General features: G+C 43.4%; 2 long non-coding RNA genes, 1 pseudogene and 2 gene segments (V, D, J or C); all 5 read left to right on the top strand.

The window, feature by feature from the left end:
- Positions 1-10,229: 10,229 nt before the first annotated feature.
- Positions 10,230-13,619, top strand: LOC114489767 (annotated as a pseudogene).
- An 8,421-nt stretch (positions 13,620-22,040) lies between these two features.
- Positions 22,041-22,463, top strand: LOC118498634. The segment is given in 2 exon segments: positions 22,041-22,123; positions 22,210-22,463. Coding segments are annotated over 2 exon segments (267 nt in total).
- Positions 22,464-32,915: 10,452 nt separating this feature from the next.
- Positions 32,916-33,498, top strand: LOC114489766. The segment is given in 2 exon segments: positions 32,916-33,009; positions 33,113-33,498. Coding segments are annotated over 2 exon segments (432 nt in total).
- A 17,217-nt stretch (positions 33,499-50,715) lies between these two features.
- Positions 50,716-51,206, top strand: LOC118498635. The gene is made up of 2 exons (XR_004901114.1): positions 50,716-50,823; positions 50,911-51,206. It is a non-coding gene; the product is annotated as an uncharacterized LOC118498635 (long non-coding RNA).
- Positions 51,207-68,525: 17,319 nt separating this feature from the next.
- The window catches only part of LOC118498637, a 4,412-nt gene continuing 848 nt past the window's right edge, over positions 68,526-72,089 (top strand). Inside the window, exons 1-2 of the long non-coding RNA XR_004901116.1 lie at positions 68,526-68,641; positions 69,529-69,536. This is a non-coding gene — a long non-coding RNA (uncharacterized LOC118498637). The remainder of the gene's footprint in view (positions 68,642-69,528; positions 69,537-72,089) is intronic.

Below are 72,089 nucleotides of genomic sequence, written 5' to 3'. Positions count from 1 at the left end.
TCAGAGAACAAAGACCGCTGGTGGTGATGGTCCCTGACATGACATCATGCTCAAATAAGCAAGCATAGGTGACACCACCCTGAGCAGAGGGTACCAGGAAAGCTTGATGTGGATGACCAGGTGGATGACAAACACATACCCCAAGGGGACATGGAATATTCATTGAATATGTCTCCACATTTAAATGAAAGTAAAGTAGAATACAAATACCAATTGCACTTAAGTACCATAAAATTAACAAACATGAAATAAATCATCTTTCTATGTGGACATAGTGATTACCATGTCTACAGAAAAAGAACATGATGATTTTAAGTTATCAAATGATGTTGAAGATTAAGATAAAGATGACGAAGACTATGATGATGATGATGAAGTTAGAATGGGTTTTGGTCCAATTATTTGGCAAAAATCTCTCCCCTAACAATTTTTTTAAACATTGGCTCAGCTTTCAGCTCTCAAAGATGAGAACTCCCCCAGGATCTATGAGTCTCTTCAGTTTAAGGGGCTCTATTAAACTATCCTTCCAATTGGTTGGAATTCTGTGTGATTTCTTGGATATAAAACTAAATCCAAAGAAGAAAGTCATGGATTTTCTCTGATGCATTTGCTGATGAAACACTTGACAAGATTCTTTCCAATGAGGTTCAAGAGCAAGATTTCTATCATGTTCACTGTAATACATAAAACTCCCTAATGGAAGATCACAGAACATGTTAGAATGACATACCAGAAAGGCATATTTAATATGTGGGTAACAGGAGGGGATATATATATATATATATATATATATATATATATGATCCATATTCACTATCTTTCCCGTTTGGATGCAGCAGGGCAGAGTCCAGTCGTTAGTGCAAGTCAGTGACAGCATGATTCCTTCCATTCTTATGTCACAGGGAATATCTCCTGTCTCCTGAGCTGAAGAGGATTGTTCAGCAGATGTATTGTTAGGGACTCCAATGTGGCAGTTCAGGGTTTTTGAAATTTTAAATTATTTTTATGAAAGAATTCTGTTTTTAATTCTCTATAGAGATTGTGGGTGGTGGGGACCATGAGGATTTGGGATTCCTGGCCACATGCCACAACACAGTTTTGTGGAAATGTTGTATGATAAGCACCTCCATGACTGCATACACAGGTGGGCAAAATGCAAATTCAAGCAGCTACTATCAGCTAAACAGACCACATATTTTGTCAAGGAATTACATTCAGGCATCATGGAAAGGCATGCAGTATTAGTAAAGCATATTCATGCCACATGAATGGTGGAGATGAAAGAAATTGTTCAGAGGGCCCTTGATGATGCTCCCTGGTCCAGTCTCACCTTCAACATTGGCCTGGGATTTGCTGTGCCTGATAATAAAGGAGAAGGAAACAATCTCCATTGGTTCTGGAAGTTTTCACACCATTGCTGATTGAAGATGATGCCAATGTGTCTACCCCACGTGTGCAGTTTGAAAGAAGAATTTAACAAGATTCATTTGGAATTAGTTGGCACAACTGACAGCTGTCTTGAGACACCAAAGTGAGGTATACAGTATAAGGTTTCCATATTTTCCCATAAAATCATAAGCTAAGCATGGGGATATTATGATATCAGCTTTAGATTCCTCTATAGATATGTCTGTTGAAGATTCAGATGGGATATAATATAGGTTAAGTCTGGTCATTTTGGCATAATGATTTATCACAGTATCTTCTTAGCTTTCATTCCATATGTTTTTGTATTGACTTCCACCCTCACCTTATCTCCAGGATGGATGAGTGTTTCCAGATTTCCTCAATTGTTTATGTGATTGAGTTTACAGGAGACATGGGAGGTCACTTGGTTTGCAAATAATCCCAATCCATACACTGACCTCTGTTTCTTTTCTGGTTTTGTCCTGATGTACACACCCTAAGAACTGCAGTGTCTTTTGATGTTTGTGCTGTTTTTACATCAGATGGAGAGATGGGCACTGTCAGAAAGTTTTATCACTATAATGTGTCCTGGTTATTAGCCTGCATGTTTAATATTGATGTGTGAACCATCAAAAAAAAAATATAACCAGGTTCAGGTTCTCCATGAGAGTATGTAATAAACTGGAGGCTCGTATTGAATTTCCCCTAATGGACATTAAACAATTGTAAGCCCAACTGAGGCATTTAGTCATGATATCTGTCTATCTGAGATATAGTACACAGGTGTGTGGAGCTTATCTCAAACCTGGGATAAGGATGCATTTTCAAGCCAGTACTTTTGAATCTGAGTGACTCCAGATGGTGTGTGTGGCTCTTTCAGGAAAAAGTGAGACACACTGAAATGATTGAATGATTAAACGACGAGGAAAATGGCAACATAATGAAATGATAATCCTGAATTTGTGTCAGTTGAAACGAGGTTAATTCAACCTCCATGTTAATGAATCACCTTCATGGACAGAGTTAGTTTTCCTGTGCACACATTGATACACTCAGTGCATTGGGTTCAAATTCAGGGTACATCCTTCATGGACAGCCACAGAGGCAGCTGTACCAAGGGCCCAGTGCAGACAAGAAGAGGGACTGTGAGAAAGATGAGATGCTTCTTCTGAAATTAACTAGTCATGAACAAGAGGGTCACAGCATATGCCCGCTCCTGCTGCAGGATTAGAGCTCTGTCACATGTCCACACAGACACAGACCCCGATGTTGAACATAAAGCTGAACCACAGATGATTATCAGTTTATAAAAATTACACCCACCAGCTGAAAAATTGGGAGGCTATTTGACTGATTAATTCACTTTGTGTAACCAATGGATACATACAAATATTGCTTTCCATATCAGTGAGTTTACTTATACCTACTATTTCTTATTAGTGATTTGAATCAAGATTTTCCATAATCAATTTTTTACAATTTAATATTCAGTTCCCAATCTCAACCTAAATCCTCATCTAAGCAGACCTAGTCATAACTGAGTTCTTCTGTGCCCCCAGTGTTTGACCCTGGATGTAGCACAGAGTCGACAGAATAAAACGGAAATGAGGCAGTGAGGCTGCTGAATACTCAACACCACAATATACTGAAGGAACACGACCCTGGAGCACTGTCTGCTTCTCTGTAGAGTTCATACTTATGTTTCCAAATGGTCCACACAGATGTCCCACCTCCTCCAGCACTGGGGCCACATACTGTAGGGGACACTCTGCTCTTTGTTCATTCTCTGTTTTGTAAAGGAACCATGGTCAGATGAAACTTCCCGTCTCTTGAACACAAACCCTCTGTGCTGTCAATTCTCCCTCTGGTTATGAGAGTTGATTTCTCTAAAAGTGTTCATTACTGGAGGCTTTCAAATGCATCTTTCATGTTAAATCCCTCTTTTTAAGAAAATATACTCTCATAGGCCATGTACCCATTTCCTGGATCACTTGAGTCTGTGAGGATGGACAGACTCAGATGTGAAGAGAAACTCTAAACAGGTGTGGTTCTTTAGACCATGCACACTCTGGGACCATGTCCTTCATGTCACTGTCCAGCCCCAGAGCTCCCTATATAGTAGGAGGACATGCAAAAAATGCCCTTCCACTCAGGAAAGCAGTCCAGCCCCAACCCTGCAGATCTAAGACAGGATCCCAGCCCATGATTCCCAAGTGTTTCCAGTCCCTGCTCAGGACAGGATGCAGACCACTCACCATGGAGTTTGAGCTTGGTATTCCGTGTTGCTAATTTAAGATACATTTTATGGAGACATGGAAACACTGAGTGTGTGAGTGGATATAGCTGAGAGAACAGTGGACCAGTGACTTGTGACATGACCTCTCTGTGTTTGCATGTGCCCAGTGTGAGGTGCAGCTGGTGGAGTACGGGGGAGGCTCGGTGAAGCCTGGATGGTCTTTGAGAGTCCTCTGCATGGCATCTTGATTTACCTTCAGTAGCTATGACATGCTCTTGTTCGGCCAACCTCCCAGGAAGTGGCAGGACTGGGTCTCAGTAGGTAATAGTAATGGTGGTAGCACATACTACGCCAACTCTGTGACAGACTGAATCACAATCTTCAGAGGCAAAACTAAGAATAATCTATTTCTGTAAATGAACAGCCTGTTTTCCCAGGACAATGTCCTGTATTACTGAGCAAGACACACTTTGAGGGAAAGTCAGTGTGAGCCCAGACGGAAACCTTCCTCCAGGAAACAAGTTGAATGATCTGCAGGGGGCGTTCAGGGCACATTCAGTATAGGATTCATCCCAGGAGCATCTACTGCAGATTAAGGCCTGGTTTCCTGGAAGGTGTGGGCTTAACACCACACGGAAGTTTCCCTGTGGAAGGCTCTCTTCCTTCTTGATTCCTTGCTGACTGCTTAGGTATCTGAGTTTTAGAGTTTTTTTCTGTAATAGGAGAAACACACTCTCACATGCACCAAGGCAGTAAGTAAGGCATGCATGTGTGCACGGCTTTCCTAATAAATCATCAGATGTTCTGACCCACATGAGCTGAACCCAACAAGAGACTCTGAGGGACCCAACCCCACAGCCCAGCCCCACACAGCTCAGAGTCCAAGCCAGCCAGCAGCAGAACACGTGCGTGATGGACAGTGGGCACCCGATATTTATGAAAACAATGCCAGAGGACAAGGGCCCGTGGTGGTGATGGTCATTGATGTGACTCCATGTTCATGACACAAATAACAGTTACATCACACAAAGGTAGAGGTCCCCCACCATACCTTAGTACAGATATCTAGGCTTATGAAATCACAATCACAGGGGGACAGTCAAACATTTGTCATTTCATTGTGGAATCCATTGAGGGCCATGCTGTCTTAAGCAATTCAGAAATGGCTGGTTCACACCAGGTAAGGAGCCTGGGTGTGGTTATTTTTCATTTGTGCCAAGACTCTGCTCATAGAAGGACCATGGGTGGTTTCAATCTCCCACCTGTGTCATACTGGTGCAAATCTCTGGTTTCTATAAAGATTTCCTCCATGTGTGCAGGAGCAGAGTGAGGGGTGAAATTTAACATGCCAGAGTCAAATATCAAAAACCACAGCCTGGCTACTTATTCCACTGAACACCTAGGAAACATGAGTGAGAACATGGAGCTACCTTCCACCATGGGTAGAAAACAATTTTAGTCTCTAGAAAATGAGAATAATGGCTATATGTAAGCAATAAGGGGAAACTAATAAATTATATGGATTTCTTAGTTCAAGAACTAGGGTAGAACCTGTCCACACTTCAAGGAGGACAACTTGTTCTGAAGGACTTGGGTCCCCTTTCTACTTAAAAGATTAAAAGGTTCTGTAGGCTTATGGGCATGCTCAGTTTGGGGAGCTCTACTGTATTAGCCTTCCAACAGGATGGAATCATGATTTGATCCTTCCTTTGGCTTGTGTTCATGTTGCTCTAAAACCAACACAATAGAACCTGAGGCCCATGTGGCTGTTTTAGGGGTTGGGCCTTGGGAAAAGGTTCAGTCTTAGTGTGGAGCTCTCATGAATGGGATTAGGGACTTTATAACCAAGGACTGAGGAAGCTCCCTTGTCCTATCCACCCACTGAGACTACAGCAAACAAAAGCCTTACAAGAAGTGGATTCTTCAAAGACATCACATTTGCCAGTTTTCACTCCTGGAATGTCTGACTTATGATCACTGATAGATAAATTTATGTCATTGGCCAGAGACTCCATCTGTGGTAAGTTTTTACAGCACCCAGAGTAGATTTTGACTTTAGTGTAACATGACCACCAGGTTTGACTCCCTGGAATTTTGCAGCTATAGTTGCAGCAAAGTTTTGCATGAGTTTCCTTTCAGTAATGTTCAAGGGCAGTTTTTCTCTGTTTTTTTTTTTTTTTTTAATAGGCAAACTTGTCTTGTCGAAAGTCATGGGAGGTTGTTAAATAGACATAATGAGAAGGCAGCGTTAGACTGGGTATAATCTATGAACCCTGTTGTATATACTATATCAGCATGGAACGAGGCCCAGATTCCACTGAAGGTAAAAATCGCAAATGCATAGTTCTTCCAATCATTATGTCACAGTGACATGCCCAGTGTATGGTTGAGTTTGTGTACATGAATGCACCTCATGTGTAGCATTGGCAAAGTGGGGCTGTGCATGTATGTAGGTTTGTTTATTTTAACTAAGCACACCACTTTTCAAACATCTCAGAGATTTTATATAATAATGGCAGTGTGCCATTGGATTATAGTAACTCCTACCTGAATAATTATCAATGTGCCGTGTGCACCTAAGTCACTTGATGTGATACTTGTTAAGCCCCTGGGGGAGGAGGGTGAAGAATCTGAGCCCAAAGGGAGCTCTGGACATTCAAAATGCTCTACATGTGTCTGTTCCTTCTTCCCACTTGTTTTCTCCACAATGATGGACTCTCAAGCACAGATGAACAATGGACAAGGATTCTGTCTTGAAAGAAGAAGAGAGCAGGCCTTGCAGTGCCAGATGCCCTCATCCAGGGAGACTGATGATGGGGATGAACTTCTCTCTGTGTATTGATACATAGACAATGTCAAAGAAATAATTTATTCCAAGATGAAAACCATGAAACATTGTGAATGTGGAATATCACTGTAAATTATATTGTATTAAACTTTCAGATGGTAGAATTTAGTAACAACTCTACAGCACACAGAGTAACCAGCCCCTTTTAAACCTTTCCACTGTCACAATGAGTGTGCTTTTCCCACTAGTCAAGTGGGGACTGTTACCCAGGGACCTGACTTATTTCACACTAAGGGGAGGAGTGTATGCAAATGGATATCACCACCTGCAGATAGGCCTAGATTTGTGGATGTCCCTGCTCCTCAGGGACAGCAGCTGGAACCCCCAGGTCCCTGTAGTTTGCATCCACTGCTACAGTTAACCCCGAGAAAGCACCATGGAGTTTGAGCTGAGCTGGGCACTTGCTCTGATGCTTTTACATGGTAACATTACAGAGAAACTGGGGGATTCTGTGAGTGTATGAGTGTGTCCACTATTAATGAAAATCTCTTGTCTGCAGGTGTCCAATGTGAGGTGCAGTTGGTGGAGTCTGGTGGGGACTCAAGGCAGACTGGAGGGTCTCTGGGACTCTCCTGCAAAGGTCCTGGGTCTACATTCAGTGACTACTATATAAACTTGGTCTGCCAGACTACATGCAGGGGACTGTAGTGGATAGGCGTTATTAGAAAGAAAGTTAACAGTCACACAACAGAATATGCTGCATCTGTGAAAGGCAGATTCGCCATCTCAAGAGATGATTCCCAAAGCACTGCCTATCTGCAAATGAACAGCCTGAGAGCTGAGGACTCTGCTCGTATTACTGTGCTAGAGACACAGTGAGGAGAAGTCAGTGTGACCCCAGACACAAACCTCCCTGCATGTAGGGCTGTAAACACCAGGGGACACTCAGGGCCCACAGGTTCTGCAGGCACAGGGCACAAGGACGTTAACAAAGGCTGTATTTCATCTCTGACAGGGAGCTTCCTCTCCACCTGACATTCAACATGTAGGTCCCTAAGAAAGCATCCACCACAATGAGTCTAAAGTTGTTGGTTTACCTCTATCTACATGCATTGGGCAGATGCATATTATCTCTGCCTTGGAATTTTTCCCTTAAAGAGCTCTGTTGTGATGGTTGGTTTCATGTTAGTTTGACTAGATCACAAGGTGCCGAAACATTTAGCTGATAGTTATTCACGGGTCTGCCCAAACGTATTTACAGGTGATCTTACCTTTGAAATGGTGGCTCAGAAAAGCAAATTGTTTGCCCCAATGAGGATGGGCACTCTTCACTGCACTAAGGTCCTGACAGAAACAGTTGAGGGGAAATTAACCCCTTTGTGCTTGTGCACTAGATTTTAGAGCTAGTACAGAGGTCTTTTTCTGCTCTGGGTACCCTGGTCTTCAGCCTTCAACCAGGCTGAGTGGCAGCAACAACTCTCCTGGGTCTGCTGACTAAAACTGTAGCTCATGGGCTTTGAGACATCTCATAGTCTGTACTAAGAGCATGGATTCCATATAAATGTAAATTCAATAATTCATCAGTGAACAAACAGGAGGATCACATAAATTCATGTCATGTTAAAATTTTCAAAGCTGTTAACTAACCTCCCACGTGTACTAGACCTGTGAGGTCCATTGACAACATCTGAGGCTCATGAGTACTCAGGAAAGATCACTGAGGATGGATGGAGAAGAACTGCATGCCTTCAGAGCTCACTAAGACAGCTTCAGCAGACAAAGCTGACAACACAGCACAGGGTTCGGGTACTCAGTGATTGATCTTGCAAGTGATCTTTCTCCAACTTGATTTTCCTCAATAGCAAACTGCAAATTGCCTTCATGTGGAAACACTCATGATGGACATTTACTGAAATGATAAAGATTTATTCCACTCATAAGATTACTGTTAATGTTTTCTTAGAAAGAATGCTTTCTTGATGCAGGTTCCAATGTGAAAATACATTATGACACCAAGATCGACATGGAGGGTCAAATGTAGTGACTTAAATGAGGTGGCGGCATACATAACTGACACATGCTTGTTAATCCACCACTGATCCATGGTCCTCAGAAAATGGGAACTTTTCAGTGTTCTCTGTGGGATACACTTGTGACATCCCTCAGGCAGAGAGAACTGAAAGATGTTCTTGTCTGTCCCTGGAACTAAGGGAGAACTCAGTGCCTGCTGGACTGCTAGATTTGGAGAACTCGGAACCACAGGAAACATCACCTAAGCTCACCCATGACCAGCCCTAGACAAAACTACTTTGGAAAGGGAGCTGGAGTAATGACAGTGGTGTGTGATTACTCACCAGTGAGGCCTTGATCAGTGCAGGAATGTCCATGAGGGCTGAACGGAAAACCCAGTGCAGGAGGAAATGGTGGTCCCTGCAGTGACTCTCAGAGGCAGCTGTGGGCCACTGTGCATTGAATAATCAGTCTGAATGCAGGATTCTGGCGTCTGAGTTCCAGGAGTCAGGAGTTCAGAAGGGAAGATAATCATCAGGATGCAACATCAATAATAGACAAAACATCGGTGCGACCCTCACAAAGTAGATCTCACTCACCTAGAAAGACACAGTCAGGCCTAGAACCCACGTGGGTACACTGCCCATGTGCTAGGCACAGGGGAGAGAGGAAACCTGCAGTGCATCACTTTGAAACTCATCTGGTCCCATGTGTCTCTGTGTGTCTTTGTGCAATTTATTGAGAATTAGAAGTGCAGTGGGTTAGAGTCACATTCAGGGTCCTCCAATAGGACTTCAAGGCAGAGGGACCTGAGCACTTCAGAGGCTCCCGATGTCCCTGAGATCTTCTGAGCTCAGTGATGTTAGCTGTGTTAGTGCATCTGGCATCAGCAGGGAAGGGTTCCTTGGTGGCTTCATAGAATATGGGCCTGGAATTCCTGCAAAATTACTGGGGTTTAATAAGGCCACTTCTCATTGCAGAGATGTTGAAACACTTGGTGCCCTTAAGGGAACATCCTGAAGTCAGGGCACAACCTTCATTCTGGACTGCAGACCGGACTTGAGAGGTCCATGCCCTGTGAGCCAAGACATGACCCTCCCCAAAGGACATGCTGTGCAGCAGGGGGTGTGTTGGACCCACAAGCTCAGAGCTGCTGCCCCAGGAGTAGATGCAAAGAGAGCTGGGGGTATTTCCTGCGATGGCCTGGGTCTTCCTCTTTCCATGGAAACATCTAAAATAAGAGGTTGTCACGGTGACTGCAAACATCCTATTCTATCAGCATTGACCAAACTCAACAAGATATGAAGACTACAGTAACTGAGGGTATTTATAAGGCTTCTTTACACATGAGTTGTAAGAAACAGAAAATAGGGGTGGCTTTATTAACACACTAATGCAACATTTTGGAGACACACACTGATCCAGCAATAAGACATTCGTGTATGAAGGCCAGGACAGGTCCAAGTGGTCTGTGGGTAATCCAAAGGTGGTTCACACTGAGGAGCATGTCCTGTGTGGGACTGTTTCTCGGTGAGAGGAACTATATCAGCACAGAGCTCAGGGACTTGGCAGGGAACACATTGTCCCTCTGATTCCTTTTGAATGCGGTCCCTGTGTCTTCTATCATCTCTTAGGTGGAGACAAATATGCAAATATTGTATAACTGCCTCAATAATATGCAAATGAGAAAAAGTAGACTAGGTTAAATGTGGGTCTGTCTGTGCCCTGAGAGCATCAATCCCAGCCACACCCTCCCTTACAGAAGTCCTGACAGCACAGCCCCTCACCATGGACTGAAGCTGGAGAGTCCTCTTCCTGGTGGCAGTGGCTACAGGCAAGGGGTTCCTAAGTCCCTGGGTTGAGGAGAGGAACAGGGACACTCAAGGAGGATACCCACTCACTAAAGTCTCCTCTTCACAGGTGTCCACTCCCAGGTGCAGCTGGTGCAGTCTGGAGCTGAGGCGAGGAAGCCCGGGGCCTCAGTGAAGGTCTCCTGCAAGGCTTCTGGATACACCTTCACCAACTATGCCATGCTCTGGGTACGGCAGGCCCCAGCAGGAGCTCTGCAATATGTGGGCTGCATCAATACAGACACTGTGAAACCCATATATGCTCAGGGCTTCTCAGATCACTTTGTGTTCTCCATGGACGCCTCAGTCAGCACTGTCTATGTGCAGATCAATGGCCTGAAGTCTGAGGACACAGCTGTGTATTACTGTGTGAGAGACACAGTGTGACAAACCCAATTCCTAAATGTGTCAAAAACCTTGAAGTATGGGACAGCTGGGCTGGTCTGAAAGGAGGACATGCAATGGGCCTCCTGACTTCCTCACACACAATCAGGATACTGAGAAGAGGGCTGATGCTGCCAGGGGCACATCAGAAACTCAGAGAGGGTTCCAGACATCAGATACACTGAGAGGAAGAGGCAGAGAAAGATGGTCCCAAGAGATGCCCTGCCATTGACTGTGATTATTCAGGGCACTTTGGAACCTCCTCATCCTCTAAAAGTTATTCATCAAGACATTTGGGGTCTGCCCTGCCTGGTCTCAGGAAGCTGTGAACCCCAGGACTTAGCCTGAGTGAGAGACCCCCGGAACAGGAGCCACTAAAGAGGCAAAACTTATTTTCCTGGCATGAACAGACTGTTCTGTGTCTGTCCTCCTAAGCTTGATCAGTTAGCCAATGACGGGTAAGATTTACCATGGAGGGAATCGCCTAACACAGGCATGATCATGAGGAGGCCTCAGAGAGGAGACTCAGGGCTGTGGAAATGAAGGGGTGATGGACATCAACCCCTGCCCCCTTTGCTTTGTCAAAGCTTGAGTCGTCATTCTTAGATGTGAGAAATCCAAGTCTCCTGGCTGCATTTGTCTCCTCTGCCTGACTCAGGCCTGTGGGAATAGCAGGGGCCAGGCAGTCCAGACCAGAGTTGGTGGGCCCCTGGAGTAATCAGGCCTGGGACATAGAATATTCAACATCCTGTGCAATCTGCTTGCTGGAGGATGCTATTGAATTAGAATTTGAAGGCACAGGTAGGAAATGAGAATAGTCTTTTAGGTTCTGTAGTGATAAAACCCTAAACTTTGCCCAGAATCCCAGCGGGAGTTCTTTCAGCACCTTTTGATCTTTTCTGCCAGACTGTGAATCCACAAACTGAGTCTGTATTCTTAATAAAAACCTACTGAGATGGGGGCTCAAGGCGCTCTCCACTAGAGAGAGTGGTCATTCCATCCCTATTTCCCCACAGGACCTGGTTGTCTCTGTGTATGTTTTTCTCATGTTTTGACAAGCATCTGCAGGAGGGGATGGATACTGCTGGCCGGTATCTGCCACAAAGACACCATCAGGAAACCATTAGTTCGGATCAGGTTTGGGGATCTGGACTGTAGTGGTGCCTAGCCCATTCTATGACATTCCCTTATTTCTGATAAATAGAACTGTAGTTGGGGAAATATAAGTGCATTGAAACCAAGGATGATTTGTATGTCCTTGACTGTGGCCAAGCCCCACAGATATGACATTTTGGAAGTAAAGTTGAGGGCCTACAAATGTTCCAGGTTCCAGTACAGCCTGTTCCATCACAGTATGCTTGCAGCCCTCCCTCAGGATGAGAACCAAAGGAAATTCCTCACCTGAGATCACTACCCTGTGAGTGTCCCTGTTCTTAAGTAGTGCTGATGTATGTCATAAAAAGATCAGATCCTGGCTGGTGTAGCCCAATGGATTGAGCATGGATTGGGAACCAAAGTGTCCCAGGTCCGATTCCCAGCCAGGGTACATTCCTGGGTTGCAGGCCATAACCCCCAGCAACCGCACATTGATGTTTCTCTCTCTGTTTCTCTCTCTCTCTCTCCCTCTCCCTCCCTCTCCCTCTCCCTCTCCCTCTCCCTCTCCCTCTCCCTCTCCCTCTCCCTTCCCTCTCTAAAAATAAATAAATAAAATCTTAAAAAAAAGATCAGATATCAGGGGAGGGACACCCTTGACAGTGGGAGATCTCCATTCAGCCTGTACTATGTTCCTAAGACAACTGGATCAATTACTCCACATTTGGGTTGCAGTCTATGCAGTCTGGAGGTTGGCACATGAAATCCCTTTACTGGACCAAGATCAAGGTGGTGGAAGGACCATTATTTCTCCAGAGGCTCTAAGGCAATGCTGTGGTCTGAAAACAACTATTACCCCAAATTTATATGTTGAAATCCTGATCCTCAGAGAGGATGGTATTAAGAGGTGAGATTTTGGGAGCTGCTTAGGTCATGAGAGTGCCCCAGGAAGGGGGTTAGTGCCTTTCTCAATGAGCACAGAGAGCTGGCTCATCTTTCCACAATATGAACACCTAGCAAGAGTTTGTCTTATATCAACCAAAAAGAGGGCCTTCTCCAGAAGGCACCATCCTGGTGTAATCAAATGCAGGTGCAGCTGTCTGTTACTTCAAAAGGAAATACTCGAGATAAAGGTGTTGATGTAAAGGAGAGGTTTTATTCAAGGGCTGGCCAGCTGGGAGATGAGGGACTCTCTTCTCAGAGGCCATGTTAACATTTCAGTGCAGGGAGGGGACTTTATAAAGAGGTAGAGGGACAAGGGCAATGAAGAGACCATGGGAGATGGTGGATGTGCTGGCAGTGACCTGTTAGACCAAACATGGATCTTTAATGTCAGTGTCCTGGAACTGTTTGGTGCCAGCCAGTGTCCTGCAGTTTAGTGATCTGTGTCACCTAGAATCATGGTCAAGGCCATTTCTTATACAAGCAACTGGGAATTATGGCATTTGCAACTTGCTTACAAAGAAACCATCAGTATGAATTTTACAAGTTGCTTAGTTCATCTTATTTTAATTCCATTTAGTGGAAAGTCACACCAGTACAAAGTTTCCATGCCCTGTTTATTGCCACTGTCAACTATTTCTCCATGTCTTCACAGACAGTAATCTCTGATTCTTCTGGGGAATGAAAATCCTGGGCCTATGGTAAACCAAAGTCTCATTAGTTAAAAGAAGATACATTTTTAGAGGTGACTGTTGAGCATATTCTGTTTTCCTTGCATGGGGAAGACAAGTCATAAAGAGCTTCAAAAAAAAAAAAAAGACAGTCATTAAAAGGAAAAGAATGATTAAACTTAAATTTAAAATCCCTCCTAATATGGAGGCAAGTTTGTGGAATTCATGAAAATAGACTAATCCAATTTCCAGGATTCTCAAGGAGAGGAGAGTGATGCTTCATATTTTGTTGGCACCAGTCAGCCTGTTGCTTGATTTAGGTGATGCTTGTTTTCATCTGAGCTGAGGTGTCAGTGTAAGAACAACAACAGGGGTTCACTGTCATGAAAACTCCTGCTTGTTATGTGAGTATGTAGCCTAAAGCAATTTGATTATGTAAGACAACTCCAGCTATAGAGTCTGGAGATTTCTGAATATTAGAAAGTGAGTTGTCCATTTTATTAGCTATAGTGGTTAAAATTGTGGAGAGATTCTGAAGTACTCACTTATGTGCAGCTGGTCCCCACCAGGGTAATAGAGTGCATCATAGAAATATTCACTGTCTGGTATTTCTCCAGGGAAATATCGGGCCTTTTGGGGGAGTATTGATTGATCACACTGTAGTACAATATACCTAAACCGTTTTACTTACTTGCTTGTAGATCTCAGAAGGGTACAAGTCTCCACTTTATGCCCCTGAACAGGATAATGACATCTGGTCTTGGAGGGCCTGTTCCAGTTGGACCTGAGAGAAAGCTGTTCCCTTTTAGGGGAAAATGTTTCTTGGGTTGGCAAGTTACAGATCAAGACTAGTTTCAACAGAAGGATAGGACATTCATGCCAGTAGAGAAAGAAGTCTGATAACTGTAATCTCTGAGTTGACATTTTGATGGTTTTAGGAATGCATGTTCCTGCATCTGTCTTGTTACCCCTATTACCAAAACATTTTTTAAGTCAGTTTGGTGATTGATACATAATTCATGGGTGTCAGGTGTATATTTGGATCCTGTGTAGAAGTAATGATGGTGTGGGATGTGTGTATAAGAGCCCCTGGGCCCTCACATCTATAATCCTAGTCAAAATTCCAGTTCACCATCTGCCTATGTTCCACTTTTTACTCAATTGTTTTCACATGCCTGCTGCCGGACACTTGAGATTTCTGTCTTGGTGATCACCAACACCTGACCTATCTTTTTTTGTTGTTTGTTTCTTTTACCATTCCTGACCTTTCATTCTTGCTGTGATTTTGTCTTATTGCCGACACTATTTCCCATTCAAGAATTTTGCCTCTGAATCCTGTTAGGGAATAATGGCCCCAGATGATTCCTACAACTGCAACTGCTTCCTGCTGAAGAGGGATGCCATTGTCCTTCAGAGACAAGAATGCCTTGCTCTTAGTCAGAGGGGAGATGAAGGCTGGGCACGAACGAGGGTGGAGATGTTGCCTGGAGGTTATACTCCCTGAGTAGGAGCAGGGCTTGTAACATGGAAGAGTCAAACTGTGTGCCTAATCTCAATATTATTGGAGAAGCCAGAAAAAGTAGGATCCCGTTTTTTTGTAAGTTAAAAAAATTGAAGACAACTCACTGAAGTGATTTAATATCCATAATTGTGTGGTACAGAGTCTACAGAAACATAAATTTTCTACATACAATCATACACATTTTAGTCAAAAATTGAAGTTAAGACAAATCCATTCACAGAATTAAGTTCAGTCTCAACAAGCCCTGATAATTTGCTTAAACATAACAGCAATAACAATCAATTATATAATGTGTATTAGCTGTGCTTTGATGGCCTCTTATAAGAAATGCCAGGATGAGATTTAATTTACCCCATGAAGCAGTGAAGTCAAGCCACACGGTTACTATTAGGTTTTACCTGCAGGACCAGTAACTTTGAGTGAGTTCCTTAAGTTTTTGAGTCTTCCAAAATGCCCTGAGCTCTCCCCTGTGATCTCCCAGGAAAGCAACTCTCACTCCTTGCCTGGAAAGACTGTCATGGACCTACTGAATAAGCAAAATGTCAGGCCCTTTCTCCAAGCAGCTCGCATTGGTTTACAAGTCATTCTCCAATCCTTAAAGCTTTTGCTGACATTGAGAGTCTAGGCAGGTCTCTCAGACATGACATTTGAGTCAAATTCTTGGTTAATAAAACCGTATTTGGAAAATAGCTTTATTTGTCCTGTTATCATAAACCAGGTCCCTGCTTGATTTATTCAAATATATTGCTATGGAAATAGTAATACCCATTAATTAACACTGTCTAAATTATAGAGGGGTCAAATAGGAGGAAAATATAAATGCCTCAATATTTATTTTTAAAATATAATTTACCAACATGCTTTAGGAAAAATGCAAGTCTTATGTCTGCAAAAGAACATGGTTAAAAATTAGCAATATGCTCAGCAACTGTCACAAAACTACAATAATCTTCAGTTTCTTCTGTCCCGTAATCAATTTTGTTCATGCTGATTATTTTCCAGGATTTCTATAAATCCAATTATTCCATAAAGTTCTAGGGATTTTTATTCATTTAAAAACATGATCTGAAAATTTACTCTCAGAAATATGGAATTTAGAGCATAGCCTTTTCCAGGGTTCTATCTGAAGATGTAGCATATTTGTAAATGCATCAGGATCAAACAATGTTGGGCCCTAAATGACAGAAAGAGAATCTTGAAATGATTTGATTATAGATCTGATGGCAAAGAGATTGATGAAGACATGAGCTTGCCTTTAACAACATTTTAAGATATTTTAAAAGGAGAAATGAAAGTACATGAGAACTTTATAGACTCTTGGATACTTTAATTTAACCTCTAAGCATCTATTTGAACTACACAAATATATGTGTATAAATATGTGTGTGTGTATATATGTGTGTGTGTGTGTAGAACATAGTTATAATTTCTTTATGTGACAAAACCTCCTAAGCACTACAAGAATATCAAATAGGCCCATCTTGCTCTAAATTTCCTCTTTATTTGAATAAAACTCAAATCCAGGTGGCATTCCAGGGACCCAATTGAATGCCCTGAAGCCACTTTTACATCACATAAAAGTCTCTTAAAAATTAAGTACTGGGAATTTTGTCATATTTGATCAAAATGTCATATATCTTGTGAAAAAATATATAAATTATTGGATATTTATATTCACAAAGTAACAATACAGGTATAAAACTAAACAGGGCCTAGCACAGCTTTACTTCTTATAATAATAAAGATGCTTTTTTATGTAATCAAGTAGCTGGTTAACATAATAAAACACATAACTCTTTTTAAAAACTATAAAATATTTTATTCTTACACAGAAGTAGAAGTTTTCTCTTTTAACAGTGTAAAGAAGAAGCAAAGAAATTCTGTGTTAGCTACTATTCATATTAAAAGTAATTTCCCTAATTGAATTTCTGATTCAGCTGCAATATATAATTATCTCTCACGATCTCTTTCTATGTACTTTCTTTAATTTTTATAAACTCTCTTTGATGTACACAGTGTTTCTACCTCAGACACAGTTATTTTTTCAGATTGTATTTATTATTTTTAGACATAGATTGAGGGAAGGAGAGAGTGGGAGGGGAACATCAATGCATGGTTGTCTTTTGAGCAACCCCTACTGGGGACCAGGCTCACAACCGAGGAATGTGCCCTGTCTGGGAATCAAACTGGCAGCCCTTTGGTTCTCAGGCCTGTGCTCAATCCACTACACCATACCAGTCAGGGAAGAAACATCCTCTTTCAATTTGCTTTGTAAAATTAATTAAAAAACAACCGGCTTTGGAAAAAAATTAGTTTCTATTTCTTCAAAAGTGTTTATATATCTCATGTCTTCTATTCCCAAATCATACAGTGCCTTTCCAATGTAATTATAATTCTTATTTCTCAGAATCCATGGTTTTACTGACAATTAAATTAAGTAATTGACATGCATTTAATTGATACATTTATAACTGTGGGGTGATCTCCATCTACTGAGCTCTCCCAGCAGCTGCAGATGAGAACAAGTCGTCTGCAGCTGCTGGGAGACAATATTATTGTTCAAGCAGGAAAGGGAGTGATGATTCCCTTTACTGAGAAATGTCCTGGGGCCTTCTCCCAAACAGCTTTTATTGGGAATGGTGTGTGTAGGTGTACACAGCATACATGCATAGGTCCTCAATCAATGCCAAAGGGTTATGGACATACAAAATAGGTATTATCTATAGATAACAATTGAAGGAACATGAAGATTTGTCATAGGTCATGGTCTGTTAGTCATGCTGATGCCAGAGGGTCTTTAAGATATGTTTCATGAGATAAGGAGTTACTCCTTATGCTTGAACTTAAACATCCAGTTTATATCTGTAGAGCTATAGAAAGCAAAGCAAGCTTCAATGGATATAATGTATCTACCAGGCCTGATGTCCCACAGGAACCCTCTGTGCTAGAGTCAGGTCATGTCTCCCTCCACTGTTTCATGGTTTTCCTGTGAGGCTTACTGATCTCTTTCAAGACTTGCTCTTGGAGGCTACAGTTGCAGAAACCACACAGAGTGGTCCCCAACATTGACCATTACATTACTTTTACAAATAGTTTTTTTTTTTTTTCATTTGAAAAGCATTACTATTGCCAGGAGACATGTTTCAAATGAAGTATATGATGTATTTGTTAACAAGTAAACATCCACTTTCCAGTCTCTGTATCAAGAAGCCTATTTAGCATAAGTTTGGTTGTCTGGTGATACTGGTTTGTTAAGCAACAACTGTACAAATGCATAAGACAAGGTGAGAGATGTGGATACTAGTAAACCCTCAAGAACTCCAAGGCTCACTTCGAGAAACCATCAAAAAAAAGGAGCCACCAACAGGTAAGACACAACTAGAACATGAGATCCCACAAAAACAAAAGAAAGGGCAACCCTGGAGCATCCAGACAAGGAGATGAAAGCAGCAACACCACTGAGTCCCACAGAACCCCTGCAACAGAAGTTCATCTTACAAAGACAGTTGGCAAAGCATAGCATCTGGAATTGCAGGAACAAACAAAAGACTCACCTACTATTAGGGACAAAGAAAAAAACCCTCAATTGAAATAAATTAAAGATTCCCCAGTAAAATGGCTAAAGGAAATGGAGGCAAGCAAACTATTAAATACAGAATTCAAATGAATGGCCCTATGGATGCTCAAGGAGCTCACAGACAATGACAAGGAACTGAGTGGGAACTATGGCTGTATGGAAAATGAAATAGAAACTATAAACAAGAACCAAGAAGAAGTGACAAATATATTATCTGAAATAAAAAAAAAAATGCATCAAAAGGAATTACAAGAAGGCTGCATGAAGTAGAGGACTGATTTAGTGAGCTTGAAGGCAGGATAGAAAGAAATACCCTGGTAAGGCAACTTCATGAAAAAAACACTAAAAAAATATAAAGAAAACTTAAGGAAACTCCAAGACAACATGAAACTCAACAGTATTCGAATTATAGGGACACCACAAGGAGAAGGAAAGGACCAAGGGATAGAAAACCTGTTTGAAAAAATAGTGATGGAAAATGTCCATAACCTGGGGAGAGGGGAAATGCCATGCAAGTTCACAGAGCACAGAGGCCCCTATCAGTTGAATCAAAAGAGGCTCATTTGAAGACACTTCCTAATTAAAATACCAAACTTCAAAGCAAGAGAAGAATTTTAAAGACAACAAGAGAGAAATAGTAAGTAACATACAAGGGAGGCCCAATAAGGCTAGCAGAGGAATCCTCAATGGAAAGGCTCCAATCCAGATGGGAATGGCAAAGAATATTCCAAGTAATGAAAAGCAGAGGCTTGAAACCAAGACGATTCCATCCAGCAAGACTCTCAATTAAGATGGAAGCCCAAATAAGAAGTTTCCTAGACAAAAATAAAATAATAAAATAAAATGAAATGAAATGAAATGAAATAAAATGAGATGCTCAAATAAAACACCTCCTCCAAACCAGCTTTGAAAGAGGTACTAAAGGGACTGCTTTAAGAGGATGAAGAAAAAGAGTACGAGAAGAACACAGATATGAAGGGGTGGGGGATGATTAAGTACATCTTAATAATGACCTTAAATGTAAATAGAGTAAAAGCTCTAATCAATGTCCTGTCTGGCGTAGCTCAGTGGATTGAGCGCGGGCTGTGAACCAAAGTGTCACAGGTTCCATTCCCAGTCAGGGTACATGCCTGGGTCGCAGGCCATGACCCCAGCAACCGCACATTGATCTCTCTCTCTCTCTCTCTCTCTCTCTCTCTCTCTCATAAATAAATAAAATCTTTTTTTAAAAAGCTCTAATCAAAAGACATAGAACAGATGAATAGATAAGAAGATATCACCCACACATATAATTTATACAAGAAATCCATCTCAGAACAAAAGACCTACATAGACTGAAAGTGAAGGGCTGGAAAAAATATTCCAAACCAATGGACAGGGGAAATAAAGCTGGGACAACAATGCTTACATCAAAAAAAAAAATAGACTTCAAAACAAAGGCCACAAAAAGAAACACAGAAAGACACTTCACAGTACTCAAAGGAATAATTCATCAAGAATACATAAACATTAAAAACAAATATACACTCAATGCAGGAAGACCTAAATATATAAGGGACCCAAATATACATAAACATTATAAACAAATGTACACCCAAATCTTGGAGGATTTCAAGAAAGACATTGACAGCAACACACTTATACTAGGGGATTTGACACCTTAATGTTAACAATGGATAGATCTTCCAAATAAAATATCAACAAAGATATCGTGGCATTGAACAACCTAGATCAAATGGATTTAACTGATAGATGTAGAATCTTTCATTCCAATGAATCAAAAAGCATGGTCTTGTGGAAATGGGGGATTTCTCAGTACTCTCCTAGGTAGAAGTTACCTGTGACATTCCCCAGACAGTGCAAACCAAAACAAATGCTCTTGCCTTTCTCTGGATCTAAGTGAGAACTCAGTGCCTGCCAGGCTGATGGATTTGTAGGACATGGAGTCCACATGAGGAGTATCACCACAGCTCTTCCATGACTTCCCATAGAAAAGATCACCTTTGACAGACAACTGAGTAATGACCAATAGTGTGAGAGTTCTCACCTCTGATGCCTTGGTCAGGCCGGGAATGCCCATGAGGTTGAAATTGAGGCTCAGGTTCATGGGGAGACAGTAGTTACTCTAACAACTGGAAGGTGCTGCTGGGCGTCTCTGAGCAGTGAGTCTATCTCCACATGGGGTGCTGGGGTCTGAGGTACATAAAGCAGCTGATAGAAAGAACGATAATCATCAGGATGGGACATCCAGAAAGGACAAAATGACAGTGTGTCTATCACTGAGCAGCCCAACACTCAGCTACTTACAAAGTCACACCCAGACCTGAAATCCATGGGGGTGGACCCTGCCCATATGGTAGGAACAGGGGATAAGGGATACCTGGAGTTAATTACCTTAAAAATAACCACTCTGTGTGTGTGTGTGTGTGTGTGTGTGTGTGTGTGAGAGAGAGAGAGAGAGAGAGAGAGAGAGAGAGAGAATGAGCAGATGTGCAGTGAGATTAGGGCCACATGCAGGGATATGCAGATAGGACCTGCAATCAGAGGAACTGTGAGGCATCACAAGCCCCCAAAACTCCAGAGAGCTTCGGGACCCAGAGGTGTTGGCTGTTTCAGTGCATCTGGCATCTCCAGGAAAGAGACCTTTTGGTGATTCATAGAGCACTGGATATGGGGCTCTCTACACAATCACTGGGATTTAGTACAAATGGTTCTCTGTGTCCAGAGATGTTGAAGCACAAGATGTTCCTGAGGGAGAACCCTGAAGTCAACATCCATCCCTGAGAGGACCATGCCCTCTGAGCCCAGACATGACCCTACCTTGCAGGCCATGGACTGGTTAGCAGGTTGCGTGTGGGGTCCATGACCTCAGGATTGTTGACCCAGGAGCAGTTGCAGAGAGAGCTAGCTATAGGGCAATTTCCTCTGAAAACCTAGGACTTTCTCGTCTCAAAAAACAAACAAACAAACAAACAAAAAAACAACCAACCAACCAAACAACCAAACAAACAAAAACACCTATAATTAAATTGTGCATGAGGTGACTGTAAACATCCCATTCCATCAGAGCATTTACTGACTCAATAAGACATGAGAACCAAGTCAATACGAGTATATCTAGGGCTTCTTTACATCTGAATTGTAAGGAGTTGGGGGTATGAATGGTTTGATTACCTTACTAGGGGCAGAATTTGGGAGACACACTGGCCCAGCAATAAGTCATTCAAGTACCAAGGCTAGAATAATCCAGGTGGTGTCTGTGTCACTCAAGGTGTGTTCTGAAGTAGGAGCATGTGCTGCGGGGACTTGTTCCTCAATGGGAGGAGCTATGTCTGCACTGAGCTAAGGGACCTGCAATGGGATGCATATCCAATAACACTGATTAGGACGTGGGTCCTGACTCTCCCACTGATCATGGTCTCTGTGCCCTCTACCTTCTCCAAGTGGAGTCATATAATCATCAATGATGCATTTCCCCTAATGACTATGCAGATGAGAAGAGGTAGACTAGGTTAAATGTGTGCCTATCTGTGCCCTGAGAGCATCACCCACACCCACAGTCTCCCCTTAAGAAGTCCTGACTGCACAGCCCCTCACCATGGACTGGAGCTGGAGAGTCCTCTTCCTTGTGACAGTGGCTACAGGTAAGTGGCTCTTTTGCTCCTGGGGTGAGGAGGGTACCAGGGACAGTCAAGTGACATTTTCAACCCTTCCTGCCTCCTCTCCACAGGTGTTCACTCCCAGGTGCAACTGGTGCAGTCTGGGGCTGAGGTGAAGAAGCCTGGGGCCTCAGTGAAGGTCTCCTGCAAGGCTTCTGGTAAACCTTCAGCAGATACTGGAGGCACTGAGTGTGACAGACCCCAGGACAAGGCCTGGAGTGGATGTAGTCTATTTACCCTAAGAGTGGTGACAGACACTACACACAGAAGTTCCAGGGCAGAGTCACTATAACTGCAGACAAGTCCATGAGCACACACTACATGGGGCTGAACAACTTGAGAGCTGAGGGCATGACCAGGTATTACTGTGCGAGAGATACAGTAAGAGGAAGTCAGACTGAGACCAGACTCAAAGCTCTTTGGGGGCGACAGGAGGGCTGTCTGTAGTGTATGCTCATGTCCCAGGGACCACAGAGAACAAACACAGGGGCTGATGCTTACCTGGTTGAGGAAGGAAGGGACTTTCACTTGGGAGCAGGGATTTCCTCTCAAAACTCTCAGCTGAATCCAGGGACAATTCTCCCTTCTATGTAGCTCTCATTTTCCACATTGTCACTACAGACAGCAGAGGAAGATGTGATGCTGTGTTTGCAGATGAGATTCAACCCTGTGCCTGGGACCTTTCCTTCACCGTGTTCCTGTGTGTCCTTTTTTTTTTTCCCTTGACATTTCACTACCCTGAGTGTTCTTGTCTTCTTCATATTTGTAAACATTTCCCACAAAGTGGGGCCCATCTCCGCCCAAGCCCCTGTGTGCTGAGCTCAGGCTCTCTGTCCGCAGACAGGCACACAATGCCCTCACATGTCTCTTTCATTCTGACAGGCACACCTCACACCTATAAGAGTCACGATCTTCCCCCGGAGCCTTCACCCCTCAGGTCTCTGTCCTCCATAACACATGTTACCCTCTTGCCCCACATTTACTGAGTGGATGTGGAAACACACCTCAAAATTTGTTTCAGCAAAGTATCATTACTCTGATGTTCTTTGGTTTTGTTACCAAAAGGACACATGATTCCATTTATGTCCCAGCTGGAGAATTCTGAATAATCTCCCCATGTCAACACCTCTAACTCACACATCCCTAACTTTATCACAGCTGTGGAGTCTTGTCATATAAGAGAACACCCTTTGGTCCCAGCAGCAGGAATCTGGATGTTCCTGAGAATTCAGTTTCAGCCACCAAGGTTCCTTGAGTATCTGGGTCTCAGCTGCACCTCAGGAATCTGGGGACAGGCTTTCTTCCTGAGCTGCTTGAAGTTGTGTGGGGGAGTGTCCATGTGTGCACACACATGCTAATTTGTTAGCACATGTTTTTGTGACTGCATGTTGTGTGGTAAGTGTGCTCATGTGTGATTTAATCTCTGAGCCTCCCACAGCTCACAGAAAGGCCACCCAAAATGTCAGTGAGAACAAGGTCTTGGGGTGAGCAAACCCTACTAAAAAGCCTGACTTTCCCTGTATGTCAGCTGGGTGTGACCCCAAGGTCAAGAATGTGTCTTAGACACAATATGATTGGAGACCATTTCATTGATAGATACTAATTTCTCAGGGTCTCAGATAATGCATGTAAAAAGCCTGAAAGGTGAGGTGCCCCTTAATCAAGTGTCCCCTTTTCCCCAGGTGTCCAGTCAGGAGTCAGCTGCACAAGTCAGGCTCAGGACTAGTGAAGCCCAGAGCACAGCTGCAAGAATGGGGTGCATGGGAAGAGGGGTAATGCATACCCAAACTTTCCTCACAGCAGAATCCAGGTACACATACTGGATCCTGCTCTCCCTGAGCTGTGCTCCATGACCACCAAGGGAATGTCCATAGGTTAGTGTACCATGAACATGGAACAACACAGTGCCAGCCAGGATATCACAGTCCATTCTGACTGGGCAGCCAAGGGGTTGGGATCCAGAAGTTTCTCAGGGCACATAGATGCCTGGGGCCCATGTGGTGAGCAGATGATGAGAGAGGATGGGAAAAGGATTCTTGAATTAGCCTGCAATTCCTCTTCACATAGACCGTCCCTCCTGTCCTGGTATTCACATGCACATCTGTTACTCTGTGTGTCCATGTGCCAGTTAACACGTGCATCTGTGTGTGGGCGAGTGCTACTGTGTGTTTACCTGAACATGCGATTTTATGTGTTCTTTTGTTGTGTGCCTTCATGTATGCATAGTATTATGTGTGTTTCTAAGTGGTTTTATGCTCTTAGTACTGGCATGACTGTTATGGAAAAGTAAAGACTTAATGTTCCTTTATAGCATTTCCTAAATTTCAACTAACTTCTCAGCTGCTGAATAATATGCCTGATGATACATCTTAGTACACAGGCCGTTCCTCGGTGTCTTTTTACCCCTTCACTCATCAGTCTGGGCTCCACAGGCAACCTGCTGGTGATTTGTCTGTGTGCAGCTCTGTACCCATGTCTCAGGTGAACATTACTGCACATGGTGTCTGACTCCCTGTCTGCCCATCCCTGTACCAGTTACAGTTCCCATGGACACTCCATCAGCTGACAGGCCTGATCAGGCTCAGAAATGGTGCACCTCACCCATCATTGTGGGATCCACATGGATCCCTGAAAGGGCTGTCAGCTCAGTGCTCCAACACAGGATCCCCCACATCCATCCTTAGGAGTAGCCCCTTTCCTGCAGGAAGCAGTGCTAAAACCACAGTGGGGTGTGGGACTCTTAGGACTGGGATGCACACCATTGATCTCCTTCAAGATTTACTCCTGGAAGCAAAGGTGTAAAGCTTCACTGTGGGTGGTTTTACATTGGGATCATGTTGGATCCTAGGAACAGTCAAGGAGATCTTAACTCCTTGCCCCTGATATTCAACAGGCCCCATCCTTGATCATGATGGTCATACAGGGTACATGTTAAACAAAAGATCTAATAGAAAGAAACAGATGAATTTGTTGTAATTATAAAGGAATTTCATATTGAACACTTCAGTTGATTACAAAATGTGCACAGTGTGAACATATCTCCTATCAGAGTGACCAGTATCCCTCCTGTTCTCTTACTACTTGATATGTACACACACAGTCACACACAGTCACAAACAGTAACACACAAACATTTATTTTTGAAAATTACATGCATTCACACACAAGTTGTGATACAAAACTGTTCATGTCATTGCACACCCTTCCCTCTAAAATGTGTCAGGGTTTTTTTCTCCACTCATTAATGCCTAGACCACATAATGCCTAGGGCTGAAGGTTGCACTGCTAGAATTGCTACAACATGTACTTAATAGTCGACCTTAACTAAGTTATTTTATGATTACCTGCCAGAGTAGCGATTATTATAAACAAAATTACATGTTTGGAAGTGGTGTGGTACGAAGAATACATACGTAGATCTATAACTGAAAAGTATAATTATGAGCAACTTTGTAATTTTGCCCCGATGACTTCAGGAGGCTATTCAGAAAGCTTATCCCAACGCACCTTTAGATATGAGGTAATATCAGAGCAAACATCACCAACAACTCCTATGCCACCACAGAAAAGTATAACTTCTGTTTCCATAACCACTGTTCAGCATGGCGAACTTGCACTTTAATGTATAACTGTGTTTCCTAATAATCTTTATAACATCAATAAAGTGCACAATCACGTAACAGTTGCATGAATTGGAGAAGAGTTGTGAAGAAATGTCCAGGGGTGTTTACTGTGGGGTAAAATGAAGGAGGACCCCATGGTATGCCTGGTGCCCCCACATGTCCCTCCCCCTCTGCTTCAATCTCTGCTTCTCTTAGCAAAGGAGCGAAGGTAAATGAGGACAGAAACAGAAACCTCACCACAGTGCAGTGTAAATGCAGTGTGCTGGTGCTGTCTGAGGTGGGACTGACCTGTTACAAAGTGTGGCCAGTTGTCATAAACTAGATGTAATGAGGACAAGATAGAAATTGTGAAATCTAGTTTTATATATTTTAAAATTCTTAGTTGTGGTAGAAAATAAAAAGGTGCCATCTTATCATATAAAGTATCCACTTCTGTAATGTTAGGTATATTCTCATTGGCATACAACAGGGTGAAGAACTCTTTCATCTTGTAGATCTGACACTGTACACATGTAAATCCACTTACCCCTCCCACCTCTAGCACTCACCACCCTACTTTCCATTTCAATACACCTGCCTCCTCTAGATAGACAACCTGTATACATGGGATCATACAGGAGTATCTTCTTGTGACTATCTCACCTTTCTAAACATAAAGTTCTCAAGGCCTATCCACTCTGAAGCACCTGATAATGTTTCTCTTTTTCAATGCTGTGTAATACTCCAGTGCATGTATGAATCACATTCTGTTTGTCCCTTCATCCATCAAGGGCCATTTAGGTTGCTTGCACCTCCTGTCAGCTCTGAATTTGCTGCTATGCAAATAGCTGTCTAACCATCTCTGTGACATTACTCTAGATGTACACCCAGGAGTCCAATTGCTGCACCCTATGACACCTCTATTTTCAATTTTTGAAAAGTCTCCATACTGCTTTTCCTAGTGGATGCAGAAGAGCTCCTATTTTCCATATTTTTGTCAACACTTGTTATTTCATTTGGTTTCTTTTCATTATAAGTTTCCTAAAGGATGAGAGGTGACTTTGCACTGTGCTTTTGACTTGCATTTCTCTAGTTATCGCTAATACTGACCGTCTTTTCAGATGTGTATTGCATATTTGTATGTCAGCTTTGACAAATGACTATTGCATTTTCACTCTACTTTTCTTTCAGTTGTATGCAAATATGATCATTCCACACTGTATATGTGTAAGATGTGGAGCGTAGTGACTGGGTTTACACAACTTTTGAAATATTTACCACAGAAACACAGTTAACATCTATTACTTTATATAGACATGGGGAACTTCAAATGAAGGGAAGTAAACAAAATGGAAGAAAGAGAAGGAAAAAGGGGGTTTCTTTGTGCAGAAAATGTTTAGGATCTATTCTCTTTAGCAAAATTCACACATACCTCACAGCAGGTATCTAGTCATCCTGCTGTTCATTCCATCCTCAGGACTCGTGTATCCTGTGAATGGAAGTTTGTACCTTCAGATCATCAACATCCAACTCTCCCACTGTCCAAACCCCACCTCTGGTAACACAAATATGACCTTTGTGATTATTTATTTTAGAATCCACATGCAAGAGAGATCACCCAGCATTTGTCTTTCTGTGTCTCACTTCTCTGTGTACTGTGGTTCCCAAAAGGTCTATTGATGTTGTCACTAATGTCAGGATTTTATTCTGTTTTTAGAGAATGATAGTCCATGATACATACTTTCTTTATCCATGATTTGTGTTTTGTATGCAATGCTAAATAAATATGCATCTACAGATAACTTGTTGATACAGCGATTTTGCTTTATTTGATGCATAACCAGAAGTGGAATTTCTATGTCATAAGGTACTCTGGGTTTTAATTTTTAAAAGAAACTCCATATAATTTTCCTTTAACTGCACCGATTCACATTCCCATGCATAGTGCACATGGTTCCATTGACAGCGTGTCCACGCCCACCTTTCTAACCCCTTGTTTACTCTCATATTTTGTTTTACTTTGATTTCTGATGTTAAGTTGTAGAAGTTGGTTTTATATTCTGCACGTTAACATATGATTAAATAGATAAGCTGAAAACATTTCCCACATTGCACAAGTTGCCTTTTCTCTGGCTGGTTGATGATATTATTCCCATGCACATATGATGATGAGTTTAATATAAGTCAATTTGTCCATATGTATTCTTGTTTATTGTGTTTTATGGCATATTCAATAAATTATTGACAAATACAAAGCCATCAAGTTTTCTTCTATGTTTTGTTTTAGGGTTTTTATACAATTATGTCCACATTCATATCTTTAATCCATTGTGAGTTTAATTTTTCTACATGTTATATGATAAGGTTTTCCTTTATTCTCTTCATGCGGATATCCAGTGAACCACACATATTTTGTTGTTGCTACTATCCTTTCCACATCATGTGGTCAATAAACGCAGGGAAAAATTGACAAAACATAACACATGTTCCAGGGAAGAAGAACACTCAACACACTAAAGACAGAAGTAAACTGCTTCATATAATAAAGGCCATGTATAAAAGTCTACAGGTAACATCATTATCAGGGGTGAAAATGATGGAAACATTTTCTCTAAGATCGGGAGCAAAACAAAGACACTCACTATCACCACTAACAATCAGCACAGCACGGAATTCCCAGCAGGAGTACTTTGGTGGAAAATTGAATAAAATGCATCCAAATCAGAAAGGAAGAAGTAAAATAATCACTGCCCCCGCATGACATGAACTTACAGTGGGATTCTATTTCAGTTCAATAATTAAATTAAGGTTTTCTTTTGCAGAAGTAATTAGTATGTGTGTAGATTTCCTTTGCACTGTGGCATATGATCCTCCTGCATTCCTTGGACTCAGCAGGAGCTAAATTGCACATGTGACTGAACTGGGTGTGAGTCCATGTGTATGTGTGTGCACATAAGGGGGTTTCAAATTGCATGGTGTAGCTTTATGACTAATGCGTATCATCACTCCAACTTTGCGTAATCTGAAAAGACGCATTTGTGAAGCCACATGTTCCCTTTGGTTATCTGTTTATAATGAAAGTAATTCTTTCTTCTTATGAATTGAGTGTGAAACCAAATGTAGGACCATGTTACTCTTTCCAAGATTCTGAAACATGGGTTGAGCCCAGGGCATAGGGGTTTTGCCTGTGGGCTGCACTGCAAGAGGGCAGTGAGGTGTGTTCACAGTTGATGTGTCATTCTCAGCCCATTTGCAAGCCTCCCTCAGCCTCCCCACTGATCCTGAGAACACAGGGACGCACAGTAGTATAATCACATTGCCACTCAGTCACATTTTTCACAAAACTCAACACAAGAGGCCCCATCAAAGAAGACCCATGGTTTCAACACAAGGCTGCAAAATAGGGTATCCTCTTATTTAATGCAAAAAGTGAAAAAAAAAATAATTCCTGGAAACTGTGGAGTTCAAGATGGCCAATGTGCAGTTGTAAAAAATCACTGCAATGATCTAGAAATACTCAGATTCCAGATGTTATTTCATGTAGTAATGGGGACCAACTGGATTGAGGAATCTCAGGGACCACAGGAAAGGGACCCCTCACCAGTGTTGTCATCTGTGCCCTGTGTGTCCCCACCAGCTCCCTGGTGCCTGTCCTGTTAATGGGAGTCATTTTCTCTCCTGGCCTACTGTGCATCATGCAAGGCCCAGTGTCCCTGGGGAATTCCAGTGGGACTGACACACACGGTCACCACTGCTGTGAACACACTCTCGCTCCCACAGTGAGTGCAGATGACTTGTTCATTGACCCTCACTCACCTTCCCAACCCCACCCTTGCTCTCCCAGTATTGGGGAAACTTGAAAGGAAGGGAAACCACATCTTCGTTAAAACATTGGGTTTCATGTTATAGAAACATTACCTGACAAAGCTTGAACAGGCTCCAAGGTGGCTGCAGAGTAGTGAGATGCTCCAGACACTTCCCCCAGCCCAGACAGAACTTGATGCTAAACTGCACAGCAGTCAACTTGGAAAACCAATCAAAGTGTAGCTGGTCTGAAACTTTATAAACAAGGGCACTGAAGAAGATGGGTGGAGACAAGGAGAGGGAGACATTGCCCTCCATGAAGATGCAGGGACTGGAAAGATGAAAAGATATGGCTGCAGGGAGCTCCCTCCTACTGAAAATGTGGGGTTTCAGCCATATAGGGATCTCCACAACACAGCAACAGAATGGAGAAAGGAGCCCATGCAACAGTTGGATTTGGAACCTGTGGGGATTCAGTCCTGGTGGACTCATAGTGCAATGTCCCAGATATGGAGTGACCCCATTGTTACAGCACCAGGGTCCGTGACTGCTGGAAGGGTCATGAGGCAATTCCAGGCTGGAGGAAGGGTTTGCTTTGTACACTCAGTAGTGGCTTTTCAGGGTCCTCTACTTTCTGGTAGGACTGTGAGCAGAGAACCACAGGGAGTCTAGACCTTGTGGTTTGAGGAAGAGGACCTGTGTTGCACACCTCCTAATCATGGGAGGTGCCCCACCCCCCACATGTTGGATCACAAGGTCCTCCCCAGTCCTGTGGTCTTCCAAAGTGAAGTGGTAAAAGCCTGGGGTGGCTATTTGGCACAGCTCTGATTGATAGATGGTAGGGGGCATGATTTGGCCTGTTGGAGTCCTGGAGGAGCTGGGGAGTTTGTCTGTCATGTGTGCCTGCTTTCCTTCCTTCCTTCCTTCCTTCCTTCCTTCCTTCCTTCCTTCCTTCCTTCCTTCCTTCCTTTCATTTTTTTGATCCCATTGGCAGGCCACAGAGAGCTGGGTTTTTCTGAACCAGTCTCCCAGGAGGGTTTCTGTCCTAGAGTCAGTTGGGCATGTTGTGGGCTGTGCAGTTGCATTATCGGGAAGAAGAACTTGGTTCTCTATTGAGTTTAGCCCCTGCAGCAACTGGTTGAAGAGGAAGTGCCACTCTACTAGAGAACCTCCCCCAAGACTTTTTGAATCACCACTGTCCAGACTGGATAACCCCACTGAACACTTCTGACTGGGAAGGAGAGGTGCTCAGACTGGGGACACTCAAAACGTGAGACAGAGGAAGACCTAAGTTCTAGGCTAGGGAGGCCTTCTCCATTGGTCTACTAGAAACCCTGCCCTGGAAGCTTGCAGAAGGCAGGGTGAGGACAACATCTGAAATTGGCTTGTGACAGAGAATCTGTCAGGAGGCTGAGAGCGAAACAAATGGCAGCTTCAGACGATAGTGGAGCAAGATCCAGTGGAATTCACAAACAGCTTATCCAGGGTGATCACAGCAGGCTCATCAATCTGTGTGGAGAATCCACATGTTTGTCTTTAGTAATGCTTTAACATCTCTTTATTTTTCTTTTGTCATTTATTTTTGTTTTCCTCCTTTTCTTTCATATCTCATATTATCTTTCCTTGTCTTACTCTGTTTTTTTTTTCACTTTTTTTTCTTTAAAAGTGTATTTTGTTGATAGCACTATTACAGTTGTCCAAATTTTTCACCCTTTGCCCTCATAGGCCTGGTACTCCCCTTCCCTCCAGCAAACACCCATCTTAGTTCATTCCCAAGGGTCATGCATATACATTCTTTGGCTTCCCCATTTCTTATTAGTATTTCCATTTTTGTAGTTCTACTCTTAATTTTCATTTTTCTATATGTATTTTTCTTTACTTTCCCTTCCTTTTCCCCTTTCATATTCTCTTTTCTACTCATTTTTTTTTACTTCTGCAGTTCTTTTTGTTTCTTGTTTTATCCATCTGCTTGCTTGTATTTTTGTCTTTTTTCTTTTATATTATTTTATTGCTGTTTTTTATAAGATTTTATTTATTTATTTTTAGGGAGGGAAGGGAGGGAGATAGAGAGAGAGAGATAGAGAGAGAGAGAGGGGTGGGGGAAACATCAATGTGCGGTTGCTGGGGGTTATGGCCTACAACCCAGGAATGTACCCTGGCTGGGAATCGAACCTGGGGCACTTTGGTTCCCAGTCCACGCTCAACCCACTGATCTATGCCAGCCAGCCTTTGTTTTTGATAATTTTGTTAGGGTTTTCTGTTCCATTGTTTTTGGTTTTATTTTGTTCTTTTATGTCAGTACCTGTACGACAGTTGTAGAAGACAGAGGGTCTGTACAGATTGCAGCTTTTTATTTTTCCTCTTGGGGACAAGACTGCCACTTTGTTAGCCTCTGGGGACACAGTTGCAGCTCCCAGCAGGGACAGAAAGGGGTCAGCTGGCTGGGGCAGAGTGTATTCCTCTCTGTAATTACTTTCAACAAGAGGGAGAAAACCTGCATGATTCAAACACCTAATGGAGGCCAGGTGATCAAGACCCACAGCCCCTGCATGCCCTGGGACTCTGCGTCCCAACCAATAGGTGCATGGAGCAAACTACTCTACAAAGTGTGGGGTAGTCTTAGGGGATTCAGAGTGTGCATGAGAGACACAATCATGGAGGCCAAGTCCGACCACAGGGCCACCTGCAGCAGTGACAGGTACATCTGACCTACTAGACTCACACTGTGAAGTTCATTTACATAAGGGCTTGAGATTGTCTCAGGCACTCGATAGCAGATGGGACAGAATAGGGACAGTGCAGATTCAGTATAGTGGCCCTGGGCTGAACACAGACTTTAGCAGCAGTTGTCTGTGACAGTTCTAGGTGAACCTGGCTCACTTTAGCTGATCTAGGGCCACATCACAGGTGATAAACAAGCTTCTCCACTCAGAATGAGGACTCTGATTCCACAGGTGTATACAGCCCTGGAGGGTAGGTAACCCTAGAAACAGATACTCAGCCATGCTCTCATTACAGTAAGGGGGTGCTACAACCTCAAGGGTGTGTCCCTCCCTGCCCTAGATTAGGGTCAGGGGAGCAGTGGGGCCAGCGGGGAGGGAAGAAACCCAAATGCTTGACTCATTGTTAACAGAGGTGGCTTTTTGGAAATGACCAAGCCCTTCTCAAGATTCTCTGTGCAGTTATTTAAATACTGTCATGAGCACACTTCATGGGACATGAACTCCTTTACAGAGTCAGGGACCTCTCTGCATGTCTCAACCCCAGAGGTCCATATATAGGAGGAGGGCATGCAAATAGGGTCCTTCTGCTCATGAAAAGCAGCCCAACCCCAAGCCTGCGGCTCTAGGACAGGAGCCCAGCCTGGGATTTCCAGGTGTCCCCTGCCTCTGCTCAGGACAGAACATAGGCCATTGACTATGGAGATTGGGCTCAATTGGGTTTTCCTTGTTGCTATTTTAAGAGGTAATTTGTAGAGAACAAGAGGCACTGAGTATGAGAGTGGATATGACTGAGAGAAATACTGAATGTGTGAGCATTTCCTGACCTGATATCTTTGTGTTTGCAGGTGTCCAGTGTGAAGGGCAGCTGGTGGAGTCTGGGGGAGGCTTAGTGAAGCCTGGGGGGTCTCTAAGACTCTCCTGTGCAGCTTCTGGATTCACTGTCAGTAGCAACTGGATGAACTGGGTTCGCCAGGCACCAGGGAAGGGGCTGGAGTGGGTCTCACACATTCATAGTGCTGGTAGCACATACTACACCAACTCTGTGAAGGGTCGATTCACCATCTCCAGAGACAACTCCAAGAATGAGCTCTACCTGCAAATGAGCAACCTGAGAGCCAAAGACACAGCCATGTATTACTGTGCAGGAGACAGAGTGAGAGTAAGTCAGTGTGAGCCCAGGCATAAAACTCCCTGTAGGAGACAAAATGGCTGGGCTGCAGGGAATGCTTAGGGCACCAGGGGGCGCTCAGGTCACAATGATCATAGGGAGCAACTTGGGAGCAGCCAGATGCAGATTTAAGGGTTTGTTTTCTGGCAGGTGTGAGGTTAACTCTCCACAAAGCATTTTCCCTCTGGGAGCTTCCCTCCCTTCATGCTTCTGTGCTGACCTCTCCAGTATCTGAGTTACAGAGACTTGATTTCATCGGAGGAAAACATTTTCACATGATCAAAGTCAGAGAGTCACCTGCATCTGCTTACTCCTATTCTAATGAATCACCCAACCTTCTGAACCAACTCAGCTGAATCCAACAGGAAACTTTATTGGGCCCAGGAGTGCAGCAATCTCTCAGAGTCCATGCTGGTCAGCAAAAGGATAAATGCATGGTGGACAGTGTGCACCAACTGTGTATGAACCCAACACCAAGGACAAAAACTTTGGTTGGGGCAATTATGGTTTTGAGCCCATGTCCATGAAACCGATGGCACTTGACATTATGTGGAGTTAGGGGGACACCTCACTATTCCTTGGTATGGATAAGAAGGGTGTCTCCCACACAGAGGGACTATGAGTAAGTTTGCCACTTCATTGAGGAGTCTGTTGAGAGCAGGGCAGACTTTTCAGTAGCTCAGGGATACTTGGATCACACCAGGTAAGGAGCCTGTTTCAGGTTCTTATTGTTTATCCGTGACAAGGTCGGGTAGTGTCTTGTTCACGAGAGGGATTTCAATCACCACCTGCATCAAACTATAAAGACTACTGTCCTGGCTGGTGTAGCTCAGTGGGTTGAGCATAGGCTGTGAATCAAACGGTCACAGGTTCAGTTCCCAGTCAGGGCACATACTTGGGTTGCAGGCCAAGTTTCCAGTGGGGGCCACATGAGATGCAACCACACATTGATGTTTCTCTCCCTCTCTTCCTCTCTTTAGCAAAATAAATAAATGAAAACTAAAGGAAAAAAAAAACACTTTCACTTCAGATTTCCCAAGTGTGCACAGTAGGAGAGGGGTGAACCTTGACATGTCAGCATCAAACACTAGTCTGGCTCCTTATTTCACTGAGAACCTAGGAAACATGAGTGAGAATACAGAGCTACCAACCATTAGGGGTAGATAATTGTTCCATTCCCTATAAAATGAGGATAATGTTTACATATAAGCAATGATGAAAATAATAATGCATTACATGACATCTTAGTTCCAATTCTAGCATAGAACCTGTCCACTCTACAAGGATGTTAGCTTGTTTTGAAGGGCTTAGCTTACCTTTCTGCTCCCAAAGGTGAGAACCTTCCACAGAATTATGGGCATCCTCCATTTGGGGACCTCTACTGGTGTAGTTTTCTATCTGAATGGAATCACGATTTGATTCATTTGTTGTTGTTGTGAGATTGTGATTGTGTCACTCAAAAACTCACATATTAAAATCAAAGGCCCATGGGGTGATGTTTGGAGGTGGGGCCTTGGGACAAGTGGTGGTCCTCAGGTGGAGCTCTCATGAACAGTATTTGGGCCTTTTTAACAGAGGAATCCAGAGGCTCCCTTTTCCAATTCACTCTCTGTTATAACAGTGAACAAATAGACAACTAGTAAGCGGGTTCTTACTAGACATCAAATCTGCCTGCATCTATTCTTGGATTTCCCACTAATATGTCTGAGAGAAATAAGTTTCTGTTGTTGGCAATGGCCCAGTCCACAGTAGTTTATTACCACTCCCTGGGTGGATTAGTATTGTAGTGTAACATGCCCATGAGGGCTGACTCCCTTGAGGTTTGCTGCCATATTTGTTGTAAAAGGCACAGCATGAGTGTCCTTCCAGTGATGCCCAAGGGCAGTTTTTCTCTGGTGTTTTCTTCTACAGAGAAATTCTCCTGGTTGTAGGTCATAGGAGGGTCCTAAACACATGTAGCAGGATGGCAGCATTAGAAGTGATTATCATCCATTAGCCATTTCAGTATTTACCACATCAGCATGGAGCCAGATCCAGATTTCACTGGAGATAAGATCCATAAACACATGGTCCTCCCAGTCACTGCATCACAGGGACATGGCTGATGTTCTTGAAGGTGTGGACATTAACACCACTCAGGAGCTGTGGTGTTAGGGACTAGGGTACTGGAGGGTTTACTTAGTTTTTATCACGTTAACTAATCATGCCACATTTTCAAACTTCCCAGAGAGTGTATATAATAATGGCAATGTAGCATTTGGATCAGAGTAACCCCTTACTGAAAAACCATTATTGTGCTGCATGGATCTCAGTCACTTGATGTCACAGTCAGTAAGTCATTGTGGGAAGAGGGGAACGTGACTGAGCACAGAGTGTGTCCAGGGGAAATAAAATGCACTGCATGTGTTTATTGCTTTTCCCCACTCTCTTCCTTGACACTGATGGACTCAGTGCACAGGAGTAGAGTGGGCAGGGATTCTTTCTTGAAATTCCCAGAGCAGTCCTTACACTGGCCACTGACCTCAGACCCAGGAGGCCGACGATAGGGATGAACCTTTCTGTGTGTCAGCACATGGGCAAGGGAATACAAGGAATTTATCCTGAGCAGAAAAGCATGAAACATGGTGCAGGTGCCACATTGTTGTAAATTAAATTGTGTTAAACTGAAAGATGGTAGAAATTAGTAACATCAATAATAACTCTACATCATACAGACTAACCAGCCTCTTATAAAATTCCCACTATCACAACAAGGGTGTTTGTCCCTCTGAGTTGAGTGGGGACCCTCACCCATGAACCTCACTTCTCTGCCCATAAGGGGAACATCACATGCAAGTGGGGTGTTCCGTGTGATGATAAGCCAACCCTCATCACTTTCACTGCATCTCTGAGATAGCATCCCCAGGCCCCAGGTCTCTGTAGTTTGCATTCATTGTTGCAATTAACACAGAGGAGCCATCATGAACTTTGGGCTGAGATGAGCACTTACTCTGATGCTTTTACATAGAACATTACAAAGAACCTGGGGATATGAGTTTCCATGTGTGTATGACACTCCTAATGAGAATATCCTGTCTGCAGATGCACAGTATAAGTTGGAGCTGGGGGACACCTGAGGCAGCCAGGGGTTCTCTGAGATTCTGTGGTAAATGCTCTGGATTCAGTTTCAGTGGCTATTATATAACCCTCATCGGCCAGCATCCAGGAAAGAGACTGAAGTGGGTAGGTGTTATTAGAAAAAGACTTATCATCACACTACACAATATACTACATCAGTGAAAAACCATATCACCATTACAAGAGAGGATTCCAAAAGCACCACTTATGTGCAAATGAGAGCAAGAGCACTGACCTGTATCACAGCATGGGAAACACAGAGAGGGGAAGCCTGTATGAGCCCAGACACAAACCTTTGGCAGGAGGGGGTACAAACAACATGAGGTGCCCAGGACCCATGGGTTCTGCAGGCACAGGGAACTTGGAAGTTAATGAAGGCTTGGTTTCATCCATGGCCCAAAACTTTCCTCTCTATATGACATTGAACATACAGATACCTAAGAAAGAAATCACCACCATGAATCTAAAGTGGATGCTTCTCCTCTATCTAAATAGACCAGGCAGACACATGTGATCTTGAACTTGGAAGCCTTCCCGTAAATTTGTTGTGACAGTTGGTTTTCATCTTAGTTTGACTGGATCACAAGTTGTCCAAAGATTTGGTTGAAAGTTATTTCTTGGTTTGTACATAGTTTATTTACAGGTGATCCAAGGCTGTTAACTGATGTCTCAGAAAGACTGATTTCACCAATATAGGTGGGCACCCTCCACTTCCTTGAGGGACTCACTGGAACAAACAGTGAAAGAAAATATTAAACCCTTCCCACCTCTGCCCTGGAATCTGCATGTGGGGCAGAAGTCTTCTTCCTTGGGCACCTAGGTCCTCAGCATTCAGACCAGGCTTAGTTATGAAAGCAGTCTCCTGTGCCTGCTGCCTGCAACCCCAGCTCATTGGACTTTTGGATGCCTCACAGTCATAATGAGAGCATCCATTATTTATAAATGTAAATGAAAATACACATATTGTGGGAAGCTTCCTTGAAAACCAGGATCAATGGTTTCATAAAGTAGAGTATGCACAAGTTTCCCCATTGGAGCCCACACAAGGGTTAACATGAAACGGTAATGGGCAAGTGGTGAACAAAGTAGGGGAATGGTAACCCCTTCTGCAAGTCAGACATGCTTTGACAGAGTCATGGAAGTAAACTGGCTCAGAGCTTAATTTTTTATTTTCGATGTAGTGGAAGAGAGGACTTCTGCTTAGAGTAGCATGTGCAGTTTCCATCTCCCATTGACATCTAAGGGGAGAACACACTTTCTTATGGAATTTCCTTTGTGGGGCAGATGGAGAAGAAGCAGGAATGAGCCATCAGTTGTCATCAGTGAAACACAAAATGAAATAGAGGTCTCTACCTATCCTTCCTAACACCTGTGAACAAGGAACAGATGTGAAATAAGGAGTTACTATGTGTGGACAACCACCATGTGCACAGAAAATAAAATGCATGATTATAAGTAAGCAAACGATGATAGAAGTGAAAAAGATAATGATGATGATGATGATCTGAGACAGGGGTGTTGGTCCTATGAAACTATAACTCTTCATATGGACACACCATCACCATGGCTCCTCCAGGCAGGATTGTCCTCTCTTCCCTGTAACTGGTGAGAATTTTCATAAATGGAGCCCCAGTGAATTACGCACCTTGTGTGATCCATGCTGTAACCAGATCTGTAAAAATACCAAAAATGTCCACGTCTGATTACCTGGAATCTGTGACACTGTTACCTTATTTAATAGCCACACTGTGAAAACGTGTATGTATGTTTCAAGGAATCCTCTCTCCACTCGTGTGCAATGACATGTTCCTTATTTCTGTTGACCTGTACCTGTAGAATTTCAAACTTGCTCTTTCTAACCAACTTGTGTTTCTAATTATTTAGGTATTCTCTAAGATGGCATAATCTGTCTCTACCATGCTTTATACTTTCTTCTAGGGCTTCACATAGAAAGTCTTTACACCCATATGTCTAGTAACTCAATTCATGAAAATGGGGCATATTCCTCTATGTGACTAAGAGAAAGTCTAGCATCCTCCCCTTACCTATTTCCAAAGCCCCCTTCAGATTGTGGGTAATTTTCCAGCAGCTATGAGAGTCTGTTCTAGTCTCTATGGCTGCCATATCATCAAACATGGACAATGGAAACTGACATATTACAGGGGAGTTTTTTTTTTTTTTTTTGAAAACCACACAATAGAGAGCCAGATAAAATATTGATAACTTACATACCTTTATGTTAAATAGATTTGATCCAAACAAATATTTATTTAGCCAATAAAAAATGGGAAAATGAAGCATGTAATTCTAATGTAATTCTGCATTATAATTCTGATTGAAGAATTATGCATTAATTATTTAATAAAATGCTTTTTATGCAGTAAGAACATTATATGACATGTGGGAGACACCAGAGTCCTTTGACTTCAGTGTCAATCCCCAGAAGCCAGGACAAGAGAGGCTGGGAGTGAGGATTTCCTGTCAGGGTTGAAGTTCCCTCTTCTGTGAGCAAGTCTATGCTAGGAAATTCTCTTCATTTTCCTTCTTCTGAACCCCCAATTCACCGAAAAGACAAAGCTGGCACCATTCACTATTGTGGAACCATTTGCTGAGTAGGCTCATGATATTGTTAAGCCTGACTATTAGTTTACTCTTCTGAGCTTATGTCCCTAGAACCGGGAACTACTGGAAAAGCAAGATCAGAAGGTGACTAGCTGGCCCACAGCTGCATGGAAAATATAAGGTTGGATAAAACTGCAGTTTATACAAAACCAACTGGAACCTCCTGTATTGCAACATCACCAGCATCCCAGGGGCCATACAACTGTAATACACACACACACACACACACACACCATTTTTTAATCCAATAAAACGTCAAGCCCCTACATTGTGCTGCTGATGTAAGTCTACACACTTAAGCCAATTTCCTCCCTTGGAAAGTGAATAAAACCTAACTCTCCATTTTAGTCTCTTTCAAAATTCTTTCACAGACTGTGTATCGGTCACCCTAACACATATTAGACTGAGAAAACTGGTCAGTTAATCCACTTCCACTATCACTTCCACATATGAAGAATTCTGAATTCTTCACATACATAATCATTGTTCTCAATTTTAATTCTTTCTGCATGTAAAAACGTGATTATTTCTGATGTAATTAGTCTCAAGTATGAAATGTGCCCTAGGTTCTCTCTCATAAGTAAGGTATCTGCACAGGGACATGTAATCACACTCAAAACAACTTTCAGCATCTAGAACCAAGAACGTTCACATTGTCTGTGCTTTGGAGGAAGTTTCTCAGATCCAGATGACATCAAAAAAAAAAAAATATATATATATATATATATATATACATACATGATATTGAAAATGACTCTGCTTTTTTTAAATTTTCATGATCAAGTAAACCTTAATTGTATTTCAATGATAATATAAACTTTTGTTAATTTTTAAAAGATTTTATTTATTTATTTTTAGAGAGGGAAGGGAGGGATAAAGAGAGAGAGAGAGAGAAACATCAATGTGCGGTTGCTGGGGGTCATGGCCTGCAACCCAGGCATGTGCCATGACTGGGAGTCGAACCTGCGACATTTTGGTTCACAGCCCGTGCTCAATCCACTGAGCTAAGCAGCCAGGGCACTTTTGTTAATTTTGAATATATTAGAATTTGGGATTCAGAAATTAACTGAAAAAATGCTAATAAACATTTTTAAAAGTTTGTTTTCTTTCAATCAACCAAGACAGGGCTTATTAAAGAAAATATTTAAAATTATTATTACTAAAATTAAGTCCATTACTCCCATGAAATAGTCCACTGAAGGAATAAAAGACAAACATGAAGAATGTATTTCCAAATCCTAAGTCTGATGGAAGAAAGTGTTTACTACACATTGAGAACATATGTGCTCTAGGGGAGAGCCCAGCACCCTCTGACCATAGTGACCATCCCTAGAAAAAGGAAACGGGGAGCCTGGGAGAGAGGGTTTCATGGCAGCATTGAAGGCCCCTTTTGTGTGAGTAAATCATTGCAAAAATTCTCATTAACCTGCCTCTGCACGTCAACATCACTGAGAACTCTAGACATAGAAAACAGATCAGTTAAGCCACTACTATGAACTTTTCAACACAAAAAATGTCTCTATGGTCCCCACAAATAATTATTATTTTTATTTCTAATCATGTCTTCATGTAAAAATGAGATTGTTTGTCATGTCTTTAGTTTAGGGTCTCTGTAACATGCCATGGGTGTGCAAAAGGAAAGATACTGCAAAAGGAGGTGTGGACACAATCAAAATCTTCTAAAAGTAATAAAACCTCTTTAGTCTCACTTGCCTTTGATTGAGTTGAAATGTCTCAGACAAAAATTGTTACAAAGATAAAGAAAATACAATATTGAAAATTGCTTGCTTTCCTTTTTAATTTTTCACACCAAAGTAGACTTTATTTATATTTTAAATGCATATTATACAATTTTGGGCCACTGGCTGGTGTGTCTCAGTGGACTGAGTACTGGACTGTGAACCAAAGGCATAGGGTCGCTGGTCTGATTCCCATCAGGGTGTATGCCTGGGTTGTGAGCCAGGACCCCAGTAGGGGGCGCTCCAAAGACAACCACTAATTGATGTTTCTCTCTTTTTTATACCCCCTTACCATCTCCAAAAATAAATAAGTAAAATAGTTTAAAATAAAAAAAAATCAGTAATTATACACATCTATCTGTGTTGGGTTACATGAACTGTCTGCATAAATGGCAATCCCATTTAAATCTGTTTGAAAGATGCATGAGAATTTAAAAGTGTCCCCTACTCAACTAGTCCAACATTTCTTATTATGCTCAGAAAGGTGTGGGTGTCCTTTGATCATGTTCCAATGTGTCTCATCACAGAGGGGATACCCTATCCTTGATACACATAGTGAGTGAGTTCAAGAGAAGTGGTGTCCCCATAGAGGTCCCACAATGCCCAAGGTACCTGAACCATCTCACCACACTGATAAGGGAAAGGCTGCCCCACATGCAAATTTCTCTCCCAGTTCCAGGGTTAATCCTCCCTGGGCTGTGGGTGTCCCCAGCTCTCACCTAACCCAGAGCTGAAGTCTCTAGGGAAGGCAGAGCTGTGCTCTAGAAGAAAATAAAACTGCTGGGTTTCCTCCTCTGGCTAATGAAAACCCACCAGGGTCAGTGTCTCAGATGACACATAGGGGTCTATGGGAAGGTAGTAATTGAATGTTACTGACAGACTGCTGCCCCTTGTCCCTGGTGCCCTTTCTCCGGTGCAGCGGCAGAAGTCAGGCCCAGGTCTGGTGAAACCCTCAAAGACCCTCTCTGGAATCTCTGTATTCTCTTTAATGAGATATTCTGTGCACTGGACTGACAAATCTCCAGGAAAGGGTGTGCAGTGGCTAGGTGCTATAAATAGTGGTTGAAGCACATATTCTAACCCAATGCTGAAATCTTGACTCAGCATCACTAGGGACACCTCCAAGACCCAAGTTTACTTAACAATGGACAGCCTGAGAAACAAGGGCACAGTCGTGTGTTACTGTGTGAGACACATGGTGATGGGAAGTCAGCATGAGCACAGACTCAAACCTCCATGCAGGAGACAGGAGGGCTGGGCTGCAAGGTAACTAAGGACACCAGGGGACTCACAGTTTCCACCAAACATACTGAACAACACAAGGGGGATTTATGTACTTTGGTGACTAAAAAGGTACTTTCTTTGGGAGGAGGGGTTTCTCTCAAAATCCTCCGCTCCAACCAGGCACACCTCTTCCCTCTTCTCTGTGAAACTACTTCCTCATATTCTCACTGCATAAAATACATGAGGATGTGACACTGTCCACTTGCAGATGACATGCCATCATGACTGCAACTCTGCTTCGCCAAGTCCCTCTACACCCTGTTATTCTTTCTTGACAAAGCAAATCACAGTTTCTTGTGAAATTATATTTAACATGAGTTCTTCACATACTTCTAGGAGTTTTGTTCTCTTGAATGAATTCTATGTTCCTAAACATATACATACAGATAGGTAAGCCTCTTTATTTGAATTAGAATCTATAAACAACCCAGATGTCCTTCTAATTATAAAATGAGAAAACTAGGGAACATCCATGAATGCAATTCTAGTCATCAGTGACAATAATGATCAGCTGATGCAGACATCAATGCAGGTGACTCTCAACTATCACTCAGTGTGGAGGTGGTCAGGCTCAGAGTGGTATGTACTGGTGCTCACAGGGCCACCACAGATGACAGTGATTGGTTGGGCTGTGTGTCACTTTCTCTTTGTTCCCAGGTGGAAAACTGCACTACCCTCAGACTGAATGTTCCCTCCTTCTCAGCAGGTCCTGATGAGTGGACAGCTCCCCACAGGGAAACAAACCCCTCCCGACTTCTGTGAATGAACATTGCCCATGACCAGTCCTGATGTTGTTCTGACAGTAGCTGTCTCCACCAGGTGCTTCCATATTTGGTTCTCCCACTGTGAAGGACTCCAGGGAAGCTGAAACTCCTCTGATTCCCATCACCTGCAAAGGCCTTTCACCACACCTACTACTCCAGTACCTGCACACACTGCTGGAAATGGCATCATCTTAATGGGAATAGATCTGGAACTCTACTTGATGGATGATTTCCAGCCTTTTTCCTGACAGAAATCTGAGACAGGTTATTCACCTGCTCATGGGGACAAAGATGGGTGACCTCCACAATCAGCCAGGAGCTGAGTGTTCAGATCTGATTACATGGCAGCTAGTGATTCCATGACCACCGGTCCTGGTGGGTGACCCCTGCCAGCAAGTCAGGGTGAGGCAGTCAGTGAACCAGAGTCCAAGGTGTTCTGTGTCCAGGACAAGGCCTTCATCCCAAGAGTGGGGTTGATTGGACAGAGGGAGTCCTGCCATTTGGTGGTAGGTGCCTGGAGCTCACACCCATCAGCTAGCAGATTGGGGATGCATGAAGAACATTGAAGTATTTTCCTCTGGAAAGGGGAGCATGTGACCAGGAGCTGGAAGCACAGAGTCTGTGCTCTTGAATGTACCTGTCTTGAGTGAATTTGCTGCACTAGGATGGTGAATGGAGGGTGTTTGCTTTTGTGTATGTGGTCTAGCTGTTCCCACTCTTTTATGGAGGAAATTCTTCTCCATTACCCATGTTCCAGTATGGACATTTCTATTCATAATAGGGTATTTTACAGCAGGTTTTTTTTTTTTCATTCTGACTCTGACAGAAGCCCTTGTAGCTCTTCATGCCCTCACACTGGAAGTGAAGCCCTGTGTGTCGTGTTTGTATTGTGGTGAAACTCCTCATGAGATGTTCCCTTAACACAAACCAAATAAATGTGCTACTTGTTAACCCCAGGTGCAGTGATGGGCAGCTGACCTCTGGATCCTAACCACACTGAATAACAGGGTGCTTCTTTGGAAAGGCAGTTCACCATGACCCTCCCACCAATTCTGAGAAACCACCATGCTGCCCTCAGCAGCTGTGCCTGGACTATCTATGTAAGAGGGATTGTTTAGTGTTCACTCAGCTATGCCTGTGTCCCTTCACTCAGCACACTGTCCTCAATGTTGATCCATGTAGTTTCTTACAGTAGGATTGTCTTTTAATTGTTGTAAAGATACAGTACAAATAAAAGAATAAATTGAGAGGCAGCCATTGTTTATCTGAGATCATAATGCTAAGCTTCTTGGGAAGAATGGATTCAGGGCAGAAGCCCTAATATTGTTCTGACTAGGGGTGAAGACAAGGGGTGTTTGAGAGACAGGGAGGGATGCAGGTACAGGACTAGAGTGGAGGAAATTATGTCATTGCAGACAAACTAAGTTAGTCTTTAGCTGTGTGTGGGGCTGCAAATGTGGGGATTGTCTGCAATTTTCAGTGCTGTAGTCAGGATGCCTCTTCCCTGTCAGCTGTGCAAACACTTGTGTGAAATGTAGTGTTGGGGGCCCAGTGTAAAGGTGACTGTGCTGAACCCACACCTTGCACAGGTTAGAGAAAGAAGACATGTCGGGTGGTTTATCTGGGATGGTTCTTCTCACTCTATTTTAACACAGCCCTTCTCAAATTGAGAACACTTCACATGTGTTGTGTCCACCACAAATCCCTGACTTTACTCATACTCAGAAGAGTTGGAGATTAAGGAAGACAGGATAAACAGTACTGTGTGGCATGAGAGCTCACGGAGCAACTTTAGCAGACTATGCTGACAACGTGTTCCAGCATTTGGTCCTTCCAATACAGTTCCAGCATTTCAGGGCCCAACTCCATTCATATCACAGCTTCCTCCCTCTAGGCCCTTGACCTGATATGGAATAGACACCACACCCAGCTGTCACTGTGTCCCAATCCTGTAGGCTATGCACCAGTCACTGCAAGGTAAGTCAGCGAATTCAGGCCCAGCCCACCATGAAGAGATCGAAATAGCTCATTATAAAATAAGACATGATGGATGTGATTTTGCTATCGCATAGCTTCTGTTACAGGAAGTTTCTAAGATACTGATGTCTGATTCCCTGACATGATATCCTACATAAGGACTCCTAGGTCCAGTGAACCTGGAAGTCATTGAAGGATAATAAGCACAGAGCAGGAACAAGAGCACGGGGCACAATTGTTGCTTGAATTTAGATATCCCAGGAGTAGACAGGCTAGTACAACTGTGGAGGGCAGACTCCAGGCTCTGGACTGGATCCTGCAAGTATTTGGACCTGACGATACATGGCACTATTTTCCAATAGACTCTATACATCCGAACTCAGTCCGTGGTGTAGACACCATTCCACACAGGACACTCTCCACACCCTTTAACACAGTGTCCATTACAATAACCAGCAGCTACAACACATGGTCTGGCACAGGGTGTTGAGCAGGATGATTCCCCCAACACAACTTTGGAGACAAGTTGCAGAATGTTTCTTCTAATGGCAACAGTCAAAATCTGAAATGGATTAGAGGTTCTTAGAAAGGGATTCATCCATAGTTGGCACATTTAGGTACAATTAAATCAAGGCTGTGACTTCTGCCTTATCCATGGAAGTCTTCACAGTGCTGGACCAGCTGCAGAACAAAAAGTTTCTGTGCAGGTGTGTGGATGGATACCAGGCCAGCGGTATCGATCGAGGCTGTGGATGCTTGTCGAAACACAAGAAAAACATACACACGGACAACCGAGTCCTGCGGGGAAATAGGTATGAAATAGACACTCTCTCTAGTGGAGAATGCCTTGGCCACCCTCCCTAGGGGAGAGACCCTCGTTCTCCTGTCTAAGCAGGCTTTTATTCTTGAATACAGATACAGTTTTCAGATTACAGATACTGTAATTTACAGTACTTGCAAATCACAAGTACTTAGCTTTGAAAGGCACTGGCAGATCTCATGCTGGGATTCCGAGATTTGGTTTTATCATTTAAAAAGACTACAGGACAAGCCCTGGCTGGCATAGCTCAGTGGATTGAGCACGGGCTGGGAACCAAAGTGTCCCAGGTTCGATTCCCAGCCAGGGTACATTCCTGGGTTGCAGGCATAACCCCCAGCAACCACACACATTGATGTCTCTCTCGCTCTCTCTCTCTCTCGCTCTCTCTCTCGCTCTCCCTCTCTCTCTTTCCCTTCCCTCCCTAAAAATAAAATAAATAAATAAAATCTTAAAAAAAAGACTACAGGACACAAAAGCTTAGTATCCTTTCCTGCCCATGCCTTCATATTCTAATTAAAAAGCATCCTTCAGCAAGCAGGTCTTACAGGATCTTTCATATTCTATGACTCAGGATTGATTACCCTGGGGGACCACCAACGCTGGTCTGGACTGCACCGCCTCTGTTATTTCCGCAGGCCTGAGTGGGGAAGAGGAGACAAAGGCAGCCAGGAGACTTGGATTTCTCACAACTAAGAACAAGGACTCAGGCTTTGACAAAGCCGAGGGGGCAGGGGTCGATGTCGATCACCCCTTCATTTGCACAGCCCCCAAAATCCTTCCCTGAGGCCTCCATGTGATCATGACTGTCTTACTTGATCCCCCCTATGTGAAGTCTTACCTGTCATTGGCTAAACGATCAAGCATTGGTGGCTGGCACAGAACAGGCAGCATTCATGCCAGGGAAAATTTTTGTCTTCTTAGTGTCTCCTGGTTCTGAAGCCTCTTATTCAGCCTTAACCATGGGAGGTTACAGTTTCCTGAGACCAGGCAAGGTAGACCTCAACACAGGTGGTGGCATTTAACTCATTTCCTCACTGCAGATGAGGTTGCAGCCCCCAACAGAAACACAAAGGGGTCAGCCTGGTCAGGTCAGAGTTGATTCTTCTCTCTAATTGCCTTTAAAAAGGGGGGGAATGCTTTCATCATTCAAACACCTCCCAGAGACCAGGTGCTCAAGGTCCACAGTGTTCTCTGGGTCTGTGTCTTAAAAAGAATAGACACACTCAGCAACCTACTCCCCACAGTGTGGAGTAGTCTTAGGGGATCCAGATTGTGCAAGGAAGGGAATAATGACAGATGCCAAACCTGACCACAGGGCCACCTGCAGCAGTGACAGCTACTTCTGACTTTCTAACACTCACATTGTAAAGTCCAGTTACAAAGGGGCTTGAGGTTGTCTCAGGCCCCTAGTAAACAATGGGACAGAACAGGGACTTTGTGTGTCCATGATAGTGGTCCTGGGCACACCAAAGACTTTAGCAGCAGTTGACTGTGACAGATCTAGGTGAAATGACAGACACATTTTAGCTGATCCAGGACTAAGTCACAAGTGATGCCCAATCAGTGTACTTCTGCTACAGTGTACTGAGGACTCTGAGTCCACAGGCATATACATCCCTGGAGTGCAGGTGACGTTGGATTCATATACTCACTCAGGCCCCTATTCCAAAAAATGGGCTCTACATCTTTACTGGACATTTCCTTGTCAGCCCTGGAGTTATGAAGCTGAACATGGGCTCTGATGGTCTCCTGCACATCCATGGATCAATCTTCAGTAGGTACTGGATGCACAACATCCAGCAAACTTCAGAGAAGTGTTGGAGTGGATGCAGGTATCTGGGGTGATGGAAGTTCCATGCCCTGTGAAGAATCCATGACAGCCTCATTTACCATCTTCAGAAACAATACCATGAGCATGCTGTTGCTGTAGTGGAACAGCCTGAGAACCAAGACACAGCCATGCATTACAGTATTAGAGATACAGTGAGGGGAAGACAACTTAATCTCAGACACAAACCTTCCTTCAGCAGCCAGGATGGCTAAGCTACAGGGTGTACACAAAACACCAGGGGGTGCTCAGGAACCAAGGGTTCTGCAGGAGCAGGGCACTTGGAGGTTAATGAAGGCTTAGTTTCATCTCTGACCAGGGATCAGGAAGCTCTAACTTTCAACATGTAGATACCTAAGAAAGTAATCACCGGTACGAATCTAAAGTGGTTTCTTCTCCTCTATCTGAATGCACTAGGCAGATACATGTGATCTCTGACTGAGGAATTTTTGTCTCCTAAATAGCTTTGTTGTGACTGCCAGCCTTTGTTTTAGTTTGACTGGATCACAAGGGCCCTACTGTTGGATAAAAGTTTTCCTGCAGTCTTTCTATAGTCTGTTTACAGGTGAACTCTCCTTTGAATTGATGGCCCAAAAAAGCATATCATTTCCCCAATGAAGGTGGGCACCCTCCACTCCACTGAGGGACTGCCTGGAACCAAAATCAAAGGAAGGAAAACTAAGCACTTCCCCCTGTGTGCGGGCCTCTGTGTCTGGGACACATGTTTTCTCCTGGCCTGGACACTGGTCCTCAGCCTTCACACCAGACTGAGTTTTGACAGCAGCTCTTCTGGGTCTGCTGCCTGCAATCACACCTCATGGACCTTTGGGGCATCTCATTGTCCAGAATGTAAGCATCTATTCCTTATAAATATAAGTGTAAATATGTGATTTTTGGTTCTTCTCTGGAGGAACATGACAAATTTTTTTTTTTTTTTGTAAAACAGATGGCACAGATATCCCCATCACAGCCTGCACAAGTGTTAACTTAAAATTATTCTGGGAACTCGGTGAACAAAATGAAGGAAAGCATTAACTAATGTCATGTTAGAGTTTGTGAAGCTGTTCCCTAACATTCCCCGTGCCATAGACATGTGTGGCCCACTGAAAATATGAGATGATCAGAAAAGTCAGAGATTAATGAATACAGAATAAAACACTCTGCATGGCATGAGAGCTCACTGAGGCAACCTCAGCAGATTGATCTGGTGGCATGCCACAGGATACTGGTCCTCAGTGATTGATCTTGCAAACAAGTTTTATCCATTCATCTTGGAAAATAATCCACTGCAATTTGCCTTCATGTGGGAACATTTGTGATGTGCATTTACTGAAATGATACACATGTATTTTGATTCATCAGATTCTCACCCTTGATGCAGGTCCCAAGGGTGACAATACATTATAATCCCAAGATCAACATAGAGGACAATATGCACTATTTGGAATGATGTGGTGACAACATAGCTGACACACACTTGATAAATTGAGCACAAGTCCTTGGGAACTGTAGAAATGGGGACTTTCTCAGTGCTCTCCTAGGCAGGGTCCATCTGTGACATTCCCCAGACGGTGAAAAGCAATCAGATGCACTCTTCAGTTCCTAGAACTGAGTGAGATCTCAGTACCTGGCATGGTGCTGGATTTGGAGGACACGGAGTCCACAAGTGGGACATCACCATAGGCCCTCCATGATTGACCCTAGAGAAGACCACCTTTAACAGGGTGCCTCAGAGATGACCAGTGGTGTCTGAATTCTCACCTGTCATTCCCTGGTCAGTAGAAGAATATCCACGACCGTTGAACCTTAGGCCCAGCTACAGGAGGAGGCAGTGGTTCCTGCAGTGACTGACAGGTGCAGCTGTGGGTCACTGAGCAGTGAGTTTGTCCCACATAGGATGCTGGGGACTGAGGTACATAAGGCAGGGGTAGAAGGAAAGACAATCATCAGGATGGAACCTCTAGAAAAGATGAAAGGCCAGAGTGTCCTTCACAGGGCCGCCTGTCACTCACTCACTCAGGAAGTCACACCCTGGCCAAGATTTCACATGGGTGTTCTTCCCATGTGGCAGCTAACAGGGGATGAGGGGGACCTGAAGATTATTACCATGGAAATCATCACTGTGTGTGTGTGTAACTGAGCAGTAGAGGTTCAGTGGGACTAAGGTCACATGCAGGGATCCTCAGATGGGACTTTCCAGCAGAGGAACTGGAGGACATCAGAGGCCCCCAAATATACCAAGAGCTTCCAGACTCACAGGTGTTTGCTGTGCAAGTGCATCAGGCAGCTACAGGGAAGAGGCTCCCTGTTGATTCATAGAGGACTGGTTATGGGGCTCTCTACAGAGTGACTAGGGTTTTGTATGGTCAGTTCTCTGTGCCCACAGGTGATGAAGACGTGGTGTCCCTGAGGGAGCACCCTGAAGTCAGTGTCCAGCCATGAGAGTTTCGTACCTTGTGAATCCAGACAGAACCATCCCTGGCAATGTGTTTGCTGGGCAGCAGGTGACATGTGGGACCCACAATTTCAGGGTTCATGTCCCACGAGAAGGTGCAGACACAGCTGGGGAAGGAATTTCCCTGAGCTCCACCCCCTCAAAAACCATTCACAATAAAATTGGACATGGGGTGGCTATAATAAATATCCTACGCTTCCATCAGAGTATTTACCAAACTTAATGAGACATGAGAACTACAGTCAATGGGGGTATGTCTGGGCCTCCTTTATATCTGAGTTGTAAGTAGCTGGGGACAAGATGACTTTATTAACTCATGAGGGGAAAAGTTTTGGAGACACACTGGCCCAGCAATAAGACATGCAGTTATGAAGGCCAGGAAGGCCCAAGTGGTCTCTGTGTCACCAAAGGTGGGATCACAGTGAGAAGTATGTCCTGTGGACACTAGTTCCTCAGTGGGAGGAGCCATGTCTACAGAGTTCAAGGTCCTGGAAGAGAACCTATATCCAACAACACTGATGCGGACTTGAACCCTGATTTTCCCATTGAGTATGGTCTCTGTGTCTTCTACCCTCTTACAGGTAGAGTCAAATAGTCAGCTCTGAAGTGTTCTGTTTCATGAAAATGCAAATGAGAAGAGGGAGACTAGTTTAAATATGGGTCTGCCTGTGCCTTGACAGCATCACCCACAGCCACACCCTCCCCTACAGAAGACCTGACAGCACAGCCCCTCACCATGGACTGGAGCTGGAGAGTCCTCTGCCTGGTGGCACTGGCTACAGGTAAGAGGCTCCTTTGTTCCTGGGTTGAACAGGGGAGCTAGGACAGTCAAGTGACATTTCAACACACTCCTTGTCTTCTTTCTGTAGGTGTCCACTCTGAGGTGCAGCTGGTACAGTCTGGGGCTGAGGTGAGGAAGCCTGGGGCCTCAGTGAAGGTCTCCTGCAAGGCTTCTGGATGTACCTTCATTAGCTACTATATGAACTGGGTGTGACAGGGCCCAGGTCAAGGCCTTGAGTGGATGGGGGCAGTTAACCCAAACAATGATAGCACTGGATATGCACAGAAGTTCCAGGGCGGACTCACCGTAACTGCAGACAAGTCTGTGAGCACAGTCTACATGGAGCTGAGCAGCCTGAGACCTGAGGACTCAGCTGTGTATTATTGTGCAAGAGACAGTGAGGGGAAGTCAGTGTGAACCCTGACACAAACCTTCCTGTGGAAAACAAGAGGGCTGGGCTGCAGGGAGCCCTCAGGGCACCCTGGCGGGCTCAGGTCACACTAAGCTCAGGTTTCATTTGGGGAGCACCATTTAAGGGCTGGTTTCCTGGGAGTTGTTGGGTTAACTCTCCACACAGAAGCTTCTCTCTAAGAGCTTCCCTTCCTTCATGTTTCTGTGCTGACCTCTCCAGTATCTGAGTTACAGGGACTTGTTGTCATCAAAGGAAAACATTCTCACATGCACCAAAGTCAGAGAATCATATGCATTTGCTTACCCCTGTCCTAATGAATCATCAAATTTCCTGAACTACATCGGCTGAATCCAACCAGAGTCTTTATGTGACCCAAGAATACTGCAACCCCACATAGCTCAGAGTTGAAGCTGGTCAGCAACAGGACAGATGCATGCTGGACATAGGGTACCAGAGGCATATGAACTCTACACCAAAGACAAACAACTTTCTGGTGAGGATCATTGACTTCACTTCATGTCCATGACACCAATAGCAGTGGGCATGATGTGGAGGTAGTGGGTTCCCCACTATTCCTTGGTATAGAGGTTTAGGGTTTCTCCCACACAGAGCGGCTATGGAAAAGTGTGTCACTTCATTGAGGAGTCTGTTGAGAGCAGGGCAGGGTTTTCAGTGAGTCAGGAATGATTGGATCACGTCAGGTAAGAAGTGTCTCAGGTTTTATTGTTCATCCCTGAGAAGACTGAGGAGGGTCCTGCTCACAGAAGGGGTTTGTGTGGTTTCAACCTCCTACCTGCAGCAAACTAGGGAGAATCTCCACTTTCTCTACCATGTGTCTGCAGGAGGAGAGAGAGGGGTGGATCTTAACATGCCAGCATCTCACCTCAAACATTAGAGCCTGACTGCTTTTCCACCAAAAAAACTTGGAAACTTGAGTGAGAACACAGAACTACCAACCATTACAGGTGGAAAACAAATTTAGTTCATAGAAAATGAGAATAATGGTGATATATAAACAATAAGGGGGGCAATCATGCATTATATGGATGTGTTAGTTCAATTTCTAGGGTGGAACCTGTCCAGCCTGCAGGGCCTTCAGCTTGTTCTTAAGGACTTTCTTCATTTTTCTGCTTCCAAAGATGTGAAGCTTTCACAGGATAATGGGCATCCTCAATTTGGGGAGGTCTGCTGGAATTACTTCTAACTGGGTGGGACCATTATTTAGTTCATTTCTTGTTGCCATGGTTGCTGTTTATGTCTTTCAAATACCCCCATACTAAAACCTGAGGCTGGTGTGATGGTGTTAGAAGGTGGGGCCTTGGAACAAATATCAGCCCTAGGGTAGAGCTCTCTTGAACAGATTTAGGGCCTTTATAACAGAGGACTGATGATGCTCCCTTGCCCCATCCAGCCTTTGAGATTACAGCAAACAGCCACTAGGGAGCCATCCTTACCATTCATCAAAAGTGCCGGCATCTGTTCCTGGATTTTTCACAACTGGGTCTGTGAGAAATAAAATGTTGTTGTTGGTACTTTGTTAAAGCATCCAGAACAGATTATCATTGTAGAGTAACATGACCACAAGGGCTGACTCCCTGGAGTTTCACTGCCATATTTTGTGAAAAGTAGAGTGTGAGTATAATTCCAGTGATGTTCAAGGATAATTTTCCTCAGTTGTTTTCTTCTACAGGCAAAATGCGTTGGTTGAAGGTCATGGGAGGCTCCCAAACAGATGTGCCAGGAAGGCATCATTAGAAGTGGGTATAATCCATGAACAAATATATTATTTACCACATCAGCATGGAGCCAGGTCCAGATCCCAATGGAGGCAAAATTGAAAAATGCATGGTCCTCCAAGTCACCATGTCAGAGGGCCAAAGCTGTTGTGCTCCTGAAGGCATCACATTAACACCACTCAGGAGGCACATTGAAAAAGGGGGTTTGAGGGTTCAGTTATGTTTGATAATTTAATTAAGTATGCAGTTTTTTCACCCTTCTCAGAGATTGCATATATTAATGACAGTGTGGCATTAGGATCATAGCACTCCCTTACAGATGAATGATTCTTGTGCCATGTGCACCTCAGTCACTGAATGTGACAGTTGGTAAGACCCTGGGGACAGAAGGATAACAGTTTGAACATACCGGGTGTCCAGGGCTGTTAAAATTATCGACGTGTATCCGTTCCTTCTTCCCACACTGTTTCTACACAATGATGGGCTCTTGGTGCACAGATGCACAATGGGAATGGATCTGTTTTGAAAGCACAAAGATCAGCTCTTACAGTGCCCACTGACATCAGCCTGGGAGGCTGACAATAGGGATGAATCTTACTCTGTGTGTTGACACATGGGCAAGATCACTCAGGGAATTTATTTTTAGCTTAATAGCATGAAACGCTGTGGAAGTGGTATATAACTGTACATTAAATTGTGTTGTTGGCTGATGGTAGAAATTAGCAACAAGGATAAGTCTATGGCACTCAGGCTAATCAGCCTCTTAAAAAGTTTCCACTGTCTCAACAAGGATGCTTGTCGTTTTGAGTCGAGTCGGGACACTCAACCAGGTTCTTCACTTCTCTTTCCATTACAGGACAAGCATGTGCAAGTGGGGTGCCCCATGTGCTGATAAACCCACCCCACCACTTTCCCTGCACCTCTGGGAGAGCAGCCCAAAGCCCTGGGTCTCTGCAGTTTGCACCCATTGCAGCAGCAGAAGCATGGCAAAGCCCAGAGGAAACATGGTGAAGTTTGAGTTGAGCTGGGCACTTGCTCTACTGCTTTTACATGGTGACATTATGAAGAATCTGGGTATTTGACGCTGCTGCTCCTAAAAGGAATAACTTGCCTGTATATGTCCAGTGTGAGTGACAATGATAGAGTCTAGGGGGCCCCTGAGACAGCCTGTGGGTCTCTGAAACTCTCCTGGGAAGGCACTGGATTTACATTCAGTGACTATTATATAACCTTGATCTACTGGCCTCTTAAAAGAGACTGGAGTGAATAGGTGTTACAAGAAACAAAGCTAACACTCACACACCAGAATATGCTGCACCTGTGAAAGGCAGTTTCACCATCTCAAGAGATTATTCTAAGAGCACTGCCTCTCTGTAAATGAACAGCCCAAAAGCTGTGGACACAGCTATGTATTACTGCTTGACAGATACAGAGTGGAACTCAGTGTGAGACCAGAGAGAAACCTCTCAGTTGGCCAGAAAGTGACCATCAGGGGGCGCTGAGAGTCTCTGAATACAGGGGCAACCCCAGGAGCAGTTGCAGGAGGAGGTTTGTGATGGTTTCCTGTGAGGTTTCCTCTTCCTGTAACAGTTCCCCTCAGGCAGCCTCTCTGAATTCCTGATTCTGTGCTCATCTCTGAGTTTTCTGTGTTAGAAATGTATATTGTAAAGATAGACAACTTTCCAACAAGGACAAAAAGCAGATTCTTTTTCAGGCACTCCTGTCCTGAATTCCAATGAGTCATCAAACCTTCTGACCCACATTGGCTGAGTCTAACCAGAGGCTCTGCTGGACCTAACAGCCAGCCCAGCCCTACACAGATCAGTGTCCAAGCTGGTCAACAGCAGGGTACGTGCCTGCTCAACAGTGGGCACCAGAGGTTTATGAAGCCAACACCAGAGAACAAAGACCCCCCAGTTATGACAGTCATAGACTTGGCATCATGCTCACACCACCAAGCGTAGGTGACACCACACAGAGCCAGAGGGACCCACACAGCTTGGTGTGGATGTCAAGGTGAAGGAACAACCCACACTCCAAGGGAGCATGGGACATTTATCATGTAGAGTTGAAATCTCTGGGAGGAACAGGACTGGACCTTCAGCAAGTCAGATTATTACAGTAAGTCCTGGTTAGCAGCCCTCGGGTTGTTTACTGAGGAATGATCCACCAGCGATTAATACTAGGCTGTGGTTTTCAAAGAGAGTCTCTAAAAAACTGAGAGGCTTTCTGAATGCTCCCAATAAAGATGACACATATGACCACAGTCCTGAATTCAGCCACTTCTCCTTCCTGTAACACTCTGACCCACAACCTGGTGTTTGTCTCCCTGGAAATTGGGATATTTTTTTTCACTTCCTGTTGACATCCTACATATTGTTTTATATGAGCTTCTAGCCTACGGCAGAGTGTTCAGACACTTATACCATTTGTGATGTGATGGCCCTATAGATCCAGTACCCACCTGGCACCACACATAGTATTTACAATATAATTGACTGTTCAGTACTTTACACCCCTGTGTATAATCTCTAACTGATGATTTGTACTTCTTAATCTCTTTACTGTTTTCATCCAGGCTCCCAAAATTCCTCCCACCTAGAAATCTCAGTGTCTATGTGTCTGATTCTGTTCTGCTTGTTTATTTATTTTATTCTTTAGATCCCACATATGTCAGATCACACTATTTCTGTATCTCTGTCACACTGATTTCACTCAGCATAAGTCTCCCTACATCCATCCACTAGTTGTCGCCACTAATGGAATTTTTTTTTTTTATGACAGTGTAAAGACAGGTTAATTTTCTAATCAGTGGGTTGGACAAAAAGTCATTTATTTTATTTCCACCAACAATGTTATCAATTGTGTGGTAGAACACTGATTGTTCTAATTTAATGTGTCAGCTTATTGCTATCAACTTCAGCTGGTCTAACCAACCATGGGGCATATAATGCAGAGAGATATCTCCTTGATGAAGCTTCACAAAGCACTTTTGACAAGTTCGATCTGTCACAGCATCTTCTTCATACACTACACAAATTCACACACACACACACACACACACACACACACACACATTTGCATTAGAGAATCTCTGACATCCATGTCTTCTGAGACCAGGATAGGTGCTGGGCAGCCGAAGGCACATGGGGCCAAAAAATTCAAGGCTGTTGCCAGAGGAGCAATTGCAGAGGTATCTGTGGAGGGTATTCTTCTGATGGCCTGTGTATCCCTGTTCATAATAAATCTAAAGTAAGGACTTGGAAGATGGAGGTGAGATAGGTGGGAGTGGAATCCACTTTCCCCTGAACATGAGTTGAGGCACCTAGGTGATCGTCTAAGGAACACAGTGAACAGCCAACAGTACCTTAGCATATATGAAGATTGGAGACCAAAAATTTTATAGGACATTGAAAATTCAGACAGTAAGGAGAGTGCTTCAGGACAATAAAGTCCTGGGACCAGTACAGGGACCAGGGCAGCTGCAGCCCCATGTTTTGTACCTGCCAGGTCTGTAGCAGGGTTCTTGGGAGAGAGCTGGGTCAATGGTTCCCTCCCCTGCAAAACAAGATTTGAGAGGCACTGGGAGAGACCTGGTTGCTTGAAGTCGCAGAGAGGAGAATATGGATGAAATGGTAAATACACAGGGGCTGTGAGCAACCACTGAGACTGTGGATGTCCACTGGGGAGAGTTGAGAGTTGGGCCATGGCAGGCCCTAACCTAGATAGTCCCTGGTCTAGATGGAGAGGTGGGTTATGTGAAAGGCTAGGCCCTTGTATGGAGAGGCAGGCTTGAGCATCAGGAATTTTTCAGAAAGAAAAAGTGAAAAAAATAGACACTCTGAGGCTGTTTGTGGAATTCTCCTGCAGCAGCCACTCGGGCCTCCTGCCCACCCAGCCCCGAGGTGGCATGGGAGGCCACACAATCACATCTGTGGCCCAGAAAGCATGTGTTCCTGAACCTGTGAGACCAGAGGCTGCTCCTTATGCCACAACTGCAGGCCCAGGAAGGAGAGCACCTGACTCTGCCTCGCAGAGGCAATGTGTACCCACCCCTGCCCCCCAGGGAAATAGCACAGGAAGCATGCACCTGCATCTGCAGCAGCAGCAGCCACAGTGGCACCCCTGCCCTGAAGGGCCTACAGGCTCTCTGGGAGGAAGGAGGAGGCGACCCCACAGAGAAGAACCTCAGAGATCAGGGACTTAACAATCCCCAGAGGAACTTGACTAAGTGGAGAGGCTGAACTGGCCTGAGGCACTCTGAGAGTCCCTAGCATCTAGGGCACCAAAGAGTAATAAGGTCGTGCGTGAATTGCCCCTAACTGGTGCACCCCAGGAACAGCACAACTCATAGACTGAAGGCATAGGCTGCACATAGAGGAGGACTAGGGTCATTGCTGTGAACTGGGGGACTTGGCTGGAGGCTGGTTCCAGGAAGGGGAAAAAGTAAAACCAATCCCCTCTCAGCCTGCTGCATCCAGGAAGACCAGCAGGACGGGTCTGGTTAGTTTGAAGCCAGGAAGAGAATGTTTTTTCCAGAAATTCTTTATTTATTTTTATTCTTTTAACTCCTCCTTCCTCTCTTTCCTTCTTTCTTTTTTATGGCTTCTTTGTTTCTGTCTCTTTTTATCTCTTCTTCCTTCCTTTTTTTAAAATACATTGTTTAAACTCCACAAGTGAGACAATAAAACCAGGAACTATGAAAAGACCTGAGTTGGACCCAAAGAGAGGCAATTCCAAAAGCTGAGACAGTGAGACAAATTTCACTGTGCTGCTCCAGAGAACTTGTAAGTTATTGTATATTTGTATTATCGTTTTTAAATTATTCTTATATATTTCATTACATTAGTATTTATGTAGTTCTCTTCTTTCTGTTTAGTCTTCACTGGATAGTTAAATTGCATTATTTGACTGGTTTCCCTTGTTTTCTTTTTCATAATGTATTGCTAATTCACTGTTTTTCACTTCACTAGTGTCCCATTAGCACATTACTCTAGGTCCCATACTTCCTATTCTTGTAATCCAGATCACATAGATTCTGTAATATGATTGTTGCTCCATTATTATTGTAAATGATTGCTGCTCCATACAATTGTAAATACTACACAGCACACGTCCCAGATATGTGCTCACTTTATTGTTTCCTGCACTTTATTACTGTTCTGGTTAACTCTATTCTCTCTAACACTACACCTATTTTCTATCCTTTATTCTCACTTTCCCTCATATTCTGAACTCCCTCAAGCTCACAGCTTTCTAGATCCAACTCACAATCCTCCCCTCCAAACAAGACCCTCATCTATTTTCCACCCTTTCTAAAAAGTGGCTAGTTGGGTGAAATACCATAGTTAACACTATACATACCCGAAGGATCACCTGTCGATTCGCTACGGGCTGGTACTTTAAATATCATAGAACATGCTCCTGCTGTCTTAAACAATTGGTATCCCCCCTCCAACCGACCACAAAAAAAGAGTAGTTGGAAGCTGTGAATACCTGCTGGAAGAGGAAACTCACCAACAAAGGGACAACCCACAGATAACAACAGAAGAAGGTAAAAGAGGGAGAGGAAGACACACTAATTTAACTCAGGAACTATCTGGAACTACAGCTAAATGGTGGAGAAATTACTCAGAACAAACAACTGAACATGGGCAAGAGAGAATCCTCAAAAACTTGTAAATGTGGAAAAAACGGCTTTAACACAACCTGCACACACATACACAACAAAACACAAGAGGTGGTCAACATGGTGACCCTCAGTTACCTAGATGGTGGGTAGGACCCAACAAAGAATGACCTAACAACAATCAAAACCCAAACACATACACAGAGCCGAAATAAATGACAACCGAAGACCCATGAGCTCCAGACACCAAGGAGACTGCACGACTGAATCTCACAGGTATTCTACCATAGAAATTCAATCCATAAACCCTGGGAATCTGAAAAGATCAATTGAAGAAGCCAAGGCTAACAAGAAGAGTCTCAAAAACAATGGGAAGACAAAGAAACAATCCCCAAATGAAAGGAAATGAGGACGCCTCAGAAAAAAAATGCTAAACGAAACAGAGGTAAGTCAATTATCAGATATTGAGTGCAAAGCAATGCTAATAAGGAGCTCAAAGACCTCACGGAGAATTACCAAAACCTACAGGGAAACTAAAATGAACCCATTGAAAACTGTATCGACATGAAAATGAAATCGAAACCACCAACAAAGGCCAAGAGGAAATGAAGAATACAATTTCTGAACTGAAGCACACAGTAGAAGGAATTCAAAGCAGACTCAGTGAATCAGAGGATAAGATCAGCGAGCTGGATAATGAGGTAGAAGAAAACATCCAGAAAGAACAAGAAAAAGAAAAGTGGCTCAGAAAGAATAAAGAGGGGATAAGAGAAATGCAGGACAATATGAAATGTAATAATATCCAACTAATAGAAATACCAGAAGGAGAAGGAGAAGTGAAAGGGATAGAAAACCTATTTGAAAAGGTAGTGATGGAAAACTTCCTTAATCGGATGAGAGGGAAAGTCACACAAATTCAGAAAACACAGAGTCCCAATTGTGAGTAATCCAAAGAGGCAGACTTCAACACACATCATAGTTAAAAATACAAAATTGCAAGATAAAGACAGAATCTTACAGGTAGCAAGGGAGAAACAGGGAGTAACATACAAGGGAGCCTGGAAAAGACTAGCCACTCACTTCTCAAATGAAATGCTCCAAGCCAGAAGGGAGTGCCAAGAAATATTCCAAGTAATGAAAACCAGAGGCCTGCAGCCAAGACTACTTTATCCAGCAAGGCTCTCAGTTAAAATGGAAAGACAAATAATGAGCTTCCAGGACAAAAGAAGCTTCAAATAATATACCTCCTACAAACCAGATCTGCAGGAGATGACAAAGAGTTTACTTTAAGAACAGGAAGACAAACAGTGAAAGAGAGAAGAACACAGGCACAAAAAGAGTGGCACTTAATAAGTACCTAACAATAATAAGCTTAAATGTAAATGGATTGAATGCCACAATCAAAAGACACAGGATAACAGAATGGATAAGAGCACATGACCCACACATATGCTGCTTACAAGAGACCCACCTCAGAACAAAAAACTTACACACACTGAAAGTAAAGGACTGGAAACAAATAGTCCAAGCAAACGGGCAGGAAAAATTAAAGCTGCAGTACCAATACTCATATCAGACAAAATAGACTTCACAAAAAAAAAAAAAAAAAGCCATAAAAAGAGACCCAGAAGGTCATTTCATAATACTCAAGGGAAGGATCCATCAAGAGCACACAGACATTGCAAATATATATGCACACAACATAGGAGCACCCAAATACATAAAGAAAATATTGGAGGACTACATGAACAATACTGACAGCAGCACAACTATACTAGGGGATTTCAACACCCCAATGTCAAAAACGGATAGATCTTCCAAACAAAATATCAACAAATATATTCTGGCATTGAACAATACACTAGATGAAATGGACTTAACTGATATATATGAAGTCTTTCATCCTAAAGAAGCAAAAAAACAGTCTTTTCAAATGTGCATGAAACATTTTCAGTGATGGACCACATGATATAACACAAAACAAGCCTCAAAAATAAGAAGAAAATTGAAATCATATCAAGCATTTCCTCCAACTACAAGGGACTGAAACTAGAAACCTACTTCAAGGGGAAAAAAAAAACAACAAAACACTCAAAACCATAGTAATTTAATAGTGTGTTATTAAATAATGAATGGGTCAAGAATGAGATTAGGAAAGAAATAAAAAAAAAGTTTCTGGAAACAAAGAAAATGAACTCAGAACAATCCAAAGCGTATATGACACAGCAAAGGTAGCTCCAAGAAGCAAGTTCATAGTGATGCAGGCCTGCCTAGAAAAAGATAGAAACATTTCAAATAAACAATCTAACTCTATGCCTACAAGAAATCGAGGAACAAGAACAAAGATACACCAGAGCAAGTAGAAGGAAGAAAGTAACCGAGATCAGAGCAGAATTAAATGACATGGAGACTAAAAGCACATTTCTAAGAATTAATGAATCCAGGAGCTGGTTCTTTGAAAAGATAAATCGAATTGATAAGCACTTAAGCAGGCTCATCGGGAAAAAAGAGAGGGGACCCAAATAAGCACAATCAGAAATGAAAGAGGAGATATCACCACCAATACAACAGAAATACAAAGGATTGTAAAAACAAAAATCCCATTTGATACAGCAACAAGAAAAATAAAGTACGTAGGAATAAATCTAACTAAGGAGATAAAAGACCTGTACTCAGAAAGCAATTCAACACTAAATAAAAAACTTAAGGAAGACACAAACAAATGGAAGCATGCACCATGCTCATGGATTGGAATAATTAACATATCAAAATGTCCACACTACCCAAAGTGATTTATATATTCAAGTGCAACCACTGTTGAAGTATCCGTCACCTATTTCACAAATATGGAAATAAAAACATTTCAGAAATGTGTATGGAACTATAAATGACCACAATTAGTTGCAGCGATTTTGAGAAAGAAGAACAAAACAGAAGGGATCACAATACTTGATATCAAACTGTATTACAAGGTCACTGTAATCAAAATAGACTGGTACTAGCATAAAAACATGTGCATAGACCAATGGAACAGAACAGGGAGCCCAGAAATAAACCAAGTCTCTATGGTCAATTAATATTTGACAAAGGGGAAGCAGTATAAAATGGAGAGGGAAAAAAAAAAAAAAAAACATCTTCAACACATGGCATTGGGAGATCTGACAGCTATATGCAAAAAAAAAAATAAATAAAATAAACTCAATCACCAACTTACACCATACACAAAAATAAACTCAAGGTGGATAAAAGACTTAAATATAAGTCATGGCACCTTAAAAGTCCTAGAGGAAACATTGGCAGGAAAATCTCAGACATTCCATGCAGCAATGTCTTCAAGGATATGTCCCCTAAAGCAAGGGACATAAAGGAAAGAATAAACAAATGGGGCTTCATGAAATTAAAAAGCATCTGCATAGCTAAAGAAAACAGCATTAAAATGAAAAAAAGGACCAACTTTATGGGAAAACATATTTGCCTGTTCTTAATGTCAGCGTCTTTGGTTATATTTTGCTTGTTTGATTGTTTTGTTGATTAGGCCCCTCTTAAATGTAACATTGTATGGTCTTTGTCTTTCACTGAATTGAGAACAGGCTGGCAGTGACCAGATGGGAGAGGAGAGGGAATTTAAGGGGGAAAGTTTGAAGGGTGTGCAGGAACAGTTATAAAGGGCACATAGACAATAACAGGGGTGGGTGGGAATGGGAGGAAGGTGGGAAGGGTTGGGGACTTGGCTAGGGTGGAGGGAAAGACAGAAGACTGTACTTAAACAATAATTAAAAAAAAAACATATTTGCCAATGATAACTCGGAAAAGGGTTTGAATTCCAAAATATATAAAGAACTCACAGGACTCCATTCCAGGAAGACAAAAAAAAAGTGGGCAAAATATTTGAACAGACATTTTTCCAAGGAGGACATTGTGAGGGCTCAGAGAAATATAAAAAGATACTCAGCATCATTATCCATCAGAGGGATGCAAATTAAAACCACAATGAGATACCACCTAACACCAGTCAGAATGGCCATCATAAACAAATCAGCAAACAAGTGTGGGAGAGAATGTGGAGAGAAGGGAAAGCTAGTGTACTGTTGGTGGGGATACAAACTGATGCAGCCACTGTGGAAAACAGTATGAAATTTCCCAAGAAAACTAAAAATAAAACTGCCTTTGACCCAGCAGTTCCATTGTTTGGATCATACCCTAAGAGCCCTGCAACACCAATCCAAAAGAACCTATGCACACCAATGTTGATAGCAGCACAGTTTACAACAGCCAAGCGCCAAAAGAAACCTAAGTGCCCATCAGCAAATGAATGGATCAAAAAACTATGGTACATTTACACAGTGGAATTCTATGCAGCAGAGAGAAAGAAGGAGCTCCTACTCTTTGCAACAGCATGGATGGAACTGGAGAGCATTATGCTAAGTTAAATAAGCCAGGTGGTGAGGCTCAAATACCATATGATCTCACATTTAACTGGAACATAATCAATGGCAGAAAAAAAAAAGCAAACAGAATATAACTGGAGACACTGAAGTTAAGAACAATCTAACAATAGCCAGAGGTGAAGGGGGGGGAGGCAGTGAGGAGAAGAGTTTGCAGGGACTACTATTAAGGACAGATGGACAAAACCAAGGGGAAGGGTGGAAGCAAGGGAGGGAGGTTGGTTTGGCTGGGGTTGGGGGTGGATGGGGAATGTAGACAACTGTAATTGAACAACAATAATGTAAATACAAATAAATAAAAAGCCTTCAACTATATACAATGGAATATCACTTGGCCACTAAAAACAGCCAAGTCTTACCATTTTCAAAAGCATGGATGGACCTAGAGGGTATTATGTTGTTACAGGGTGCAGCCAAGAGGGGAGGTGCCCAAATAGGCATTTGAAATGGGGTCCAGAACTTAAGGTGTCCAGGAGATTTTAAGATGTCTCCATCCCCCACCCCAGAGTGTGGGTTGGGGGAAGGGACAAATGAAGCAGGGCCATTGAGAGCTGTTTTGCATAGCAACAGCCTTGCAGCTAACCTCTGGGTTGGTCATTTAACATATCTATAGCCTTTGGCTGGTTGCATAGATATGTTAAGTAGCTGTGATCAGCTCTAAGACAGGGGAACAGAAGTAACTTCCCCACCTAGATGTAACTGGGGGGGCAGGTCCCCTGAGTTACAGCGCCTGCGTGGGAGCTCAGAGATGATTGGCTCCAGGACATGGGGCCACACCTGCCCAGACTCATGATGGCAGCCCAGTAAAGCTAGAAGGACACAAGTTCCGGCTTGTGAAGCCAAGTGTGGGAGGAGTCGGAAATGGGGCTGCAGAGGAAGATTGGCCGTGGGGATTTAAAACCCAGATTTGGTGGCCATTGCGGAGCAGAACCACGTGCAGCCCTGAAGGGAGAACCATACTGCTTTAGGAAGGAGAACCATGCTGCTTTAGGAAGGAGAGCCATGCACAGCCCTGAGAAGGAGAGCCATGCACAGCCCTGAGAGGAGGAGAACCATGCTGCTTTAGGAAGGAGAGTCGTGCGCAGCCCTGAGAAGGAGAACCGTGCTGCTTTAGAGAGGAGAACTATGCTGCATTAGAGAGAGAGCCACACAGCTTTAGCAGAGTGGAGACTCCCGCATCCCAGAGAAAGAGAACCACGCGACAGCCCTGGAGGAGAGAACCACGTGGCCTGGCAGAGTGGGGACCCCCACAGCTTGAGAAGGGGGAACCACCACCTGGTTTTAGCAGAGATCCCGGTGACTCAGCCGAGGGTGCCGGGAACCCAGGGAGGTCTCCCAGTCGAGATCGAGTACTAACTGGGAAGAACCAGGGACTACCTAAGCTATGGACTTCTATTTCCTTTCCCGATACGGTACTCTGGACTGGGCAAAGGGGGGAGGAAGGAAGGACTGTGTCTGTTTGTGGGTGTTTTTAGGGACTTTGGGATTTTGGTGAAGACATTAGGTCACTACTTTAAGTTTGTATAGCATTAAATAAATGTTTCCTTTCCTTTTCACAAATCTCTGGCATTGAGAGACATCGTTCCTCTGGCGGTGGACATAACAGACCCGGGGCCTTCTTTCAATAATAGTATATCATCCCAGCCCCCCCTTGTTGTGTTCTGTAACAATGTTAAGTGAAATAATTCAGTCAGAAAAAGACAAATACCACATGATTTCACCCATGTCTGAAATATAAAGAACAATATAAATGAAAAAGCAAAACATAAACAGGCTCATATATAACATAAAAAATACTGATGGTCTCCAGGGAAGAGGGGAGTCAGGGGACTGGGTGAAAAAGGTGGAGACATTGATAAGTACAGATTGATAGTACAAAATAGCCACAAGGATGTAAATACAGCACAGGGAATATACTCATTAATATTGTAAGAAGTATGTATGGTGTCTATTTGATACTGGAATATCAGGGGAACATTTTGTAAAATATGTGATTGACTAACCATTATGCTGTACAAGTGAAATAACACAAAATAATATTGAATGTGAACTGTAATTAAAAAAAAAGACAAACTAACAAGAAAAATATCTAAAAAATGAATTGGACAAGAGGTAACTGCAAATATGCTATTTACCAAGCTTGATGGCACACGAGAAACACAGTCAAGGGGGCTATTTCTAAAGCATTTTTATGGGTGGATTTTAAGAAACTGACCACAGTGAAGGATTTATTAACATACTAGGTGCAGCATTTTGAAGACACATTGACCCAGGAATGAGACATCCAGGTATTAAAGCTCAGAACAAGTCCACAGTGTAACTTTGTCAATTAAAGGTGGGATCTCAATGAGGATCTCGTACTATGGGGGCTCATTCCTCAGTGGGAGAGGCTATGTAAGCACAGAGCTCAGGGCCTTCAGAGGGGGCACGTTCCTTACAGCATGGGTTAGCACTTAGACTCTCTGATTCCCCGTGAGCATGATTTCTGTGTCCTCTATCTTCTCTCACGTGGGGTCAAGTCTTCAGCTATGAGACACTCTGTCTCATGTATATGCAAATGAGAGGTGGTAGTCTAGATTAAATATGGGTCAATTTGTGTCCCGAGAGCATCACCCACAGCCTCACCCTCTGCTACAGAAATCCTGATTGCACAGCCCTTTACCATGGACTGGAGCTGGGGAGCCTTTTTCCTGGTTGCAGTTCCTACAGGAAGGGACTCCTTTGTTCCTGGGTTTAGAAGGGGACCACGGACAGTAAAGTGGAATTTTCAACTACCACTGCCTCCTCTCCACAGGTGTCCATGCTAGGTGCAGCTGGCAAAGTCAGAGATGGAGTGAGGACACCTGGGACCTCAGTGAAGTTTCCTGTAAGGCTTCTGGATACACCCTCATTAGCCACTGGTTTCAGTGGTTGTGACAAGCCCCAGGAAATGGGTTTCAGTAAATGGGACACACTGACAGTGAAGATAGTGAAGTAAATCGCACAGAAGTCCTATGGCAGAGTCACCATGCTTGCAGATATGTCCACGAGGACAGCCTGCATGCAGCTGAGCAGCTTGAGAGCCAAGTTCACATCCCTAGATTACTGTGTGCGATATGAACTGTGATGACCATGCCACAGACCCTAAGAAGTGGGGAAGCTGAATAGGACTGAGGAGACGATAGGGCAATGGGCCTCCTGACCTCTTCACAAACAGTCAGGATGTGAGACCAGGACTGATGCTGCCATGGGCATATCAGTAATGCAGAGAAAGGTTTCAAGAGACCCGATGCACTGCGAGGAAGTGTCAGGGAACATGCTCCTGAAAGTCCCCCTGTTTTTCATTCTGATTTTGCAGGGGACACATTGGGAGCCTCCTTGTCCTCTGAATGTGGCAGTTCATCAAAGTTTCACCTGGGAATCCTTGCTTGGGGTTATTTTGAGTATTTGGACTGCAGTGTCTCATAGCAAGCTCCAAATACTAAGTTCCCTTCTTCTGAACAAAGGAATTGTGCTTGGGGAAAAGGAAGCAAGGGAAGTCAGAGGAATATCTATGCTCTTGTCTCTGACCAAGTTTCACACAGATCACTCTGTGGCAGCAACGTCAAAGGTTGACAGCTGGTCCAGATTTCAACACAGTGTATAACATCAGTGTGTTTTTCAGTCCCCCCTCAGGGAGAGATCCTAAAATTTCTACTCATATGAGACCACAGCCTTGGACAGTACTGAAGTCATCACACAGCAGGGAGCAACATAGGGACAGTCTCTATGTCTCCCACATCCAGCATGTACTGTGTTCCTATGAAAACTGAATTAATCACACACACGACACTGACCTCTATACCCATTATTTTCTTGGGCAGTCTAGAGGTCAGAGTGAATGTGTCAGTGGAATCGAGGTTCATTCACTGTGCATGATAATCCATTGCCTTGCAGGGAGTTCCTTTCCCCATGTTTCACATTGATACCCTCAGTGCATCAGGTTAAAGTTCAGTGGATGCCAACCAGGTACAAACTTAGTGACAGACTCCCAAGGGTCACATGCACACGTGAATTGGGACAGTGAGAGGGATAGAGGAGATGGTTCTTCTGAAATTAACTATCAAAGAACCAGAGGGACCACCATACTCCCTCTCCTGCTCCCTGATTAGAGCTGCATCATATGTCCATATACACACAGACCCTGATGGTGAGTATCGGCCTGGACTGCCACTGAGAACAGTTTAATGTAAAATTAGATTCAACAGCTCCAGGAATGGGAGGTTATTTAAATGATCCTTCCATCCAGTGATGAATGGACAAATAAAACCTATGATCTTCATATCAATTATGAGTTTATTTGTATCGCTTATTTTCTGTTAGTGGTTCACATCAAGGTTTTCCATAATTAAAATTCTAACATCTGAAACTACTTACTACCCAGTTTCTACCTACAACCTCAACAAATCACACCTAATCATGACTGAGTTTCTTCTGTGTCCCGAGTGTTTGAACTAGGCATTACCAGAGTCAAGAGGATAAAAGCGAAAGTCAGGCAGTGATGCTGCTGCATTTTTAGCAGTGAACTCTACTGTATGAACATGACCCAGGAGCTCTGTCTGCTTCTCTGCTGAGTTGACACTTCTGTATCCCAGTGATCCACAAAGAAGCTCTACTTCCTCTAACACTGAGTTTCTGAACTGCATGGGCACAATCTGTTCTTAATCCATGCTCTGATCACTTTCTAAGGGAAAGAGGTTCACATGGAATGCCTCATCTCCTGAACTCTAACCTACTCCACTTTTAATTCTCCCTCTGGACATAAGGGTTGGACTCTCTTAGTGTGATCATTACTAGTGACTTTCAAAGGCATATATCAATTTAAATCTCTGTATTTTATGACAATTTACTTTCCTAGCTCACATACCCATCTCCTGGAGCTGTTGGGGCAGTGGATACATTATAAATTCAAATGTAGGGAGTAATTGTTAACAGACATGACCCTTAGCCATGTCACTGTCTTGGACCATGTACTTCATGTAACTGTCCAACATCAGAGCTCCTTATATAGCACGGGAACATGCAAATAGGGCCCCTATGCTCATGAAAAGCAGCCCAGCCCTGACCCTGCAGCTCTTGGACAGAATTAGATCCCAGGATTCCAAGGTGTCCCCAGTCCCTGAACATGGCAAGAACACAGAGCACTCACCATGGAGTTTGGGCTCAGCTGGGTTTTCTCCATTGCCATTTTAAAAGGTAATTTATGGAGAATGAGAGACACTGAGTATGTGAATGGATATGTCTGTGTGAAATAGTGACAGTTTCCTGATCTGACATCTTTGTGTTTGCAGGTGTCCAGCTGGTGGAGTCTGGGGGAGGCCTAGTGAGGCCTGCGGGCTCTCTGAGACGGTCCTGTGTAGCCTCTGGTTTCATAATCAGTGGCCATGATATGAGCTGGATCTGACAGGCTCCAGGAAAGTGGCTGGAGTTGCTCTCACACATTAGTAGTAGTGATAGCATACACTACATCAACTCAGTGAAGGGTAGACTCACCACCTCCAGAGACAATGACAAGAATGAGCTCTACCTGCAAATGAACAACCTGAGAGCTGAGGACACAGCTCTATATTACTGTGCAAGTGACACAGTGAGGGGAAGTCAGGGTGATCCCACACCAAAACCTCCCTGAAGGAGACAAGAGGGCTGGGCTGTAGGGGACACTGAGTGCACGGACAGTGTGCTCAGGGCTTACTGAGCACAAGGATAAGCTTTGGAGCAGCTGCAGATGCAGTATAAGGGATGCTTTCCTGGCAGGTGTGGGGTTTACTCTCCACACAGAAGTTTCACTCTGGGAACCCCCCTCCCTTGATGTTTCTGTGTTTACCTACACAGTAGGTATCTGAATTACAAAGACTTGTTATCATCAGAGGAAATCATTCTCACATACTCCAAAGCCAGTTGCATACATTTGCTTACTCCTATTTTAATGAATCACCAATGAATCATCAAATCTTCTAAAGTACATCAGCTGAATCCAACCAGAGGCTTTGGGTCAAAGAGTGCAGCATCCCCACATAGTTCAGAGTCCAAAAACAGTCAGCAGAAGGACACATGCATGCTGCACAGGAGGCATCCTAGTAGTATGAACCCGATACCAAGGTCAAAGGATCTGATGGTTATGGTCACTGACTCCACATCCAGGAACCACTAGCATTTGACATTATATGGAGGTATAAGGACCCCCATTTTTCCATGGTATGGGTGTCTAGGGCTATGATGTCACGCACAGAGGGATAGTATAAAAGTCTGCCACTTCATTGAAGAGCCTGTTGAGAGCAGGGTAGACTGTTTAATGCCTTAGGGATGTTTCATAACCTGTTTCAGGTTCATGTTGTTCATCTTCAACAAGGTTGAAAATCGTCCTGATCACGGGAGGGTTCTGTGTGGTTTCTATCCCCCATCTGCAACAAACTAGTGAGATTCCCTACTTTGAGTTCAGATTTCCCATGTGTTTGCACAGTAGGAGAGAGAGGGGTGAATTTTAACATGTCAACATCAAACATCAAAACCTACAGCCTAACTACACATTCCAATGAATGATTAGGAAACAGGAATGAGAACATGGAGCTGCCTACCATTATGGGTAGAAAATGATTTTAGCCCTAGACAATGAGAATAATGGTTATATGTAAGCAAGAAGGAAAATGATAATAAATTATATGGTATCTTAGTTCAAAGTCCAAGGTGGGACCTGTCCACTCTACAAGATTGTCAGTTGTTCTGAAGGGCTGTAATATCCATTCTGCTCCCAAAGTTGAGAACCTTCCACAGACTTATGGGTATCCTTAGCTTGGGGAACTCTAGTGGAGTAGCCTTCGACCTGGGTGGAGTCATGATTTTATTCATTTGTTGTTTCTATGAGCTGGTGTTTGTGTCACTCAGAAACCCCCATAGGAAAACCTGAAGCTCTTATGTGATGACATTAGGGCATGGGACCTTGGGGTGTCTGTCCTAAGGTGGAGCTCTCATGAACAGAATCAACATCTTCATTACAGAGGACAGAGGAATCTGCCTTTCCCCATCCACCCTCTGCCATAATAGCAAAATATATATATATATATATATATATATATATATATATATATATATATATATATATATATATATATAGCAGTTTAGGAATTGAGTTGTTACTAGACATAAAATCTGCCAGCACTTATTATTGGATTTCCCTCCAACAGATCTGTGAGAAATACATGTCTGTTGTTGGCAATGATTCGGTCCACAGTGCTTTGCTACAGCCTCCAGGATGGATTAAGGTTTTAGTGTAGCATGACCACAAGGGCTGACTCCCTGGATATTCACTGCCATAGGTGTTGTAAAAAGTACAGCATGGGTTTCCTTCAAGTGATGTTCAAGGGCAGTTTCCCTCTGGGTTTTTTTTTTTTTTTACTATATAAACATTCTCCAGGTTGAAGGACACAGGAAGCCCCTAAACGCACATAGCAGGGAGGAAGCATTAGAAGTGAGTATAATCCATAACCCCTTTTAGTATTTTTCACATTGCATGGGACTAGGTGCAGGTTTCACTGGAGATAAAATCCATAAATGCTGGGTTCTCCCAGGGACCGTGTCACAAGATACGAGTGATGTGAACTTGAAGGTGTAGATATTAAGACAATTCAGGAGGAGCATTGGCCGAGAGGAGTTGAGGCTTCACTTAGGTTTGATCATTTTAATTAACTATGTCATGTTTTCAAATATCCCAGAGATTTTATATAAAAATGACAGTGTGACGTTTGGATCAGGGTAACCTCTTACTCAATAATCATTAGTGTGCTGTGCACACCTCATTAACTTGATGTCACAGTCAGTAAGCCATTGTGGGGAGAGGGGAACGTGGCTGAGCACAGAGGGTGCCCAGGGAAGTTAAAATGCACTACCTGTGTTTATAACTTCCTCTCAATCTCTTTCTTGATGACGATGGACTCTCAGTGCCCAGACATATAATGGGCAAGGATTATATCCTGAAAGCACACAGAGCAGCCCTTCCAGTGACCACTGACCTCAGGCATAGAAAGCTGGCAGTGAGTATGTGCCTCCCTCTCTGTGTCAACACATGGGCAAGGTCAAACAGATGATTTATTCTGAGCTGAATAGCATGAAACACAGTGCATGTGGAACATCACTATGCTTTACATTGTGTTAAACTGATCAATGGTACAAATTAGCAACAGCAATGATAACTCTACAACATGCCATAACCACCATGTTATAAAAGTCTTCACTAACACAATGACGGTGCATGTCCCTCTGAGTTGAGTGGGGCCCTCACCCACAGACCTCATGTCTCTGTCCCTAAGGGATGGAGCACATGCAAGTGGATGCTCCATGTGCTGTTAAACTCAGCCCCACAACTGTCCATGCACCTCTGGGAGAGCAGCCCCAGTCTCTGGATCTCTGCAGTTTGTAACCACTCCTGCAGTTAACACAGAGAAAGCACCAAGCACTTTGGGCTGAGATGGGAACTTGCTCAGATGCTTTTCCATGTAACATTATGAAGAATCTGGGAATTTGGGTTTGTGAATGTGCTGCTCCTAATGAGAATATTTTGTCTGCAGGTGCCCAATATGAGTTTTAGGTGAGGGATTCTAGGGGGCACCTGAGACAACCTGGGAGTCTCTGAAACTCTGCTCCGGCAGTTCTGGAGTCCTATTCAGTGACAATTATATAACGTGGATTGGCCAGCCTCCAGGGAAGAGACTGGAGTGGGTAGGTGTTACGAGAAAAAAAAAATCTAACAGTCAAACAGCAGAACGCATTGCATCAGTGAAAGACTGTGTCACCATCACAAGAGACAATTCCAAAAGCACCACCTATGTGCAAATGAGATCCAAGGACACAGCCTTGTATTAATGCACAGGAGGCACAGAGACTGGAAGTCAGTGCGGGCACAGACACAGTTATTTTGGCAGGAGGAGTTGAAACTAACAGGTGGCACAGAGGGCTCATGGGTTGTGCAGGAGTGGGACACATAGAGATTAAGGCTAGGTTTTATCTCTGGCCCAGGAGCTTCCTCTTCATCTG

The sequence above is a fragment of the Phyllostomus discolor genome (genome assembly GCF_004126475.2).
Source record: "Phyllostomus discolor isolate MPI-MPIP mPhyDis1 chromosome 15 unlocalized genomic scaffold, mPhyDis1.pri.v3 mPhyDis1_scaffold_37, whole genome shotgun sequence".
In the NCBI taxonomy this organism is placed as follows: domain Eukaryota; kingdom Metazoa; phylum Chordata; class Mammalia; order Chiroptera; family Phyllostomidae; genus Phyllostomus; species Phyllostomus discolor.
This window is presented reverse-complemented; position numbering and strand designations above follow the sequence as displayed.